Raw genomic sequence first — 72,089 nt, forward strand, 5'->3', positions numbered from 1 at the left:
CACGCCATTGGACTCGTCCGATCACGTTGTAGTAGTTAAGTGTACTGCCGTTTAACATGTACAATAAATGGCAGGAATGTTAAAATGAAGAGCAGCCAAATATATACTGTCTCTATGTTGAACTCGTTAAACAACAACATCTTACAATGAAAAGATTCTAAATTTGCTAAACGATTTTTTTTGTAGTACTTTAATATAAAATTAGATATGCAAATAGAAATTAATCATGCATACCGACAACATAGGCCGGTTTCTGGCAAAGTTAACGAATTAGGCAGTTACTAGTATGTATTTAAAGATTTTGAAATTCTTAGTTAATTGCAATATGCACTGCTACAGGTAATTTTAAAAACTGTTCACGTCCAAAACCTCATTGTTCCTTTTTGCTACCTTTTCGGTTGGGGGCGTGTTGAAGACACTATTTTTTATGAGGTGTAAATATCTTTCAATTTAGTTATATTAATTAATTTACTATATAATTTATAAAAAAAATATATTAGCCTATATAAAAAGAATTCACATGTTCGTTACTCTTTAAACTAAAATTAGTAACAACAAGTGTAAATGCAACTATTTTATTTTCATAAAATCGTCCAATCTATAGGAAAATTGTCTCCGAAGTCCATTCACATGATTTATAATAACAATTGAAACGCCATCATCGTGCTTCAATGAGAAAATTAGTCAAATGTATTGTGTGAATAATATACAGTTTAAGACTGTGTTGCAATTATTTGTTAAGTTTTTGTGTCATGTTTTGTGAGTGTAAACCAACGCACTGGCCTTCCATGCTCAACCCCCTAATTCAGTAGTTTCTACATAAAAAAGGCCACCACTCGAAAACCCTACTGTATACGAAACAGAACAAACCTCAGCACTGCACATCCCACCGTATTCAGAAACCCCCATGATTTTCCTGAAGGATTTATTCCGGAGGTAACCTCACGAAGTAACACGTTTAACCCTTGTCCAGTCGGTTACGTAAGGTAATTATCTCCTTATCTCCGGTGTCTTCACAGATTACCTCGGAGAATGCAAAGTCCACAATAACAGCAGCCATCAGATATTGTAATTGTCGTTAAGTGACCAGCTTTCCTCGTTACTGCTATCAGCTGATACATAGGCCACCGGCTTTCACTCACCCTTATTAAACAGCTGATACTGCCGGCCACGCGCGAACCGTCTCTAACGAGGGGTTCGATTTGATATCTTATGTTTATTTGCATCTATATTTTTGAATTGAACTTTATATGACACACATGCTTCGCAGCGCACGTTAGAAAGGCTGAGAGGGCTGCACAGGTCCAGTGCGCCTCAAGCAGTTACTAAACTTTTCGGTGTTTACATATTGTCTCCCTGCTTATGGAAACCGTATCTCTGGAGAAGACATGCACCAAATGCAAAAACTGCAAAATTCTGCAATTCGTTTCATTTTTTGGGCAACGATATTTGAACTTGTCTCTCTATTCAGAGCTGTAGCAGAGATGTCAACAGTAGACACTTTTTGCAGGACCATGACGTGCTGCATGGTGCACAAGGCTCTTGTCATACATGAACCACAGTACCTTCTTGAGAGGCTCTCTTTCCGGGAGGTCTCTCAGCGCAGTACCCGCCATGGAAGTCTCCAGCTTCACTTTCCAAGAGTGAGGCTTGGTTTTAGATGAAGAAGCCGAAGAAGCTTCTCGTACTTCGGCTTTAAGCTGTACAACGACCTCTCCTCCGGCCTAAAAATATGCTTTGCCAACTTTAAGAGACGAAATTAAAGAATTGTACACTGATGATTAGTTGTAATTTAGATTTACTCCTTACTGTTTTGTTATTGTTTCTATTAGTTGTTTGTTAGTTAAGTTATTGTTACTTATATAACGAGAGTTGTTCTGAAAAGTAGTTGTACTGAGAAACGCTTGATCAATAAAGGCATATCAATTTATTTACATTTCAAACTAATTGCAACCATTTTTAAGTCACTTATAACAATCTCATTATACTTATAACTGAGTTGAGTAAAACTATATTATACGAGAATGTTGAGAATCCATCCTCTATTCAGCAGACCTACTGACCTAGGCACGGACACGTCAGGGGATTTGAATCTAATGGAAGATACGAGTGCAGAAGGAGGATGATTCCTGTAAGGAGGTCCGCCATGCCACATACACTACATGGACGCCTGACTTGACTCTTAAGAGGACCAAGATGTTGACACTTTCTCTGCTAGTGGCAGTGTCACACTTTAACCCGTCGTAGGCGTATATATTAGGGAAATGAAACTTTGAGTAGCCACTGCACACAATGGGTTAGCCTACTTCGCACTCGTACGATTGCAGGATGTGTTTTGTGAAGGTAATTCGAAAGTACTGTATACCAGTATACTAAATTCCTAGAATTCAAAATTGGCCGATTTTTGTAATTGTTGGTTAATTGAATTTTGGGTTGATTATCTATAATGTATCGCAATATCGCATATTTATATTGGTGGGGGGGGGGGGATTTTATAGCGTCTTGGATCCAGTCTGTTTGAAAACTGATTTTGATATGTTTTGAAATATTTTTAATAGCTGTACATGAATCAAATGATCTGTAGTATATGATACAACACGTCATATAAGCATGAACCATCCATCAACACCGGTTTCAGAAATAGATATATCAGCTTAATTGTCAGAATAATGTTGGTTATTTTTCTGCCCGGTTTATGTAAAGTGTGTTTTATTGTTTACCACTTGTTTTATTTTTTATTTTGTTATCCATTAAACTGAACTAAACCCTCTAAAACAACTGATTTATCTTTGGGATTATCACTAAAATGTTACCACAAACCATATAATCGGTCCCAGAATAGTATGAGAACCATTAAGTGGTCAATAGTGCTCCCTGACGTTACTAAGATTAAACCCCCATCAAAATTTTACATTTTACAAAAGGATTAAAAGCGTACCACTGTATACATGAACTACTTAAGTCACTTACACTTACACACATTAATTTACAGGTAAGGTATCAATCACATCTAAAACCTGATCCGATCTCACGTGCAGTACGAAGAATGCATTGCATAACAAAACCTCCTCTGGCTATGAGATTATCATGCGTTCATGCAGCTCTAATAAATTCAAAATATCTCACTTGGCCCGGACCCGGTTACATAAGGCAATGATACTCCCCAGAGAGGCGTATCCACAATACGGACAATCGTATTTCAATTGAGACTTTCTCTGGGTGAATAGAACACTTGGTATTAGCATTTTCGTATTGTTAAAATAAAAAGTGTTTTATTTGCTCCGGGGAAAGTTATTGTTTGAGTGTTCACGCCTATTGAAATATAGGATCAAATGGAAGGTCGCATTGTGGAATTTATTAATTGAATGATATAAGGTAACACGACCATGCTTGGCTGTGAAATGTGTTATAGGTTTAATTGTTTTAAACATAGGAGATGTATTTATTTAACAATACACATTATTTGCAAATTTACTTGATTATTTTTGAAAGCAAATTACACAAAACTAATTCAGGGAAACGTGCGATAATATTATTACTTATAACAACCAACGAGGTCGTGTTTAGTTTCTTCTCTACTAAATACTTTCTTTACATCATTTAGTACGTTATTTATACGATACGAACAGTGGAAAAACGCTTGAAAATACTTTCACCTAATCCAAAGCCGTCCTTTTTTACCAACGGACACTTGCTATTAGTGCACAACGCGGCGAGTAGGTAAATTGCCTGCTGCATTGTTGAACATTTTAAGCTTAACTGACCATAAAATTAATTATTATGAGAAATGGCCTGATAAAATTATTACTTACTAAGTTCTAACACCAAAAGTGGATCCATGAATTACCTGAAAAACGATGCAATGTTATCAATGATAGTCAATTATTGTTTGAATATTAATAAAACAATATTTAGACCTAACTTATAAATAAACTATAATATAATAAGTCAATTATAATTTATAATCAACAAAAATAAATTATAATAAACAAAAATAGTCTCTACTAACAACAAATGTATAACAGATTTAATACACATCCAACCCATATATAAATCCCAAAGTACTCATGCACTTTTGAGAAGACTACAAGTCACAACCCCATAAACTATATACTTAAAATGTTCGTCATGACCTTGCGCAAACTATCCATTATTTCATAAATTGCCCATTGAGGTCGTAATTCCTTTCTAAAGGGAACTTTCCATATACCTAATGTTAAAAATACTTCAGGTGTACGTGTTTGTTTGTATTACTGTTCTTTTATCTGTTTCTTAACCAATCGAGAGTTTTAATAATACTTATGAAGTCAAACGGGGTGAAGCCCGTGGGAACCAAATAGTTAAAATAAATTTAAAAACTATTAAAACTTTCCAATTAGTAATTTTATATAAACAATGCACGTTAGTAATGGCCGGTGAAGTAAGCTTTATAGCATAACAAGTAACGGCAGAAAATTAACAAGAAATGTTCAGCCTTCTGACTATTCTATTCCAGCAGCAATAACAGTCGTATTCGTTCAGATAAACATGACATATCGGGCGAGTTTCGAGGCCCTCGGGGCCCAACGTAACATAATTGGGCTTTTATCCTCTTTTGCATCTCTGGGGAAATCTTGCATCTTTTCGGGGATTAATGTTTCATTTAATAAAACCTTAAGTTACCTAGATGGTTTTAACTGTCGGTTACTTTTTGGTCTGGTAAAATATATGTAACGGTATGTGTAACCGTACGTAACGCAACGGTTTTTATACAGTATAATTCTTTGATATTATTCACCATAGAAAACATTTATCTGTATCTACAAGTGGTGATTTCTATGAAATATAGATCGTCTAATAATCAATTATGTTGGACAAACTTGAACATCAAATTTGTTTCTAGTAATAAGAACTGTTATTAATAAACTAATAATGAGTACATGTATGTAATTTTTATGCAGGGAAAGGCCTATTGCCAAAAATTGTGAAACTACACAGTCAGAATCTTCAGGATCTTTTTAAATTCTAATTTCCAATACCAACGCACATTCTTTAATTTTGCTAAAAAGCCATAGATTAAACACACACATACTCCATCAATTCTTCCGTGTATTTATATGGATCACCTGAAAACTAAATAAATTGAGTCACTGCTCAATTTAGTGCTGTTGTTAAGATTATGATATGATTCTGTTGTTGTGTCTGTATGTGTCTGTTGTTGTTGTTGTGTCTGCTGTGATGTTGAAATTTATTTCTGGTGATTTCATTAGCCTAAAAGCCAATTTCCTCAAAAACAAACATTATTATTGTCCTGTGGTATGAACACGCGTAGTCAAGTTTAAGGATAACTAGAAGTCGAAAAAAATCTACCAAAAATATGTAATGCACAGACTCTATATTTTCACCCTACGCTGTAAATAAAACATATGATTGGAATTTCTTAAATTTTTTTTTATTTTCTGTTTATGTTATGTTGTGATTTCGTCACGAGCATTGCAACCCATAAGGCCCATGTTAATTTATTTTTAACTTTAAATTAATTTTGTGTTCTTATTTTTGTGATTTTTTAATTTATTAAGGTATTCTGCACATCTACATGAAAATATCCTTCTAACAGTATGTGTAGATTTTCCCTGCGAGGAACACGACCTGAGAAAAAAGGTTTTAAAGAAACATGCTTGCCTATTAATATATAGATACTACGAAATGCACCATATCAAAAAAGCCTTAGTCAACATCAGCGCACTCAAACCTAACAGAAAGTAAAACTAGGGCGAATAAAGGTCAATATTTTAAAATCAAAAAGTCTACTTGCAACATCCCAGGATGATGGCGTAACGTAGTCTATTTACATGATACGAAAGGAATCAAATCCTACAGAAAAGAATGAATTTTAAAGGATCGATTCGTATAGCAGTAGAAGCACATTATCCTGAGCGAGATTAACTGGCCTTGTACCAAACATCAGTCTTGACCGTAACCTTACTCTGGCAACCTTTGATGTGAAGTGGTGAAAGTAGTAACATTGACTGTGTACTGTGTAGCAACAATGTACTGTACATACTCACTGTCATACAGCCATATGGGACTTGCTTGTCATACTCTGTGGTGTGAAATCAATGTTCTCTAATAAATTGTATCATTGACTTTAAATTCTTAAGTAGATACAATTTATATGCTCCAGGTATAGTCATTAATTAAATAGAGCATTGTTCAAAAGGGTTCAATGAGCATTTCATATCTTTGATTTGGATGGGCACAAAAAGATCTTCATTTAACAGATTGTGCTTTGAGTTTTGCATTATTAAATATTTTTGGTTTGAATTGGAAAATGCTATTTTTCAGCACACATTTTGTCGGTAACACGATTAAACTGTTACCTGTTATTTAAAATTTGACTAAAACTACGGGAATAGGAATTTACCGCGTATACTAATTCTACGAATAATGCGAAACATTGCTTATTTTCATAGCAGATGTTCAGATATTCATTTTTTAACAGATGTTTAGTTGACCTGTGAAAATTATACATCACTATTTAAACAGAACTCCTGACATATTCATTTGTATTTTTGTATTGATTTGGAAAAACCGTGCGTGGCTTATTGCACTGTATCTTCTGCAGATGACTGTTGGAACACTAATATCGTAGAATGTACAATTAGACAATTTCGAGAATTTTTAACAAGATTTCAGCATACCTTTACTATTGTTAGTTTTTACAACATTGCTTTTACTTTTTGATGGTAAAAAAAATACCTAATCTTCCCGATTCGACTATAAATCGAAACATCTTGAACATTCTTCACATATTCTTTGAACATATTTCACAACATATCCCTCCCGAATGTAAACCGTACCAAATGCTAATCGAAGGTGTCAAAATGGTAATCCCTGGTAGTTATGGGTTCCGCGTGATCCTCAGCCGCAGTCGGAGCCCGAGGGGCGGAGGCGAGTAGAGGATCCCGGGGCCGACCCACATTCCCGCACTCCCCATATGGCGGGGACCTAGGTTAATCGGTGACCCGGGCGTCCACATCCTCCTACGCGGATGGTACGGTGAGAGGAGGGTGCTGCAGAACTGCTTCTAATGATTTATAACGATTTCAACTGTTAATACTGTGGAATCTCATAAGGGAATTGAAGATGAGTACTTTATGGTGTAGTCATTGTGTAAGATTTTGTTAAAAAGATGGTGTGGTTCGTGGTGACAAATACTTACGTAGTAAATATGTTTACGTTTCAATGAAAGAATCTGAAAACAGCGTTAGTTTTTTTGGAGAAGATGCTACATCAGATTTTAACTAGTAACCTTATAAACATGTATCACTAGTTTTTAGGATGATAGATTAGTCAATTCAGTAAACGATATCAGGTTGCTGAAGTATTTAATCCTTGATGGCAACCTGGAATTTAACCTCTTGTTTGGTAAAATTGACAGGTAATCCAGAAGGCAACGCCTATATAAAATACATCATGAAAAGATAGTTATTCATCGACTGATTCGGCAATGATTAATAATACCGTATCAAAAAAACCTACGCAAAAATTAAAAATTTTGAACTGTTCATATTTTTTGGAATTGAAAATAGGAAAAATATGTTAAAGAAAAGTTGAGCTGAAGGTAACAATCACAATATTGGCTATTAGCCAAGCGAGAGTACGCTAACTACTTGGCTACTGATACAGCTAGGCCTACTTGGCTATTTATACACGTTTTAATGTTAATTTATCCTATCCCTAACATAGTAATTTTTTTACCACTGTAGCTAAAAATTATAACCATTATAAAAATCTTGCATATAGCACTAATATCTATCTTATACGTAAATATTGTCGCGACACGAATGCATCCTACGAAAAAATATCCAACGTGTATTATTCAGGTAGCCACCAATTTTGTTGGATACGTAAATTTCACTGTAGTGTTAACATGATTTTTTTACTACTAGTAGATGACTTTATGATCTGTGATGTTGGAGACTAGCTAAATAAGACCAACTAACCATACAAAGTTTTTTCGAAAAATTTTCTTCTTGAACATTTCTACCTTTAGTAGTGCCACTACTCCCAGTATCCATCAATCACATCGTTTAGATCCGTCAACTTCCGACACAAAGTGACGACTCCAAGTACATCACTGATTAGTAACATTTTCACGGCGTCTGCGTCAAGCACTGTGACGAATACCAGCAATCTGTTCTTCTGTCACTTTCATCTTCATTGTGTAATCCTCACACTGTTCACTCCTAGTACGGTATGGTGATGAGGTGATATAATGTTTATGGTGAAGCAGTGATAATGCTCCTTAAGCCAAATATTCTTTGTTTTGTGAGTTTTAACGTCAATTTTCAGGAACCCTTCAAAGGTTGGGCCTTTGATATATGATTAATTAAGAAATAATATATGTAGATGAGTGATTAAGAACTTTTCGATACAAAATGTAAAAATTAAATTTCAGTTGAACGTTAACATTATTTACCGCGAAAAACGGCCACATAACAAACCAAGAACTTGCCCTGAGGCTAGAGCATTTAGAATTCAAAACTAGAAAATGTGGCTAGGGTAAGTTTTGAGATTGTAATTTTATTCCATGGGAACGCGTATCGTGACACAGACACAGGGAAAAGTCAATTTGACACGGACGGTTTGACGACACGCGGCGAACAGCTTCGGGGGACTTTGACTCTTTTGACATTCACTCTTGGATGTTACACGTCACTTCCTCAAATGGAAAGGGTGTGCTGACACAGTGGTGAAATTTGAAAGAACGTGATAAAGTAACTGGTACTCCGCCAAATTAGGTAGTTACGTGTTCCAAACAATTATTTTCTACTATTTTTCAGGATACAACCGGGAACCTCGGTTAGGTGATCTCGAGAATCCCTTAATCCAGATATTCATATTCTTAAAATATATATCGGAATAATGATACAATATAAGAAAACATTTAAGCAGCAAAGCTATCCAAGGTACTTCGTTCATACCAATCAATCCTTCGTCACATAAACATATACGTTCCATCATCTTATCTAATGAAATTTTTTGGCGTGGGCAATATGTCAGTCTTTTATGAACCTGAGCTTTAGGAAGGTTTCTCATGATGTCAACTATCTACGAACAGTAACAGAATGTACGACCAAAACTAACACGACCTTATGAAATCACCAAAAGGATTTGTATCATAAATCACCTCGAAACTGCAGCAAAACACCCTAATACAGTGTTGCCAACTTGATCTATGACAAGTCCCAGAAATGAAAACACACCGTTGCAGTCGTGACCCACCGTCCGATGCGAGGACAGCCGCAAAACACAGGGCCTAGGGCGAAAGCCTGACCCTCTTGTGGGTTTGTGGATGTTTTATTGAACCATCCGGGTGAGGAATTGAGTTCTCCGCCGCAATTAGTATTTTGACCCTGCGAGAATTAATTGCGATCTTCCGTAAAGATAAATCTTCCGAGGAATTCAGCGGGCACGTGGGGGTTTGCTAATTGGAGTTGGGAATTAAATCTAAATCGGATATTCTTGATGAAGGTATCAATTAAAAGTTACCCTTGGATTGGTGAAATTGAGTACTTCATTGGAATTGACCTGTTTAATCTGTCTATTCTGAAAGAGTAGAGCGTTCCCAATGCATAAAGACTTGGCATTGATTTAAGATGCGCCAAGTAAGCTCCTCATATACAAATCTCATATTCTTAAGGTATCAAGTCCTGCAGGAGTCTAGCCACGAAAAATGAGTTGTTCATTATAATTAGCATATTTGACCTGAATAATTTGTGATTATTGTAAAATATTGCATAAGTAACTGTCCAGTAAATATAAACTGTCCATTATTCATTGTTACATATTTAATTCGTATCGTCTTTAGGTACGTCAAGCAGGATGCTCATGCTATGGTACAATCTGACACCTATTCTGATGGGCGCTTCTTGTTGGTGACTTCATGAGCGCTGATGTTAACTGTAAATGTCTCTTTTATTAAAGGATAAATTTTGCAATTTGTGCTTAAGGCATTGGTCACAATATCGCATTGAAGTCTTACCTCCAGAGTGAGGCGTAGGTGGAGCCATTGACTTTGAACAATGCAAGTAAACTCGCCATCCTATGGTAAAGTATAAAGCATGTTTAATATTTGTTTAGTGGCCGGTTACTCGGGATTGTATTTTTGGTAATTTATTTTGGTACATTTTCCTTTTCGGATTCAATAGAGGAAACGGGAGCAGGATACAAATATATCCTTATATTTTATGGAAATATTTTTAAAGTAAAACTAAATTAATTATGGAAAAGTCGTAAACGCACTTAGCATTTTTACGTTAAAAATATCTTTTAACTGCTTTTATCTGATCCAAAACGACAACAAACATGTAAAGGGAGGAAGTTAAATCTAAGACAACGAGTATTTCAATCGAAAAAACATAAAATCCTTTTGTCTGTGACAACTTTGTTAGTTTTAAATTTACAGTGATCCCACAACTTGAGCCTATCAGATGAGCTGTCGCCGACTATGTTGCCTTTAATTGCCTCTGCTTAATTGACATGTTCCCGTGTAAGTGTCTCGGTTGCCGGATACGGAGTTGATATCGTAAATTTATCTTTTCCACGAATGATTTTAATTAATGACGTTATGACGACCAGCCAATGTTGTTATAACGATGATTATCGTAAAACGCCTAATCGGCTCTAAAGGCAATATTCTTATCCTTATGCCTGACTTATTATGACGCACGTTGTAAATACATTTGTTTGATAGAGCTTTGCAAATTAATCTTACACCACCTTTATGTAATTTGGTCATAATTAAAAGTTTAAATAATGGGGCCATATTTTAAGTATTTTTCATCACAATACGAGAAACCTCGACTTACTTTTAATAAAAAATAGTATTAAGTATTTTTCTCTAGTTGTAAATTACATGGCATGTACCAAATATCCTAATTTACTAATTACATGCTTCATCATCATTAATAATTTTTATCAAACAGTAACACCAAATTGTGCGTCCAACAGAGTAAAAGCAATAATATTATAAATTTATGCTAGTAATTCAATATTTGTTTTACAACGGTTAATTCAGTTGCGCCCATACTGATAAGTCAATTCTCAGACTACCTTCTCGGGAAATGCTTCATTGAAACAGTTGTAACCTGGGTTTACCCTTTTACATTTTTTTACCTTGGAGTTTTGAGACCCATTCCGTAGTACGACGGACAATGAAACCATTGCAGCGGTTTCGTGGGTTTGCATCAAGGAGCAGCTTCTAAAGTGTATCAAGTCTTTCTTGTGCTGCACCGGCTAACACAAAGCTTTGCATGATATATTCAACCATAGATTTAAAAATCTGTGGTTCAACGAAAAGGTTTGACGCCTATGTGGACCAGCAATTTAAAAGCGATTAATTGTGTTTTCAGTAATAAGAAAACTAAATAACTTAACAATGGAGAATAACAAAACACATAGATTATTAAAAGATAAACTACGCCGGTCCTGGACCTAGGTCATACCATGGTGACTAGTAATAGCTACTACCCTATTCGCTAAAACACGTGTCCACTGCCACACTGATATCCTCGCAATGTATCACAGTGCGTGCGTGTCGTCTGCACGCATGGCACGGCTTGGCACCCCTTTCTTCCCTCCAAATCTACCAAGCACCCAGCACAGTGCACAACGCTGTTGCTGATGTTATCTCAACTGTTAGTCACCAAACTAGTTGTATTTACTTTACATTCTATCAAATAAGTTGCAATATTTCTATAGGAAATCGGGCACAATGCTCGGAGTACTTTATATTTGCTGTACTATTAGTCAACATCTGGTAGGGTATATCCTGATTTCAAAACTAAATTCTTTTAATAGTCTATTCTTTTAAATTTTTGTGTCTAACGCCCTACAACCAAGGAAAGGACAATTGACGCAATATTTGACAAAGAAAGGGGTGAACTGCTCGCATTGGAAAATTAAAATTACTGACTCATTCGCCATTTGTTAATGATGAGGTTGATCAATTACTAATTAATTAATGTAATTATAGAACAGGTTGGTGTTATCTAAGAGTAATGTGATAAAAAAAATCTTACCTATAAGCATTGACTATTGAGTCAAAGCTATAAGTCAAAATAAGCTTGTTAATGACATGGGGAAAGCAATAATAGTTGTATTACCTTTATTGATTAAACTCTCGTAAAGTAGAAACATAAATATGGAATTACAATAATTAAATAAATATAAACACACGTTTACTACTGCATAGATGAACTTGTAATATGTAAGTTTGACTATTGTGTTATGAAACACTCATACCAACCAGGAAAAATTTAGGTTTTGACGAAATTTAAAACTAAACTTGTTTCCAAAATAATCAAATTGTGATCATTAAAATAAACGATTTACAGTTGTTTGGAACTTTCGTTACATTAATTCTGTACTGTATTCACTGGTTTATATCAAAACCGTTCTTTAAAGGTTTATACAACCACTTTCAACGACAGACCATTATTTTAGTGTTCGATTTAAATATTATTTCTACACGTCTTCAACAAAAAGAGCTGTGAGTCCAGAGCCGCGCCAAAGAATTTCTCAGAACTATAAAAGTAAACATGTCTCAGTGATATATCGAGTGGTTTTTGCCGGTCATCAAGGGTAAGTGGCGGCGACATGTGATCTCCGGAGGGTGATACCTGGGGATGGGGCGGGCCCTGCGCTAGGGAGAATATTGGGAACTTCATAGAAACACCAGTAACTTGGCGGTTAATAATTCTCATGAAAGAGATAAATCGAGCAAACCGCCAGAAAAACGATTTTTTTGTCCTAAGACGCTAGGCCCGGGGTTGTTACACGACCTACAGACCATACGTGTAACGGCAATGTTTTGTACCCGTAATAGGCCTATCCTATTAAAAGTATTATTTATTTATGTGTCGTGTGTTAAGTGTCAGTGTGTAAACCAACAACGAAGCTATACAAGCGGATTTTTAATGTACATTCCTGGACTGTATGCTTGCCAATGGCAGCTTGCCGAAACATGTAGCATCTACGAATCATTACCAGTTAGATAAAATCCATTGATGATTTGGCCCCTTTTCCCTTTTCAACCACTGGACCAGCTCAATTCCAAAACTACTAAATTGTGCCCTAATAAAGTGTCTAACTTCAGTTGGTGTTTTCCTTCATTTAAATCGTATGTATGGTCATGAATTGATTTGTTGAGCGAGTTATAGGAAACAATAGATAGTATACAACCATTGATTTTTGGACACCACAAACTACTGTACTAGAAAATGTATCGTTCCATGCAAGTAATAGGACAAATCGACAAGTTATGTCATCAAGATACGAAACTGGCGCGCGAAAGACATGTTATGCAGTGTGATGGAACATGTGGTATCGGTTCCAAAGTAGGACAGTGTTTCAGTTGATCGTTGGCTATGAATCAATGTGAATGATAACAAATTGTTGTGTGTAGGCGAGCTGGTGTCTCAAGCACGCGATGTCCGATTCCCACCGCACTGTGTAGCGGACCTGGTGTTGTATATGTGTAAAACCATCACGCCGCACATGGCAGTACACTGTACTGCAGTTACAGCTGTAATTGGCCTGTAGTGTACTCATGCTTCTACCAAAGGTCTTATTTAGAAAAGGGAGCAACGATCACCTGATTTTCCCTTGCTTTAAATTTACCTTACCTTAATAACAATCACTTCTCCATTTGCCCACTATGCACACTATTATTTGTTTACAATATATTTCTTCCATTGATATCAGATTTTTTACTGTTGTTCAGGAATAAGCAAAAGCGAATCTAGCTGTCTTTTAGCTTGTTGTGAGGGTTTACTGCACAACTTAAACCTTGAACTTCTAACTTTAACGTTTTTGTTTATATTTGATATAAAGATTTTTTGCTTTTTTTATTTAGGAAACATAATAATATTACTTCACAAAAGTCCGTTATTCTTTATCCATGTGATTATTTTTTGTCTTGAAAAAAATATCGTTTACATCTTGTACTGAAATTGATTCTTCATTTTCAGTAGTAGTACTTAATATGAAATATACTATTCCCCTTATTAAAAAAAAAAAAACAAAAAAACTAGTTTGTTTAAGAAGAAAATGCTGCGGATACGACATGATTTCGGATATGAGAAAAATAATTGTTAATGGAATCTTTTGAAGTTGGTAACCTTTAGGATATTGCGAGTAAATACACCACAAATAGTGTTGATAGAATTATGCTTATACATGAGTAATGTAATAACATTAAATCTTGGATGTAACTTGATGGTTTCTTATTGATGGTCTATAACCAATACAGATCAGTCAGTGGCTGACCTGGTTTCGCTCAGTCAAAATATTAGCCAGGTCAGTCAGTGTGCAATTTGAATTACCTTAGTGAAAGCAGAGTATCCTAAGAACCACACACCATTGGCACAGCATGCAAGAAAGAACTCAACAATACTTTAATGACAATGCTAAAAGCCTTTGTAATACACCGCCTGTTGGTACAAACACCAAGTTGCGTTGGTATCGGCAATGTGTGAATGATTCTAGCATACAATCCACTGCCTTCTGACTACCAATAAGCACATTAGCATACCCTCAACTCATCAGCTGACATCTGTAGCTGATGACGATTTCCGGTCGTCACTGCCTCTCATCTCTGCACTACTTTGGCGGGTAAATTAGGAATTGGCGGGATTAAAGGATACTCATACTGTGTGGTTTTCTGTTATACCAATCATGTTTTTCTACCAACAATGTCGTCTCATACGAGATCAGGTTGCAGATCCAGAACTGTTGTAAAAATATTTTTTTTATCTTCACTTTTTACAATACATTCACTTTTACTTACTTTTCACAATACATTCACTTTTACTTACTTTTCACAGGATATTTCCCGCATCTTGGGGCAACAAAAACACTTTCAATTCGATCCTGAAAGTCCGTATTGGGTTTATCCAAATCATGAGGCACACCAAACAACAGTCCCCTCCTCAAGAGAAGGTCATGTTTCCACAGTGCAATAACTACCTAATGAATGGGAAATGTTATTGCTGTAAAATAGTTTACGCCTACTGGAAACAACCCTTCAGACATGTAGTGAACAACCTAAGTTCTCCTATTTACTCCCAACCTTCCACTTATGACAATACATGCTAGCCAATAACAAATTTACAGCTCATCTCGCGTTGAAGGATCTTCACTCTCACACATTAATCACTGTTACTAGCGCTAAGTGTGTAATAAACATGTAAACACGTAACCTTACACGTAAAATTAGTTATAGCAAACTCATTACTTTAGCGCAGATGGCTTTACACTTCAAAATTGAGTGTGCAAATGTGTAGCAAGTAAGATCAGTGTAAAATATAACTGGTAAATTGAAATTACCAACAAACGTCTGGAATGTTATCAATGATTTGAAGTATTTCCGATAACTACTGCAATGACTATCAGTAGCCCAACGTGAACATCCATGAACATGACTGGTAAATACTATACAAATGGGCAACAAAAGAAGAAGCTGTATCCAAATTGCATGGATAAACTGTGTATGAAAAAACACGAAATAATATAACACAACACTAAAGTTAAAGTTATAAGGTTTTTGTTTGACAATTATCTGATAGGAGTTAAGCCCCAATGCCCTCTAAGTACTTAAAAGTCCTTTATCCCACCATATAGAGCACCGACCTAATGACTATTTATTGGAGTGTCTTACAATCGAAGCTATAAGGGCGCCTCCACACATAACTCTGAACTACAAGATAAACCAATTACCTCCATTTAGCGGCAACGAAGGAGGTCCAGGACCAATGATCATGTGAAACTTTTATCCTCCTCTTCTCCTTCCTGTGATCCTGATATGCTGTTCTGATGTATTCCTGTGGATATTTTTTTCTGCTACCTCGTTTTCCTGTAACCCTAGGAACCTGGATGCCCTTCTTCTTATATCCCATATTCCTGTGGATATTTTAATCTGCTCCTTCGTTGACCTGTAAACCCTAGGAACCTGGATGCCTTCCGATATCCCTTATACCTGTGGATCTTTAACCCTGCTTTCCTGTAACCCTTATAAACCTTTATGGGGTTCCTCTAATATTCTGTTTTGTAAAGCTGCTATTCTTATTGTTTAATTTCCTCTGGGCTTCCAACTCAATTGTATTCTATTCCTGTCATACAGAAAAACTGATATCCTGTAATTTTATTTTCTTTAAAAGCTGTTAATCTCTTTTCCTCTGTCCTTGTTTATCTTTTGCCATCTTTGCTTGTTTATGTTTTGAGATCAATTGTCAAACATTCTAAAATTTGTGCAGCATTGTACAATTGTTCTACGTGTGTTTTGAAGCACTGACTCTTTTAATCGAAAGTTCCATGGATTTCTACATCATTGATTATTGGATACTGAAGTCAAAGGCTACAGTACTCCGTATACATGTCCTTTTCGCATCCCTATGATCCTTCAGCGTTTAGCGAGCCAATGTCCTGTGATCTTGATTCACATGGACCTGTAGAACACACAACAATGGAGGTCATGAACCTTGTTTCTACATTACCAGAGGTACATGAGTCACAGACATTCCTCGTCCATGTCGCGTCGTGCAGCGCCGTCTACCGTACGTTGTCCGAGCAATGACTAGTGTAAAGCCCTCATTAGACTACAAGCCTCGTGTCTAATTGTGTTTTGGACTTTTTTTGCAACAAGTCAAACCTTGTTTAGTAAACGCAATCTTCGGTTTTATTGCTAAAGAAGCTAAACGCTGCGCGTGTTGAAGTTTTGCTCTTATCTTCCTCCTAACCGTTGCCAATTGCATTCGTTCTGGTCACAACAAAGTACGAAAATCGGTCGTTTGAATTGTTTACTGTAAAATATAACGTCACAAAATCTAACTACAAACTATGTGCATACCATTTGTTTTAGCCAACAGAAAATATAGTTTTTCCTCATTTGAGGTTTGGATTAAAAATAAAGGTATATTACTATTCAAGACAACGGGCAAGGGATTCAATTACTATATGTATTTACATATTGAAGCGGAACTAACCGTGACAGTGCTGCTAAATGATGTAATATTTGCTGTGAACAACGATAATAAGTCTCATATTTTCAAAAGAGGAGGCAACACAGATAATACCATATACATTTCTATTTACAGACACAGAAACCATGCGGCTGTATCGAAAATATTGTACGTTTTCCTGTCACTTACGCATCTATAAAATAATACGTCTTCCTGTACAGATGAGACATACGATATCTTGTTGAAGACTCAAACTATTTAATCGTAAAACATAACAAATATCCTTCAAAAACTCAAACCAAAATTTCTCACCATTCTGTAATGTACTTCAAACTGAACGTTAGCCAAGGTACGCTCTTTAACTAAACCTAAAACTAAACCGCTCTTACTAAATCACGATCGAGAGTCTCACTTTGACGAGACATCAATAAGCCGCATCAGGACATCTGTAACAAAACACTCGGATGTAGATCGGATCACTCAGACCCGTTACAAGATCTGTTATGTCACATGTGACTCGCGCCACCTTCCATCACCTACCCCGCAGGACAACCACCTCTGGAGGTTTTCATTAGTCATGATCCCCCAAGGTAGACCTAGCCTTGACGTGGTCCACATTCCTTGTCACAATAGCTGCTTGAACCTACCCGACACCCGACAGGTCGCACACGGTGTTGATTCATTGATGTTCTTTCATCGGATAAGTGTTGGTCATGAACATTTGTTTGGTTGGAACGGTTTCACAGTGGTTTTTGCTTATTTGTCAACTCAATTTCATTCTTATAGACGTTGTCAAAATGAATTTGAAGTAAGTTTACTTTTTGTTTGCTAGAACGTCATTTCGAGACCGAAAGTTTAGTATAGTACTGTATTCATAAACCTCGATTCATGAGGTCTATTATTTTTTTTTATCTTTATTGTTTTTTCCATACAACAAACAAACACAAAAATACAATTACTATTTCCTGAAGACTGCGTGTGTGGGCAATAACCTTGAATGCAACAAGATACACATTACAGGGATTCTACTTAAATTGATTTGGTCGAAGCACAGTTTTGTTTTGGCTAGTGTTGTACACTTTAAGTAAATTCAGCATAAGACTATGTTAGTCCGTACATTATGTACATTACACTACTTGCCCATACGGTCCATATACATCAACTGCGATCGATTAGTGTAAACCAAATAAACTGTGTGACTCGGATACAGTACAGGTCATTCAATACAATAATAATCAAAAAATATATTTGATTACAAACATTGTTACTGACTAATTACTTTACCACGAAATAATTTAGTAAATTCTTTCATCGACATCTCGGAAATAAATAATTCAAAACGTGCAATATATGAATATTAAAGTAGTACTACAACATTATTTAACAATATATGTTAAATACATTTGTTCGTTTCAAATGGATTAGTTAATGGTTCACCTTATAATTTAGTCTAACGAATTATTTAACACAATTTGTCATTTTAAAGATCTTACAGTCGGGGTTCAATATTTAATTTTAGGAAAAGGCCAGCGTAAGAACAAAAAGTTCTAGACGGACATACAGCTAGCCATCTACTCCACCTACGTCTAGGACCTCCTCCTTCAGGTTCAATCACCCTAATCAGTAGTTGCCTCACCACCAGCCACTTCAAACCCGCCTCCATAGTTTTATTACAACTAATACTTTCGTTTACCGAGACGGCCGGCCGATTTTGGGGCGTTTCCTCATAACGATCCTCCTTCTCCTTTCTCCAGAAGAAAGTGAATCTGCCTCAGAAGTCCATTCTGTCACAGAGGTTGCAGTCTGTTTAATTGAGTCGAAAGTCTTGAATGCATTATGTCAATCTGCATCTCAAACGCAATTTAATTTGCAGATCTCTGCAATCTGGATGTGAAAAGTGCTAGTGGAATGTGAAATGCACTATTTTCCAATGTTATTATTATGTAAGGTAGTGAGTTGGTTTAAGTGGTAGAGCACGAGACTTCGGTCCCCAAAGTTCCGGCTTCAAATCCAGTTAATCACCAAAGGATTTTATTTCAGATGATGCCACAACCTCTACGCCTAGTCTAACCTCGGGCTTGGGCCTAGTTAAACTTTATTCTTATGTGATCTAAGACTACATGTTTATAATCCAGGTACTATTAAGTATTTTAGTTGCGAAGAAAGTCGAAAGTAACAGTAGGATAGTTTAAAAGAATCTAAAAGAACCAGGGGTACCAAGCAAGGAAATTCGTTAGTTTGTTATGCGATAACAATACCTATGCATTTAGTGAAATTGCATGGAAGTCTCATTTAAGGTAGTTAGGGAAGCTGTGTTATACAACGGAAAACCACAGAGAAGATTTTCTCTAACTGTGTGAAAGGTTCTTGTAATTCCTGTACTATTGAAATGGGCTTATATTACTGTCATAATAAGCTTATAATTAGGTTAAAGCTTAAATTATTATTTCTTAAAGAAGATTCGGTTGTTTGAGTATTTGTTCGGGCTTAAAACCGTAGGTATTTGCGGCACTGCTGAAATGTTACACCTAAAGTAGGCCATCCGACATTCAAAAAGTAGAAATAAATGTCCATATAATCCCTTATATTATCCTGGCTACATCCCAAAGACATAGAATGTTTCCAGTTGGCGTTTTTAAAAGTTGGCATCAATTCGATTTAATGGCAACAACAAGAAAACCCACAATGTTACTAGTGCAAACGGAGTGTTTACATTTCAATAAAGTAGTTTTATCCTACAGCACAACTGATTGAATTAAACAAATGAAATTTTCATTTTTATATCGTTGCTAAAGAATATTTAAAGAACTACGTTATTGTCTAAGCGTCCTCACTCTGCTTCAAAACACGAATAAAACACAATTTAGCCAAAACAATTTCCGAAAATATACAGTATAATCAAACTGATAACTTTAGCATTCACAGTTTAGGCAATTTCTTAAAATGGAAGTAGCTATTACAGATCAAAGAGTACTAGAGATTAATAATGTTTCTGTACTTATTCGTGCTATTTTGTTAGTCTCTATGGGAAGATATAGGTCCGAAACCACTGTGGTTTTTGGTTAAAAGTTACTAAAAGATTCAAATTACCAATACATTTTATTAAGGCCAACTTGTGAAATTGAATGAACAATTAACAATGGAATAACGTAGTATTTAAGGTAGGAATTTGAATTTGATTTGAACCGTCTTATTACAATAAATTCCTGAATGCCACTGGTATTAAAAATCACCAACACCAAAATACTTCCAGCGGAAACCCGGAGAACTCAATTGAATCGCAAACAAGCCTAACTTTTGACATTGACAACATCCTCACGTAATTCTCATTCACTGCCTACTTAATAATCCGCAGTTTTCAGTTCCGCTGAGGTTCTAGCGTTTTTCAGTCCTAAATTAATTATACCGGTCGTAGGAAGCGCAGGACGTGGGGTGGTTTTTGAGAGGGTCAAGCACAGAAATTACAACACTGTTGTTTCAGTCAGGACCTCCGTTTGGCTGTAAGTCTCTAATGTTCACCACCCACTTACTACGATACAAACAAGAGACTCGAGAGGTCTGTCAATAACTAGAGGGACATAGCTTTTATATGGGATATTTTGATATAAGAGTTGGATGAATGTGATCTTGAAATCGTGAATTGGTATAATGGATACATTTTGTAGCGGATAGTAACTTGGTTTATACTTGAAAAACATTATTACATGTTTATTGAAAATGCAAAAGAAAACGCATATTTGATTTGGAAATCGATTCATATTTTTAAAGGGAAAAAGGGGCAAGCCATTTTACCACTTTGGATTATAATATATAGATGTTTTAATAAATTTGGATTTCTCTTCCCGGTATGTTTTTAATTTAAAATATATATTTGTTTGATCCTCGTAGCAGCAAAGCTTAATCTTCTTTGAGCTATACTAATGTAAAGTATTTAAATTAGGGCAAATTATGTGAGTCAAAAACAACTAGGATTCGCTTAAAATAATGCTTGCTGTTACGGCGGTGTATTATTTAGGTTCAAAACTAAGAACCAACTGGTTTTACAGAGATTGTCGTCCATATTTCACAAAAGATAACTGCGGATTCATTATTTTAGAAGAGAGTCAAAGTCAAACTTGTGTTGGTTTTATGATTAAACTCATGTTTTCAAATATAAGAAATTTCCCTATGAGATTCAGTAGAGTGTAGGGACTCGTATTAGATATCTTCTTTCCACCCTGAAACGATTCACGATACAAAGTGAAATGTTTGACGCAGTCAAGTCGTGGCGATGCGTGTTCGTGTAAACGGTCTCAAATGAAAACGTCGCATCGTCGTCAGTCTGCCACGCGACTGGACTGATTCACTGATTGTCGCACGAAACTGAGGGAATCACTGATCCAACAGATCGTGTCCGACTGAGTCAATAATGTATTTAACGCATGGTATAGGCTAAGGAACGTTTCTTCGTTTCGGACCGACAAAAGAGACTCGGAAAGAAATATTGTAGAGATAAGATAGAGATGATATTGGTAGAGATGACATTGATTAATACTTATTTATATTGGCATTTATATGTACTCATAGGACTAACAAATTTCCTTGAAAAAGCGTTAAAAATGCCAAAGGTAACACACACAAAATAAACAATGACTATAATGAATTATACATATTTTTCATGTTCGTTACAAACGAGTCGATCTTGCCTGAAAAGCTACAACGCACCATAATGAAGGTTTTCTCTGTAATATCCCCTTTTCTTCCGTCCTACATAACTGATCCATACGATTGATGTGTTATTTGTAAGCTTATGTTTCAGCGGTGTGATCAATGGAAACTAAAAAGACAATAATGTTTTGGGCATTCGCCGATTTTTTTTTTTTTTTTTTTTTTTTTGAGAGTGCTTTCAAAGGTCCAGTGTAGGAAACTTTATGAAAATGAATGTTAAATAAGCCACTTTTATTGATAATTAAAGCATGATTGGGATAGGTCAATAATGCTCTCTTAATACAATAGTTAATAAAGAGTATATAAGCAATTAAGTCGATAGTTTAGTGACACAAATAAAGTAAAAACAAGAGCACCCACTTACCAACTTCTGAGATACTGCTAAAAACCAATCTAACGTTCCAATTGAACCTGAATCTAATTCTATTCCAAACACACATTGCACAATGCAACTACTCCATGTTATACCACCCTAAAAGGAAAAGTAAATTAACATTTTCTACATTACCGATACACAATTCCACCTCATTTTACCAAATCGTGAGTCGGTGGTTTCCGTTACTCCGTGATAGGTGATAGCCAGTCCCGTATATTACCGCACGGGGGCCGGCCCCACCCAAACCCATTCGGCGATGACAGAATAATCAACGTTTCCTGAAATGATTGTGTTCCAACGCAACGTAATTATTTCCACAAATAAAAGAGTTGGAAACCAATAAGGAAATGAGATAATGGCGATCGGGTAGGATTAATGTGTGTGATCTAGCGAGCGTGAGGTCGTAGGTGATTGTTATTGGCTTGTTTTTTAGAGATAGACAATTCAAATTAAGAACTATGTAGCGTGTCACTAACCCTCTGACCAGATATTTGGTTTGGAAGTTTTACAATTTTTCAGTCCGTAACTGTAACCTATACTTTTAAGTGTTTTTAGCCAAATGTTTGTTATTGTAATGGTTTATGGTACATAACGCAATTTCAATGTTTGAAATAGAAAATTTACTTAAAACACGTCGGAAGGAAATGAGAAGGCATGCGGGAATCGACTTCCAGATTGTGAGATCCATTCCCCATGAAACTAGATAAAACCTGCTTGCTTTTCTCAGCTACCTATGTAGCATGTATATTTTATTCCTTTGAAGTAGGGATACCAACTTAACTTTTTTAATACCGGTAGGTATACTAAATTAGAACATACTTCTTTAACATAAGTAGCCTAAATAAAACTCTTCAACTACTATAATATCCTGATACACCTAAAGAGAAATAGATTTACAAGTATAACAAACTCTAATAAAGGTTAATTCAACTGTTTTCTTTTATAACAATCCCCTAGATACAACTATTATATAAAGAAAATGGTATACAATTATGCAATCAATAATGATGGACGACAATAATGTACGCACGCAACATGCATGTACGTTTTTTTGCAAACGTAATGTACAAGAAGAAAATTTATCTATGCGGGTCTTTAAACTTATTTTAGACGCAAACTGCCAACTCAACCGTATAGTGGCAGCACATCGTATGGAAATGTGGAAGATTTACCAGAGGAAAGCGCTGCAGTTTTGACAAGAGGATGCGTAAATCAGGAGTGGGAGCTGTTGTGCAGCGGCGAGGAGGAAGTTTCTTCATCCGTCGGAGAACTTATCTGCCATAATGTCCGAGGGACGGCCACGCCGGGGCGGGTTGGCCCTGGTCGGGGTTCGAGATGAATTAAACATAGAGTAATACGAGCTGTCCTGCGGCGATGACGAATTGTCTGTCAAACAATGTATAGACAAGTGGGGGAGCGGTTGGAGTGGTTGTGTTGAAACAGGACACCCATTCGTGTTAAAACGTATCACACTTTTTGAGGCTTATCTTTATCTTTGTCACTGAAAATGTGTGTTATCAGTTAATTCGTTGATAAATAAATAAAACCAAGAAGTCTCTAGGTTTTCATACGCAAACCAAAATCTGCCACAAGCAAAACAGACACGGACACGAGATTGGAAATAATAAAGATAAGTAATTTAATTTTGTGATAAATATGCAATCTTGAAAACCAATATTTACGTTAATGTAAACTAATTTATTATATCATTACTACTGGTATTAAAACGTAAGGGTGTAAAATAACAATTTGAATTAAAATCGCCATCTATTAAATTCAGTTTTGCTATATTTACCTCTATTTCAAATGTTATGTTATTTGGACACTTGAGGTGTGTCCAAATTACTTTTAGCATAGTAAAATCATTGTAATTGTGTACGATAAAAGTTTGTACTCTCCTAATCCAACGTCAAAAATAAACATAATATCGAAAAATAGTTAAATATTGGATTTTAAATACAGTATACTAATCATTCATGTAAAATTTTTATAAACGTAGTATTATTATTTTCGTCATTTTCAGCATATTTATCGATAATTAGACAAACAATCCTAAATGTAACATGTGTGTGTTATACAAATCGCCATTGGTTTTATCAACCATAAACTAACCAACACAAGGGAGTATGCTTATACAATGATCAACATAATGAGTTCGTCAAAAAAGAAATTGTACAATTAATTGCCACAATTAATACAAACTAGAACCACGTTTACACCGAAGGGGTACCGGAACTAAATATCATTTGGAATGAAATCGAAACTAGATTTTTAATTTGATTCCCAGTTCACACACAATGTTCATTTAATTTCTGTGCCGACTTTAATTAAATCCGATAATAGGTTTGGGCTACGAACCAAATTTTACTTTGTGATACAATAATCTAATTATTGTTGAGACTGTATTGGAGCGAGAAACAATCAACTAGAAAGTATTGTTAAGATATTCAATTTGTAAGAGTCCATATATCATCAATTATATATTGGTCGTACATGTTTCCGGTTATAAAATTGCATCCGAGAAGTGAAAGTGTAATAAGTAATATGATATAAATTACTCGCTTCATTACATAACTATAAGTGATAACTATAACTTGTGATACAAATATAAATACAGTACATGTTGCTTTCAGTGAATTTTACTGGTACTCCTGGCCAATGCCCGGAGAGCTGTATGTATGTTATTTTTATATGAACGTGTTTAAAATTTCAAAATTAAATTTTGAAATAAGTTATATCAAACAGTTATTTAGAAAAGAATATTGAAGGTGGTGAACTGTATTTAAAGCGTAAGTATAACTAAAAAAGCCTGAAAACACGTTACCAGAGTAATTGAACGGGTATATTAAGTACAGTATTATTTTACTAACTAGTGTACATGTTGCTCGAATTCGAGCAATTACAAAGTATTACAGGAGTTATTTCAGATTGAATAACAGTCATATTTACAATGAGTTTAAAAGAGTCAACTCAAATATTACCGTTGTGTAACTCAGAACCTGTTTATCTTCGTTATTGATAAACCTAAAGCATTCCGGACGGTTCTCTCCTTCTCAAAATGCCTCGCTGTACAGGCAACACGGGTCATTAATAGAGGGCCAATTGAGAACGAAAAGTCGTTTTGGGGTAGTGTTAGGGCGCATTTGTAACCAAATAGTTGAAGTTGTCCAGGTTCAGGTTCAGACTGTGATGAGTTAAGCCTATTACGCGCCACTGTTCTGTAGCTGCGGTCGTTATCACGATTGCGCCTCCTGTCTATGTTTCGTTGTCGTTGCGTCGGAGACATTTAAAAGAAATAAACAACAAATTATAGCTACACAAAACAACGATAAATGCACAAATTTAAGTTACAATCATGCTAACACAATCCATCATAGCGACACAAAACAACGATAAATACACAAATTTAAGATACAACCATACTAACACGATCCGTCTTGGGGGTTATGTTTACAAAAAACTCAAATAGTAAATAAATGTACTCAATGTGTTTCATTGAATTGAAAAGTAAATAACAGCAATAAAATTATACAGCTGATCAAAATGTAAACAATTATGTTCTTCATAAGGATAACATGGGAACTTTCAAAGCCACTGGGGCAGAGCCCAAGGGACTTTTTTAAAAATGTAAGGTCAGTTTGCAAATCTACGCGACACGCTCTTTCCAATGAGACGTCAATGGATAAAATCGGTTAAGAAATGGCGGAGGAGTTCAACCGACAAACTTTCGTGTAGCGTATTAATTATATAGATTATCAAACTTGACTTGAGTCTACACATAAATGCAATTAGTGGTTACGTTCATCTTACTAATATTATAAATGTAATACTACGCCATGTTAAAACGATGTATCAACATCTAGGTGTACATTGGCCCGAAATACAATCTTATCGTCCGGACCATATAACAATTGAGAAATTTATATTTATTACTGTGGATGAAAAGCAAAAGATTTTCTAAACAATAAATTCAACAAAAACCCATAACGGTGGACATTCCTACATTTCACCAAACAAACATTTCAAACTTCCGCGACGATTACTCCCATCCATGATCACACAGGTCTACAATGAATGGTTCACCTGGGTAGGAACACATGTTTCTGTATGGTTTACCATATTTACGGTCGTGTCGTCGCTACATAGCTTGTTTGGGCCACCCCCACCCCCACTCGGCGCTGTACCGGTTTGGTATTTAGTCTTTTGACTTGTTTATACCTCCCGTCCCATTTGTTTGTCGTATGTACGCCTGTCGGTCCAACAATCCTACCTATTGTCGGGTCTCCTTTGATACTGTGAAATGTCGTTCGTTCACCTCCCTATAAATTCGAGTTGGAGCTTCGGGTCGAGTGGACGTTGGTGTTCTGGAGATGGAAGATTTGTGACTCGAAAATCTAAATGTGGGTTTGGTAAAATGTTGATTAACAAACATTAGTTTGGTAAAATTTTATATTTTTTTTACTTTTGTTTAGAATTATTTTTGCAGCATTAATTAATCGGCTAAATCGCAAGTAACAGCCTTGAATGACCTCTCGTTTGAATGAAAATACAACGACCGTAGAGAACATCTAGGTACATGGTAACATCAAAGAAATCCCTAAAACTAGATCAGTTAGTTTAAAAGCCACCTACAAAACCTATGGTTGAAGAGTACATGGTTGTATTCCCTACAGTTTTAAGGGATGGTATTGTACTGCTATAAGATATCGAATTAGACTTTATTTCAATAACAGCCTACTGAAGAGCTCCTTGCCTACTAAAAGAACGGTTTACTTAGTATCCTGCTCCAATCAATTACTCAATAACCAGGAATAAGATCATTCACAATCAATAGTAAAAACGTATTCTGTCGTCGATCGGGTTAATCATTTTCAAGAGATAATGGCGGCAAAATGAAATGGCATCTTATATCTAGCATCTTATATCTAAGACGCTGAAGGGTTTGACTCTAATTATGCTGTAAAAAGCATTTTTCTGGATGATACAATAGTTGCAAAAACTTTTTTTTATGACAAATCTCAGAAAAATACATGCATCAGCAAAACCTCTAGAACCTGAGTGCCAAAGGAACTCCTGCATTTATCATCCAAAGAAGATTTAACTCTCGTTCCTATATAAATGAAAATGTTTATTAGCACAATATGTAGTCTCAATGAACAACTTATGCATGTCCTATAGAACCAACGATACTGCAGGAAGATAAAACAAATGAGTTTAAGACAACCTACTAAATTATATCACTTTACTGATACTTTGATACGTCATCGTTGAAAACTCCCGCATCAGACTGTCTAACAACCTCCTGCATGTGGAGAGGAGACACCTAAATATTCTAAATGTATAAAAGCACAATGTCTTACCTCAATGAACGACCTCTGGATGACCTCCTGCATCAACGCCGCTGCAGGTTGACAAAACTCCGCCTCAAACCTGGCGGTGTTGCCGTGGTAGCTGCACACCAGCAGATCCCTGGCCTGTCTGACCAGCACGGGGCGAGTGCGAGGGTAGTTGGAGTACAAGGGTCCGAAGTACTTGTCCGTCAGTCGCTCTATCTCTGTCTTGGCCTACAAGAAGAAAACATTTTTGAAATATGTGTAAAATCCAAAATCCAAATTAAAGAAGTTCAAAATTCAAATCTACTAATCAGAACTACCAGCAAAGAGGCCTGGGGTAACCAAAAAGTCTAATGCTAATAATTCACTACCACCTTCTCTCCCAAGAGCCAAAGGCGAGGTTAGCTGTACACATTCATTTAACAAAATCAATGTAAAACCTCGATCTAGCTATACACTCTATATGATTCTATATACACTCTTACTTTGTGAACCTTTGAAGATCGCGCAACTCATCCTACACTCATCTCCATACTTGGCTTAAAATACCTACTTTGTATGGTCGCCATTTCACTGAAAGGTATTAAATATTACTATTGGCTAAAAAATAGCTTTAGTAAGTAATGTGATGGACTATAATTTGCCTAAATCTGACGTCTTAACTGACTTCAACAAACGATTAAAAGTTTTAATAGTTGCTGTCCCATCATATAGCAGCTAGCCTGATTATGTCGAGGTACTGCTTCAATGCTACTGACACTACTCCAGCCTCTCACAGGAGATTCTCAAGATGAATTACCTCCCTCAGACTGGAGAGTCTCAACCGGAGCTCAGAGATGAAATCAAACCTCATTGTCTCCGACAGGGTACATCAGACCCTGTGTGCCGGGAGAGAACAAAGCATGTTCGAGGAGGAAGCGGTTATGGTGGTAAGTGTTATCTTTAGTGGAGGACCTCCCACATGGTGTCATGGATCCGACACTCGTACAGGGAGTTGTGGAGGTTAGTGAGTGGGTTAGGGTAGAGAGGGTGACGCTATTGGGCCAGGAAAGGTTACCGCTATTATTTCAGATGTGTGCACGCAGTTTTCACAAAATCTATGTTTAGGCAAACAAATTCTAAGGTCGTGTAGGAGAACTTTCTTTACAGTTATTTTGCAGTGACCAAAGTATAATTCGACCAGGTAAGTACCTGTATATTGGTTATTAGCAATACGTAACGTTTTCGGAACTATGGTAAAAACAACGTACTATATTCAAATTTAAGTACTAATTTTTATGAAAACCATTCTTCTCCTATATCAGGTGCGTCTTTTGTCTGTCTCAATCCAAACAAAATCTCGAAACGCATATATAAACAAATACATGTTAACTTGAAAGAGGCTGGTCTCCATAAAACTTTAAATAACTTGGTAACAATATTTTTAGAAGAGTGTTTAACTTTTTAACACGCAAATTAAAGTGCAATGGGTTTCCGGTAGCTTCAAATCATCAAATACAAAGTTTCACCTTTACTATGGATTCAAGAAAAATAAAAGGGATGTGTAAAAATGATCTAATTGATACGAAATTTATCGAGACTGGCCAAAAAGAAAGCAAACTACACTCATATCATTGACTGTATACCATGTACCAATATGGTATATCAATGCGTATACCAACATAAGAGGCTAGTCAGGTGGTTAGAACAGAAAATCTTTGTCCTAGAAGTCCTGGATACAAATCCTGCCAACCATCATTACCTTCTAACTATATCTCTGCTAATTCTATTACTATGTTTACGGCTCACTTTGAGCTTATTCACAAATTTAAGTAAACACTATGTTTATCTCCAGGCGAGGAGAACTGTCTCCTTATTGGAAATAAGCCATTACAAAAAGTCATACGACAATTTAATCACAACCATGACAGTACTGTAAAGCTACGAAAGTCATCAAACCCTAATCAACTAATGGTAATTATTATTTTTAACTTCCTGCAGCCATATCTAGAGTTACCGAGCCATGCCCCATACACACGCACGTCAATCAACCATAGGATTAGAGGTCACCTTGATCACGTGAGGAGTTCATAATCGCAACTTAATAATCACTCCGTAGCTTATGGATATTTAATAGGGGGGCGTCGCTGCCCGTGAGAAACCGAGAGTTGGGAAACTCAGATTTAGATTGGTCTGGGAACATTCTCGAAACGTGGATTCAACATTTAAATTAATTCTGCTACCACAAACATTGTACACAAGAGTACAAACGAATCATCAGCATTTATAATTTCCTAGAACGCTAGGCACATGCCCGGGATCGTTTGTCACATTACTTCAGGCTAGACCTAGGGGTTGCGGGATTATCAATTAGAATCCATTAGTGATTTCACTGGATTTGAACCTGAGACCTCAGGGACCCTAGTCCCGCGCTCTAACCACTAGACCAGCTCGCTCCCCCAGGTACGTAGTAAAATACAAGTTTTCTAAAACTAAACAAGACGAGTCTGGTATTGCCAGAAAACTTTAAATGCTGAACCATAACACAGCAATTCAACTACTTGCTACCATTATCTACCAATCGCGATGTAGAGGATGAGGGGGTAAATATTACACAGATAAGATAAACGTTAACCTTAATTGTTGTGAACATTAGCCATTACACTACACCATACAAGTGGATTACTGGGTTATCTCTGAGAGATAACCTGAATTACTCATACCAGTCTCACCTATTGATTCTAGATTGGTTTTATGTTGAAACATGGCTGTATGTTGGAAAGGTTCAAAATAATACGGTTCGTTTTCAATTCACACAGTTACGAGGAAGACTATATACAGTATATACAGTATCATGGATTACAGATGTTATGAATTTACAATCACAAATCTTTCCAAACTGATTCTAATTGGTTTTCGCCTCTTTCATAAGGAAAAGACCTAATCCTTAAATAATTAGCATATCTTAAAATACTCTGGAAATCTTTGATGCTGTATATCAGTCCGTAACTGCACAAAGCCGTAATCATTACATAATTAATCTATATATATAAAAGGCAAAGCCCTCACTGACTGACTGACTCACTCATCACTAATTCTCCCACTTCCCACTTACCTAGGAGGCTGAAATTTGGTACACTGATTCTTTAGGCATTAAATAGGAAAACTGAGTGGTTTTTATTCTGATCGGACTCTCGGGCTCCGCCCCAGTGGCTCTGGAGTTTCCCATGTTAACATAATGAGTACTCATATTTAAATGGAATTAATGAATCATAACAGCTGTTTCAATTAAACAAGTTGGTCCTGTTCTGTGATGTTCAATAGCATTAAAGTTACTAGGATTACCAACAGAGTGCAACACTATTATTTTTTTAAATTTATGACAACAGCTAATTTGCAACCAAAAGGTGAGTGAGCGCAGCGAACAAACTTCAACCCGGAGGCGAGTTAGCGTAGCGAACGAGCTAACCTGAAGGCAAGTGAGCGCAGCGAACGAGCTCCAACCGTAAAGGTGAGTGAGCGTAGCGAACGAACTTCAACCAGGACGTGATTGAGCCATGCGAACGAGCTCACATATGAAGTTAAACGGGGCAAAGCCCGCGGGTACAGCTAGTCTATATATAAAGCCAGAAGTACCCATGAACTTTTGAGAAAACTACAAGTCACACCCCCATTAACCATATACTTAAAATGTTCGTCATGACGAGAAACCTTGCGCATAATTATCCATTATTTCATAAATTGCCCTCTAAGGTCGTAATTGCTTTCCAAAGGGAACTTTCCATTTACCTAATGTTAAAAATACCTCAGCTGTTATTATTTGTTTGTATTCTGTTTTGTTTATTTCATCTTAACATAACCAATCAATAGTTTTATTAATACTAATGTAGTAAAACGGGGTGGGGCCCGTGGGTAACAGCTAGTATACAGTAAAACCTGGAATATTTACAGAAATTTAAAATGATTGCTAAAACTAACTGTCAGCTGATGTTTTAATCTTGTCTTAAACGAAAAGAAATATTCTAACCCGTTGAATTCCTCATGGAGCCAACGCCAATTAAGGATATCAACGATTTTTAGAAAGGGAAGCTTTATTGAGGAACATCAATATACAGACTGTCCGAAAAGTCCCGGACCGGTTTAATATTTTCTAAACGACAACAGATAAATCGATAAGATTTGGTACACCAACAACACACACAAAAAACTACTTTTTTAAAGAAATATCAATTTTCTGTCATATCATGGGGACGTCCCGAAAGAAGTCAGGAGGAAATCTTAAATAGAAGCATAGGTTGACATGTACATCAAACTAAAGGTCTTTACTAGCAGAATATAATGCCGCAAATTTGAACTCAAACGGACAACTGAGCCAAGAATGACAGTGGTTCAAAGATTCATTTAATTTGCATTGCTTGTTGCATGTTTACTTTTAACGTAAACATAGGTCGATATGCACATCAAATTAAAGGTCTTCACTAGTAGATTACAATGCCGTAAATTCAAGCTCAAAATAACGCCTGAGTAAAAAATGGCAGTCGTTCAAAGATTCAAAATGGCTGATTTAAGAAATCTTTAAACGGCTGCCATTTTTTACTCAGTTATCCGTTTGAGTTCAAATTTGCGGTATTATATTTTGCTAGTAAAGGTCTTTAATTTGATGTACATGTCATCCTATGCTTCTATTTAAGATTTCCTTCTGACTCCTTGCGGGACGTCCCCATGATATGACAGAAAATTGAAATTTCTTTAAAAAAGTAGATTTTTAGGTGTGGTGTTGGTGTACCAAATCTTATAGATCTATCTGTTGTCGTTTAGAAAATATTAAACCGGTCCGGGACTTTTGGGACAGTCTGTATATTCCTTGATAAAGGAATACAACCATTATCAATTTGTAAGTACCTAAACCATTTGCCATGAAATGGCTAATCAACTATTACCATATGTGCACATTGTCCTGTAGGTCATATACAGTCATATTGTAGCTATTGTCTAAGATATACTAGTTCGAAAGAGTTTTTACAATGCAACTTACTTACCTTGGCAATATGTGCTCCTGAACATTGTGTATTTTACCTAGTGTTCAGGGGCACTCCGATATTATTGCCAAGAGTACAAGAGTATAGTTGATGCATTTATGCATGTAAGTAAAAAAAAAACCAAGACGATTCAGGTAGATTTCAGTCGAAATTTAGAGACCATTAGTCAAGTGTTAGTAATATTTGTGTACTAACAAACGCTATTACACTTTGTATGACTCCCACATAAGTTTGTCAGATATTTTTGCTCCCGGATGCTTGGGTAACATCTGTGTGACCCTGACAAAGTTCAAGGTCCAGATTTATATATCTGCCCTCATTTATTCCTCGACAGTCGCAGATCTGATAGGTAATTTCTCATAGTTTACTTACTCCTACTGCCTGTGGACAAGGAGGCATGGCAGGGGTATACCACACCCACCCCACACCAACGCACTTTGTAAATTATACATTGAATTAAATACAACGTCATTTAACTCATTGCTATAATGACGAAATAAAATAACTCCTTACGAAGTGGTAGACAAATTTATTACACTGCTGAGAAGTAGACGATTCAATATTATACGTTTGTTGACATTCCTATTACGTGCTAAGGTTGTAGCTTATTTAATAATAAACAACTATCTGTTCAATAGAATTGCCAACATACTGCCCTGCTGCGAAATGCCTATTTCTTTCGTATACCAACTTGTCCTGTCTAAGTAAAATGCTAAATTAATGTATGTAATCGTTGAATTGAAATCAGTAATATTAGGCGCAGATAAGTGGGTTTAACTTCGCATACAACTCGAAGCTCATTAATGAAGCTTCATCTTTGTGTGTTCTAGAAGTATTGTGCTAAACACCATAATTTCCAACAATATAAGATACACATAGTACTACAATTACCTCATAGCTTCATGTACATCAACAAATCAAACACAGACTGGTTTGCTGATTAACACGTCTGCAAGACATTCACACTTTCAAGTTAACCCAATTACCGCTGCCAAGTCTTGTATGATTTATCCACTCCTCCATATTCCCGACGTAGTTCCTATGGAAGCCGGCCAGATGGCGTCGTCTCAGAACGTCTAAAGGTCATCCATTCTTCCTTCCGAAACGCAAAGGTTAATCTGTGCAAGGCCTTTAGGTCAGGGCAGGTAAATGCAATGGTGGTATTTCAGTTGAATGTTGAATGGAGTCTGATGAAACTGTGAGTGATACAATTGTCGCGTCAGTCAGGCAACTCTGGATCGATTGAAATGAATTGATTTCGTCGTGTGAGGCGGTTTTGATTCCTTGGGTTTCTTAAATTGATGACACATTAATGCTCACTCGTTCCATTGCAGCATTGCAACAACATAAACAAAACATCAACACAAACATGAGTACGCGCAACTTGATCAAACTCTGCAACACGGCGAAAAATGAAACAAATAATTACAAACCACATAACTTTCATGGTGTATACAAATGTTGATGAATCTAAGAATCTAAGAAAAAAAAACGATTTTAAGAATATTTGTCAGAATAGTAATCTGGTGTATTATTTTAGGTTATTTTCATCTTAAACTGATTACATTTTACCATCCTAGTAAAAGGCCTTCTTCATATTAGTGTATCTAAGGTTGTTTCAATCAACGGTTGTATAATCCAATTTGTAACAATAGCCATAAGGTGTGTAAAGCAAAGAAGACAAGACACGATGGTGAAGTGTATAAGAGTGGCATGAGCTGCGAGCACCCTCTAAGAGAAATTCCATCTCCCCTGCAAACAAATAGACGTCAACCCGTACTTTATTACAGAGGGTCGGTTTTGTTCGATAATCTTCACTGCAGAAAGAACAAGGTTACAATTACACTGGAAGAATGATGACAAAATCTATCAATCATATCATGAACGTATTTCCTAAAATTATTATAAAAACTACTTGAAATATCTTGATTTAAACAGCCTATACAACACTTGGGAATTAAATTTAACCGAATTCAATTGAAGGGTTATAGTGCTATAAACACACATTATACACACACTGTTTGAATAAACCCTGAATAAATGGTCTACAGATGACTTAATGCTGGAATAAAAAAAAAAACATGTAAATACAGTACACTGAATGGGTTATTGGCTATAAAACGAAAGACAAGAGTTAGTTAGAACCCCTGTAGAGAAGGAGGGGTTTTATAGAGACGATCACCGATAGTTAGTCTGTTTGGGCAAACGATTTATTTCGTTCTTTCACAGAATAAAAAGGTATCTTAATTCTATATCAATTATCAATTATTATCAATTATTTAATATGTGCGTATTTAAACCCAAATATGAGTGAAGGATGAGTGTAGAATGAGTGGCACGATCTTGTAGTCTTGTTAGTGACTAAGGCCGACATTCCTTAGACACAGCTGTTAATTAATAGCCCATACAGCTAATGGCAACTAAGGGACCTACAGTTTATAGTGGAATCCGAACCACATTTTTCCTTGGTATTAACGAATTGGTCTAATTATCAGGATAGTACTGCGGATAGTCGTAGTACTCACTAGTGCGGACGTTAATCCACACCAGGGAGAATCGCATCTACAGTGCATCCCTATAATGCCGCGTTTACACCGGAGTTTCAAACAAAAAGTTGCAAACTTTTATTGCAAACAGCAGTTGCAAACAGTAGTTTCAAATAAATGTTTGCAATTTTTATTTCATGATTTGTTTCCATGTTTCATGAAATTGTTTGAAATAACTTCGACCTTGATTATGACTCGCCTCGTTCTGGTTCTTCGGATCAGTCCTTCCGAGGATGTCAAGTGTCGAGGATGTCATTTTAGCCGCGGCGGCGTGTGTCGTGTTGTCAAAGAAACGTAGGCCGAGACGATGCTGGGTGAACATCGGTCATTGTATAAATCATCAAATTAAAATTATTATACTTTTTTAAAGATTGCAAGGAGTTAATTATAACCCTTTTAATTCACATGAGACGTTATTGTTATTTTTAAATTAGATGACCTTGTCATTTGAGGTTAGTGTTAATTTATTGACAGTCAAACAGCATTTTCCCGATTAATTTAACACTGAATAAGGACACAGGGTGGTGCGAGTGATCACGTGAGTGAGAGTGGAGGTGGTAGCGTAGGGGATGGCGGAGAAATGTTTCTGTTTCGTGTTTCAACGGCTCATAGTGACCGAAACTAGTGTTGCAAACAGAGAGTTTGCAACTCCCTTTGATCTTTACCGACTTCAAGTGGAAACAAAAATTTCTGTTGCAAACACTGAAAAACTGTTTGCAACAGCGAAATGTTTCGTCTAAAAATGTGCGGTTTTGGAGATGTTTGCAATATCTGTTTGCAACTCGTGTTTCAAACTCCGGTGTAAACGCGGCTTAAATATCCACAATTCGTGACCTCCTAATAGCTGGATTACAGGACGACGCCACCCGTTATAGTTATGTGGTAGCACCTTCTCCCAGTCTCAAATCAAGAAATTAATTATTGATGCTAAGTACATTAGGACTTGTGAATATCACCTTTTATTCAATTTTCAACAAGTGTTTGATTATAATAGGTCATAAGTTGATCAAAGTACTATTTGACAATATACAGGGACATTTTTCTAAATTTCTAATTTCATAGACGTCGGTTAGTGTGTTATTTTCTCCACAAAAACCTGACTAGATGTCTAGTTGCTTTGTTTTAGGCTGTTAGTATTAAGTAAATTTTAACATGCCACATAGGAATATACGAATGGTTTAGTCAATTGTTCAATAAAGCAGCACAGACACAATAAAGACAGAGTAAACTTCTTCAAAATAAATTGCTTGTGGCCTAACAAATGAGAACACTCTGCCCTATTACAGAGAAGGAACCTCTCATTATTTCTTTATTCGTGACTTCTTTCAGGTGGTTTTATATTTACCACCTTTTATATTTTATAAAAGTTGAATTCAAAATGTCATAAAGGCATAATGTTTCGGTATAATGCAAAACATTTCGCATCAAAACCATTAAGTTGGGTATACAATTTACTAGGTATTCCATTACTGATTCCATCCATGTAAATTAGCTACGATGAACAATGTCCTTAGATATATTTGCCAACATTTTTGTATTTTCAGACATGAAAACAGAATTAAAACATTTCGTCCATAAGATCTTATATTTTCCATCCGTTTTTTTTTAGTTATGAATAATTCCCTATCGTGTTACGAGTATTTTTATCAGTTACCCGTTAAACTTCCTATTATGTAGTAGCTGTTTAAATATTTAATGATATCGTTTTCAACTCAGTGAATATTTGTTTTAGATCTCCTCAAAACCTTACGTCACTTTTGACCTGTATTTGACACAAATATTTACTTTACTGTGACTGATGGTGTTACGTAAATAAATGATATGCTCACGCAACAACAAGGGATTAGTAAACGACTTATGACTAGGTTTCACGTCATGTTTGTTTTTACTGCAATTATTATGTGTAATTTGTAATAAATAATTAATTAATTCGGTGATATTTTCAAGCTAGAAGAGACCTGCAAGATTAAAACTCCGATAAAGGGTAAATAAAATACCAACGAAATCGATTTACGTCATTAGGTTTTTGAGTTGATTGCGTTATTTAGATTTAACTGCTATCTGTGTAATATTCTATAAAAAAATAAATTACTCTACAACATATCCTCATAACAGTGCTCACAATTACCAGTCGGCGTACGATTAAAATTCACCGTTTGACTGCTAACCTTATAAACATGAGCAAAATGTGGGAAGAAGAATGTTTAACTATTAAAGTCATTGACAGAATTTACTAAAGGACATTCCGTAAAACTATTCTACAGACAATTTAAAGGTTTTTCCTCTTTCTTTTTTTTCCAAACGTTATATCCAAGTTTAATTATGTACGGCAACTGTACAACTATAGAAGGAGAGCTCCAGTGAAACGAATTTCTTTTGTATTGGGAGCAGGAACTTCAAGAGAAGTGGCGCAAGTCGCCACAGCCAACAAGACTTGGACTTGGACTTGGAGTAAAATTTGAGCAAACGCATTCATTTTATAAATATCCAACGACATATCCCACTGGACAGCTTCAACAGAGGGGCTACTACGGGCAACGAGCATGGCGAATAGCAAATGGATTGCACTTCAAAGCGTGAACCATATGCCAGGAAGCGCCAGGGGCTATTTACAGAGCTCTTACAATAAATGCCCGTGGCCAATGGAGTTACCCGCAATTAAGATCCCCGGTGCACGGGTAGGTTCCTTCCTGCAGGGGTGTTATCCCGTTGGGACCACCCACGCCACCCGCGTCACGCCGGTCACGGTGGGGACTCACAAGTGCGCCGACATGGAAACCATTTTTGTGACAAGATCAAGAGGTGATCGATTTCGTCTGAGGGTGCTGATTCTTTTTTTGTCCTCTGGGGGTGGAATTCCCAGGATTGGGTTAGACGCGGTCGACCGACTCCGTTGTCCCGTAGATTGGACGATGAGACGCAATTATTACTGGACGATAGTATAATTTGGCTTTTGTTCGTCTTTTATGAGAGAGAGAGAGTAAGATTTATAGGACGATAAAACACAAAATGTGTAGCTTCTTAGTCATTTTATTTCTATACTCACCTACGTCATTATTAAAATATTGAATTGCATAAGTACAAAGTGTAATTTTCATGGTTTAGGACGAATCCTAAAAAGTGTTAGAGTTTCTTCCAAAAAAACATATCGGCTAGCTGCTAAAATTCTAGCCTGTCCAGAACTGTATCCATTGATGTAAAACGCTATCTTTTTCTAATTTATGTAGATATAGTCAGGGGAGAAGTATATTTTTAATCTTTTAAATATGCATGGAATAATACCATTTACAGTTCACCAATCACAATGGGACCTAATTTATTTTCTGTAGCTGGGATAAATGAATCGTTTAATGCTTTCCCAACTAAATCAAATATCGACAGTCAAATATCCACAGTTATTTATGTATAACAATGCGTCTATATATAAAACCCTAAGTTTCAACACACCTATATTCTTTTCCTTAAAACATACCAGTCTCACGAAGTTTAAAAACCCAACATATAACCAAACAAAAATAAAAAATACTATTCACTTTCTTTGCAAGTACACTTTATCTACCAACCCTCCTCAACCAGTTTTGATGAAGACTTTCTATCAAACAACATGAATGAGTGGCTGTCCACGTCAAAACAGCTGATTTACGTAGTAATCCCATCACTGCGTCTCCCTCTGTCATCAGTCCATTACTCCAGTTCCCTCCAATTTTCCGGCGAGCGCTTCCCGCTTCCCGCCTCTTTTACGGACGATTGGTCCTCGGACCCACGACATGCGTAGGCTAATAACACGTCCTGTATAAATCTGCAGCTGTAAATCTACCCAATGGGCGGCTATTAATGATGCGAATTTGTGCTCAACCATGTGAACGAGATGTGATGTCAGCTAGAATATACAAACTAGGGGGAGAAGACGACGATATTTCGCTGTAACAAGAAGATACTGAGAAAAATATGCGTATAGCTGTCCTTGATTATTAGTCTTCCAATAAATGGCCCAGACAATAACACAACGAATCTTAGGCTACTAATAAATCTGTCATATTCCGTCAAAACTCATCGTGGCTTTCAAATGTACACCTTTATGGTTCGAAGTCTTACGAATCGTATCTAATCCAATCCAATTCAAATACCAAACTAATGTACATACATGTACTATTAAAAGTTACTGATAACTGCCATAGTAAACTCAAAAAACACTTCGTGTTCTGCATTTAAAAAGTAATTGTAACTGTAAAAAATACCACTGCAAAAAATAAATTAAAAAAACTGAAGTTCCAAACCGATTTGACTGAAGATATTTTTTAATCTAGAACAACAAACGCTCACAGAAACATGGCTAGTTAAAATATTCACCTATTTAGAGCCAATAAACTTCATCTTAGCTACGGTAAAAGTGGGTGATGTTTTTGCCATCACAGGAGATGGTCTAAGAATCCAGCGCTTGACAATTATTGCGTTTACCGTTAGTGAACATAAACCTCTCGCAGTCATCTCGCCATGTAGGGGAGGTCATGATTCGAGCCGAATCTATAAACTAGCTGGAATATCCTAGTCATACATTCCGAGCAGATTGAAGGCGAGTGCCGCGGTCGAGAGGCGGTTATGACTTCTTGCAAGACTTCTTAGGTGTTTCAACAAGGCTATAGTTGCAAGAAAGTGCTGTTTAAACCAGAAAAATACTAAAGCAAATAACCTAGTTGTAATACTTGAGAATCATTTGAGTTGGAGAAATGTAACCAAGTTATAAAACCGAATTAACAAAAGACCAATGTTAGGTTATTAAACATGTTACATTGACTGTCTCGATAGGTTTCAATACTCAAACTAATTTCAAAGTGGTACTATGCACACATTTTTGTTATTCCTTGATATTTGGAGGAACTAATTTAAATCATTTAACGTTCTAAGAGTCACGTTCGTATGGCTAATTTAAACGAAGTTGCATTAAAGAAAGTTTGAAATGATCCAATTTCTAGGAGTTCCAAAAACAAATTACAAAAAAATAAGCAAGATAAAGGAGTTGAGTTGTTTAGTTAGTACAGTATTTGTATGACGACGGACTAGAGTGCGCGTTTAAAATCGAAGATGACTCATGGATGTTAGATGGTTGAGATTATGGTTTTCTTACTGGTTAGAATCAGCGGTTTTTTCAATACTTTTTATAAAAATCCTAACGATCAAGGAAAGCAGTGTCCGGTTCCGAACCACCAAAAAGCTCCTAACTTTTCTCAGGAACGAATCGGTAACCTTGGTAAATGAGCATTATGACCGTTTAGGTGACCAGCTGTTATTCCAAATACGAAGTACTTACACGTACTTGTTCAAATAACTATGTCTGGAGTGAGCAAGTCAGGTTTGTCAACTGACGTAGATATATTCTCATGGAAAGGAAGCAGAAAGCAAGGTGCAACCCTTAGCACTCGCAAGGGATCGTTACGACTTATGTATGGTAAGGGCTAAGGTTTGCCAGATGACGTTGCAATATTCCAAAGAGGACACTGATAGTTGAGATCAGATGGTGGCCGAGATACGTAGAGCCGCGGGGTCTGGGTCAGAGGTCGGCGTGGCTCACGCTGCGACATGCGACAGATCTCCTTGTACGGCGGCCGCGACATTTGTCGTCCGTGTTCCCACGCCGGAACTAACCGACATCTATAAACGCTCAAACCGATAGTAATTGTAACGGGTTGAACGATATATTGGTGCTTAGAGCATGAAAATAGCCCGGTACAGAACGATTCGTTTTCAAACACATTAAAACTGTATGATGTTGAAGTGCACACGGAAAACACCAACTAACCAAGACCTACCTAACATCACACATTGCCGAAGACACATTAGGCCTTCTCTCTTTACACCTAATTACTAAGACATTTTACTTTGTGTACGTGTAGCACATTTTAATACCATCGCTAAAGAAATTATCATAAGGATGTTAATGAATGAGTTTTTTTTTTCATGCGGGCGAAACTTTCCTCCCCTGCTACAAATATCTATCTTTGTATTCCAGATTGTCATTTAACAATCGTATATAGGTTTTTTGTATCTACGAGTTTTTTTTAACGAGATGTACACCACATGATTGGACGATGGTATTTCCATATCTACAGCCGTTGGTGATTAGGACAATCTGAACCAGATCAAAACCCCACCATGGAGCTCTGATTCTCAAGCTCTTCTTCCTTCAAAATTCCAGCTCCTTCCTAATAAACCAGCCGAGTCTACTAAACAGAACTGACGATTAAGTACACAAAACTCGCTGTTGTAATCACCTTTCACGTAAAATCAATATTTTGTGCTTAACCTTACGAAGAACTGACCACCTCAATGTTAAAGTATGAATCACATCTTTTTTTTACTGAAATCTGCAATTCTTGGTGAAGTGGCGGTACAGTACAAGTGCAGCATTTGCCGGCCTACCTCAAAGCGAAGGTTAAGTGGAGCGAGTCGTAGTCCAGACCTACTCATTAGACTTACAAAACTGCGAAATATAACTCTAACAAAGCAGAGGCCGGCGGTCAAGGGCGGAGATCACGGCCGTGGGAGATGCAAACAAAAATGTAGGGATTAGTATTCGTCCTATAGTTCAAAGAAGAGTCAGCAGTATGGACAAATGTTTATGAAATACAGGATTGCGATAAAAAAGTACGTCTAGTCAGAATTACAGCTAGATACCCTGTGTCGTAATGTAACAGTTTAGCTGTTAAAAAAGAATGTTTAGTGACTTCCAAGCAGAAGTCGGAATATCAAATAGGTTAAAGCTAAAGCACTGCAGCTGGTGATCAAGTCAATGAAATACTACTCGGTCAACTAGAACTCTAATCTCCATGCACTCTCCACCCCCTAGATCACTTCACCTTTGCCTCAGTTAACTAGAACTTGAATCTCCATGCATTCTCCAACCCACTCAACCACTTCAAATTTACCTTGGCCAGCTCTATTTAATCTCCATGCAATCTTCAACCCCTAAACCACTTCACCTTTGCCTCGGTCACTATTAACTCTAATATTCATGCACTCTCCAACCCTCTAAACCACTTCATGTTTGCCTCAGTCAACCATAAATTTAATCTCAATGCACTCTCCACCCCCTATACCACTTCATATTTGCTTCGGTCAGCTAGAACTCTTATCGCCATGCAATCTCCACCCCCTAAACCACTTCATCATTGCTTCGGTCAACCACAACTTTAATCTCAATGCACTCTCCACCCCCTAAACCATTCATTATTGCTTCGGTCAGCCATAACTTTAATCTCAATGCACTCTCCACCCCCTATACCACTTCATATTTGCTTCGGTCAGCTAGAACTCTTATCGCCATGCAATCTCCACCCCCTAAACCACTTCATCATTGCTTCGGTCAACTATAAAACCTATCTCTATGCACTCTCCACCCCCTAAACCACTTCATCATTGCTTCGGTCAACCATAACTTTAATCTCAATGCACTCTCCACCCCCTAAACCACTTCATCATTGCTTCGGTCAACCATAACTTTAATCTCAATACACTCTCCACCCCCTATACCACTTCATATTTGCTTCGGTCAGCTAGAACTCTTATCGCCATGCAATCTCCACCCCCTAAACCACTTCATCATTGCTTCGGTCAACCACAACTTTAATCTCAATGCACTCTCCACCCCCTAAACCACTTCATCATTGCTTCGGTCAACCATAACTTTAATCTCAATGCACTCTCCACCCCCTACACCACTTCATATTTGCTTCGGTCAGCTAGAACTCTTATCGCCATGCACTCTCCACCCCCTAAACCACTTCATCATTGCTTCGGTCAACTATAAAACCTATCTCTATGCACTCTCCACCCCCCTAGACCACTTCGTCTTTGGCTTGGTCAACTATAACTCTAATACTCTAATCACTGTCTGATGTTTGTCTGGACGTCTAGCCGCCTATGTCTGCGTGACGCTGCAACACTGACCATTGTCTGGACAATCATGCACGGTCTGATGAAGTTGTTAATTACCATACTGAGCTGCAGGGTCAACAACCAACACCTTGGCCCAGACCATGAAACGGTCGAGGCTAGTTGTGTGTTGAATGAAACATGATTAATGAGACTTTAAAGTTATTACGACGAATTCTCCTAATTTAACTTCAGTAAATTCAGTGGGAATTGAAAATTAAATAGACAGATAGTTTATGCTTATGTGCGATATAAGGAGGTTGTTTCACATTTCTCGACTTGGCCATAACATTGTCAATGGGTTAAATACTAATATTTATCATCACAAATATTAATTCAGGTTGTCAAAAGAATATATCGCGGCAGAAAAATGAGCGTGATTATCGTAAGCACAATAGAAACAAAAAAAAACTAAGTTTTGTATTTTATGCATACGTAATTATAGACACTTTTTATGCTTCAAAGAATATGCTTATACTTAAAGAACATATAGACTACAAATTAAAACGTCTTTTGTCGGTTAAATCGTGATTATTTTCTTTTCGTTTGATTGCAATCGATTAGATAAAAGCTTTGACTAGTATCCAAAAGTCAATGAAAAATATCACTTGCAACTTTTAGAAAGGATGAAGTTTTAAACTACCATGCAATTTCAGAACAATAATCTGTACCTGTGGTTTACCAAGTTTAACTGGTAATGCGCTTTTTAAATTATGTATATTATAGCTTTAAAACAAATTAACCATAATTTGTTTGGATTTATTGATTTTATATGATATGTTTGTAAGATAAGTAAAAGACTATGATGGTTTAAAAGTTTTAGACGATTAACTATTTTAAAGTCCATGTTTCTAAAAAAAAAAAAATTATTTAATGCCAATCAAATTGAGTTTCTGTACCTTTGACCGTTTTACAGAACAACATGCACTACCACATTTGGTATCCTGATTTAGAAATAAAAAACTGAAAATCAATATTATTATTTTTCACTGTACATTAACGGTCTGCAAAACCAATTCAACTGCGATCTCAATAATGTATCTTCAGTTCCTAAACTCGTACTCAGGTTATGAAATTGGACACGCATATGGAGGGTCCATTAAACTTTAGAAGACGATCAGACAACAATGAACACAATCACGTGACTGGTCCAGGTAAAAAACAGCTGACGACCAGCTGAAACTGTCTAGACTTTACCCTGGAGACCCATCGCCGCAACCGCTTTTATGTCACCCGCATATGGTCACCCACTAATGGCCCATTCCTGCTTTTTTGAATGAATGGCAATAAAGATCATTATCCTGACCTAACGCATCTCAGGGGCTGCAGGATGAGAGTCTAATTCTGGGGGCGGAAACAATAATTTTAAGAGGGGAAGCCTTGATGGGGGTCTCAATGAAAATTGTAATGTATTCGTAAACTTGTATGACTTAAGTAATAACAGTAATGTGCCATTTAGAGCGATTGATAATGTTTCTTAAAGGAAGGACATTTCTATTTGTATAAGGGGGTGGTTTAAATATGTGATGTAAGGTGCAGGAAATTTTACAGGAAATTCTTTCGGGCAATAATTATACAGTTGGTCTCAATGATAAATAGCTGGCAGGGTAGCCTCAACAATTCGCCGGTTCGATACTGAGAAAAGTCAGAGGCTTTTTGATGGTTCGAAACTGGACCCAGCTGTCCCTGATCATTGAGCTTAAAATGAATTATCATGACCGATGAAACAAACTGATATTAGACATAAACAAAGCTACACAGATTATCTCACACCATTCTACACTCATCGTTTACCACTCATATTTGGTTAAAAATACGCATCTAGGTGGCGTCCCCATCTCAATAATTGATAATTGATCATATATTTTAGAAAACGCTACAATAACTTATATTTTTTACAGAGTACATTATTCATCACCATCAACCTACTCTAATATGGAGAAAGGAAGACGCTTTCCATTTTCATCCATAGTTAAATACAACCATACAACCCAGTATAATTTAAATGCAATTGATTTAATTTGTGTATGCAAACACTAAAGGATTTTATTAAGTGTTTTGTATAAAACTCGTTCAACTAATGGGCATGCTATACCCAGCACAAATCGACTACTAAACCCCCACAAATTAAACCCTAGAAAACACAACCGTTTGCGAACCAAATGCGACTCGTGCGACCTGCATATGGATCAGGGAAAGTGAAATTCGCTTATGCACTTTAGAAAACACTTAAGCTGTTCTCACTGTATGTGTAGCACGAAATCAATTTGCCGATCGGTCACAGGCAGGTAGCCAATTATTGGATGTAGATTTCCTGTATGTAATCTCCGTGCTCTCTCCTAGTGACCTTGTGTGCATCGGTATCGTTCCCGTGCCACAACTATGTACACTCATTGTTCACAGTTCACACTTTCCCCGCCGACCGATTAAAAGTTTCATTACACTTTCCCGTAATGGGTTCGCCACAGTTTGAGATTTGTTGTTATTGTTTGTTGCTGTAATAGTTTCGCTGATATCATTGGATTCGTTTCGTAAACATATTGTAGAGTAATTTAATAGTTCTAAGTCTTTAGGGGATGAAATTGGATAGTGTACATTTCAGCAACTATTACGTAGAACCTTTAAAACCTTCATAGAACTAGACAATCAGTCCTCATGTTAAAGTTGTCACCCGATTTTGATTCAAAATGGACGTAGTTCAATTCATCCACCGTCAGAGAGTGCTAATGTGAATCACTTATTTCCGTCGGATACCCCAACTGTTTAACGAAGTTAAATTTATAAGACGGCTTATTTTTCAACGACCACAGTAATAAACAGAACATAAATAACTTAATAAATAACATAAATAAACAGTAATATAAGCATAGGCAGAACACAGACCTCTAAATAATAGACCTACTGGTGGAAACTAGGGTTGCCCATATTTACATGGCAATATTGTCCACCCCTGTAACTTGTACAAGATATTTCGAATAATAATAGCGCAACGTTCAATAAAATCGATATTATTTTTATAGTTTTTATTTCAAACAATACATTTTAAAAATACAATATTTACATCCACATTACCTCGTTAACCGAGTTATACACTAGAACCTAGACTAGTTTGTCGCTCACATACAACTGGTTATGCTGATGACGATGTCTATCCACTTGCTCTCAACCCACATCCCTCCAAGGCTAATGAGCTTCCACATAATCTACCTTAGATTATATCCATTTTATATGCAAGTATTGACTTAGATTCACGCTTTCGCTAAGCGACTGTCATATTGAGAGAAGTAATATGGTATATATAGCGGTATTTAATCCATCAAATTATTTACAAAGTTGGTCGGAAGTAAATAGATAATTCAATAAACAATGTATTTTTAGTTTTTCTTGAATTTTGTTCATAAAATTGTATATACATTGTATACGGACTAGATACTCACACGCGAACACAAATACAAACTCGTGTATCATAACTATCCTTTGGTAGTAGACACATGTGAAAAACTATGACGAAAAAATATTCTATCACACGGACACTGTCTTTTCGAACCCTTCGATATATAACTTCAAAATTCGATAATTTTCTTAATTATTGGGCTTCACTAAGGTCGTTGAACTCTTGAGCTGGTTGCACAAAAAGACTATTCAGGCCTTGGTGTATTTCCACTATCTTTCGTAACTTCAGTTTACTTACCTTGTGCGTATTTTTAAGAAGGAGATAGGGGAAGGATGGGTATTGAATGAATTAGACTATGTCTTTGTTACCAGCTAAGATCAGCTGTTTCTAAGCTAGGACCATTTGAAAGCCCAATGAGCATGGACATCTTTTTCCGGATTGGAACCACCAATAAACTTTGTTTTTTTCAGTATCAAACCGACGCCCTTCTCATTACTAGAAGCTGAATCATAAAGTCTTTTCTGGTCATTTTATAAGGTATTTTACTTCTGTTAACTTTAGTAGTTTTAGTTTAGGTTTAGTTTATATCGTGACGACACTCCAGTCTTTGTGCATTGTAAGATGTGATGAGTAAATACATAATTTGACTAGGCAAGCAATTGCCATTGGCCATTTCGCTGCCCAGCTATCCCTACTTTTGCACCCATCTGTATTTGCAGGCGTAGACCGGTAATCTCGGCTAGTACTCGCGATTATGACTACAGCCCCGAGGTCTGAGCTGAGTGTGAGTTGTTAACAAGGCGTCACTCAGGGATCACGACAGGCTGTTGCATCACAATCATCTGTTGTCTGTTGCACCTAGCAGCGGTCTCGTGCTCTCGTCGTTTGCTGCACCATTGTCCACCGCACACTACCCCGGGTGGTAGATACACTTGATAGTGTGCCAAGGAACTTGTAAACAAAGAAATATATCGTAGGAGGTTGGCGAACTCTTAAAATCTTGCATTAAAAAGGTTCACGTAAACTTTGGGTTTGAGAGTGTGACGTATAAATTAGGGCTGAGCTGATATAAAGTTAGAACGGGCGTACAGGAATTTTAGGGTGATAGGGTTTTTGAGCTCTTTTTGGCACTCCAAAATAAACCATAGTAGGTATATAATAAATGCGGGCCGGTATGCAAACGAACATAACCTACGATAAATTCGTAGTCCGAAAAACTACCAACTGCATTTTATGTGGAATTGAATATGTATAACACTAAAATTGGACTAACTTCCATTTTTTTTTTTGTAAATCCCCAGGCCTTTCAGGATGGGAAAATCTGGCTTTAATCATAGCCGCTTAGGACAACAGTGTCGACAATGAATCGTTGAAGATCTGGCGGCTTATGATTCTTATAAGCCGCTTCTCCCTAAAAATGTATTTTGGGCGAGTGATTTTGTGGGTTCACTCTCAAAAATGTACCGTCACTTAAAATGCATGAGTACATTTCATGCGTGTGCTGTACCGGGCCTGTGCGTAGAACATTTGAATGGCATGGAGGGTTATACCATTCAAACGTTCCACGCACAAACCCTAGGACCATATTAAATGTCAACTTCAAGGTTAAAATTTCAAAACTTTTCCAAAAAAAAATCGTAAGTTCAAACTATAACAAGTACAGTGATAACTTTTTTTAACTTTACTAACAACTTCTTTGTACGTTAAAACTAACTCCCCTTCATAGCCTTAGTTATTGCAAACAATCACAAAGGAAACTGAACCAACCTTTTGCATAATTTCCACCTAAACTTAATTTTCCCGCCAAAGTTAGCTCGCCACGTGATTACCCGCCAAATGTCAAGGCCGTGTGCGTGGGCAGCATTATCTCACGTGGCCTATTGTATGATCTATCGCGCCCTTGTGCCAGCTCGCTCCACTCCGCTCTAATATCAACCGTAAACCACATTAGGCGAGATATTCGGTTGATTCGCGTTGCGCCACCCAACGTGAATAACGAGTTGGAACTTGAAAAGTGTGTTGCGGTAAATTGATTTTCATTGCGAGGGAGATAAAAAGTTTAGATCGATTAAAAGTAAAAAAATATTTCATTTAGAAAACCTAGTGATGAACCAATAAAGTCATAATACATTTTAATCGAAATAATATTCAATATACACCAATGCATTTTCAATATTTTGGAAAAAGTGTATCCAGAGTTTGAATTTAAAGGGTGATATCAAAGTCAATAGTCGTTTTCATAAGATATGACGAAGACTACTTGCTGTTATAAATTAAAATGACTCATTGTCGTAAATTAAACTTGCGGCTAGATGTTTTTGAATCTCCTTTCATTTTTACGGAAAACATTTTAAAACCAATATCGATAAAACGTGGTTATGCGAAAAGACATTCTGTGTTGTACACTTACATTGCAAATGTTTGCAGTAAAGTAAACACAATTACGATCAATTTCAAACACTCATTCATGTTATCATCAGGCGCAATATTAGGCAATGATTGATGCGGCTGGACTTCATTGATCGCTATTATAACATGTGTGTTTATATAACACTTTGTAATTGTTTCCATTATCATATAAATCAAATTGAGATGGGTCATGTGTGCCCCTGTACAATTGCACCAAAACGTCCATAATCATAGATAGGACAATATATTGAGATAAATTTTGAAATCAACTAGTGACCAACTCATATTCCCAACACTATTAAGTGATACTCAGTCTTTTGAACAAGTTAAATAATTTGACCTGAGGTAAAAATGTAGGTCATTTGGACAAAAGCAACACTAAAAGTAGCAACAACGGGTTGCAGTGTCCAGTTATCATTGAAACGAGAGGCTCTTCTACACACTCTACACTCATCAATGGATTCCTCTCCTATTGTGTCTCAAACACAACAATGACTGCCAACATGGAATGTAGACAGAGGAATGTAGCATGATGCACAGGGTGTTTCTTACACACTTATATTTTGTGAGCTAATTACTCTAAGAAAAAAATTAAATAACGTGTAGAATTGTAAAAGATAGTGAGTAAAATCGTATATGATGAACTGAGATATAGTAATACTATGACTACTAGTATGTTAGTTCATCCATGATAACATGTCATGATCGCTAAAAACAATAAATTTAGCCAAGTTATAGAAAAAAACCATACTTTAAAACGCAATACTGTACAAAGACACGTAATAATCACATTTGAAAATAAAGGGTACCTGAAATCAGACACATACTTTCTCCCATTTGCTTGTCAACAAGGTTGATAAAAGTTTATCATGGGTAAGCGTTGCAAGTAATTATGCTATTTTATGAGTAAGATCACAAAAGTAGCAACAAGTTTGTAATAATGTGTTAAAAGAATCTCTATCATATTACTTTTTTGAAATATTTATCCGTCCCGAAACTTTTTTTCCACCCTGTATTGCTCTGTGGTGTATACTGATTGAACCTAGAAACAACTCAAGTTGTTAAAAAACTCAGTAGGAGCTTTTCCCTTAATACAGTAAATAGATGGAGACAAAAGAGTCATATTATTTGTCACTCAATCGGCGATTTATGAACAAAAACTACCATATTCTGAAAGTAATTAAATTGAGGGAAATTGAAGAACACCAATATTCTTCGTCATCCATTGACTATTTGACAACAAAACGACTTTGATCTAAACCAATAAAAAAAAAATCGATTAGCTTAAAACCGTGGAAGGAGGTCCCGTTGATGAAAAATATACACCTTAACCAGATGTTCTGCAGTTTCAAACATAAATATTACATGGAACACAAAGGAAATACATTTATTGACGATACGTCTATCAATAATGGACGATTGAAAAAATCCCAAAATGTAAAAAAAGGAATTCAAACTGAGCTCCCAATGTAAGCAACAACGTTTCCAAAGCCAAACTTGCTTCACCAAAGCTAGTAGCTATCTCTGTATATTGTATATAGCTGCGACCGCGGAGTCGGCAGATGTTACGATTTATACTTCTCTCTCTGATACATTGGCTGCAGATAAGATCAAAATATTACAAACATCCTTGCTCAGTGACAAATGAAGCTTTCTCCCTGTACACATGTCGGCACCACTACCTGCTTTATAGCAGCCGTGCATGACAAACGATGTGAAAATGCCGATAAGTTGTAGACATATTCATAATCATTCGTGCAAACTGTTACACTGTTAAGCTACATAGTGTTTAATTCTCTGTGTCACAAGTTTTTATCGATACATCGTTGTTGCAGTATATACTAATCTAATACTCACAGTGACACAAACTACTACAACAACTGAAAACATACAAAACCACAACCGTTGCAGACGACGAATTAACCTACCTAAAGGAAACTGCGATCAATTGAGCCATTACAATTTCCCCAACAAGGTCGTAAAGTGGAAGAGGCATAAAATTGGCGTTATCAATGTGTGACCGGAGGAGTCGCTTACGGCGCCATTTGACGCGGTGCCGCCGACGCTATTGACCATTTTACACGCATTATCAGTCGATTGCGCATTGCGCATTAGCACTGACAGCAAACACTATTTTACGCTGCGTACGATATGCATCGTTGCAACGTTTCGCTAAGAGGTAAGTTGATTTGTTCTCAGTTTTTTAGTTGACATTTTCCGTTAGAGTTTTATAGGAAGTGTTACTTTGTTCAACTATGGACTATCTATATGGATGTCACTTAAATTTAATAAAGACTCGGAAATTGCTTATCAAAACCTTGTTTGATTGGAAATAACGATGGAATATATATATATTCCATAATAATATATAGAAAAATTTTAATTTTTGTTGGGGAAAATGCTTTTGGAATGTCTTTTAAAGTTTATTTATGACGAGTTTACTTCTTACCGTACTAAAATATTGCTTAAGTCCACAAAATGATGATAGACACATAACAAAACTAAATCTTGACAGTTTAATGAATCTGAAAAAACTACCACTGTAGAAATTTTATAACAAGAGTACCATTAGAGATTTATTCTACTCACGTAGTATAAGAAAGTTAATAAAATTGTCAAAATAAAACTTGAATGAAACAAACTCATTCATAAAAACTTCCAGGTGGTAATGCCATTCCCTAATCTTTTTTTCAATAAGCGTATCATAGTAGTCAAGAAAATATTTCAACATCAGTTTATATTTATGACTTAGCATAGCATAAACGTTTATAAGAAACTCTGTTTTCTTAAAAGCGTGACCATCTAGGAAAGACTATCTTAATCACAATCTTTGAATAAACTCCTTACAAATCTGAGCTTGGCCATTAAAATATAACACGCGTGAAATAGCAGAGGCGATTGGACTGACCGGATCAACGATAGACCTATCTCCATTCTGTGCGTTCGTCTAGGCTAGATAGTCCATATACACTAGATGGTACTGATTAGAATGTGTTGCTTCACTGGATGGTAAAACAGTATTGTTCCCAAGAGTAAGAGTCGTTCACCTTTTACGTTTTGCCCTTTTATTGTGCTTACAGGTGAAATATATTCAACGTTATTCGAATCGCGGCTCAGTCGGTAACGTGAAAAACTACAAATCCATCCGATGTCGTGGGTTTTCACCCAGATGTCGCCATTTAAATGTTAATTTTTTCCATCTTATGCATAGTTTACCTTAAAAAGATAACACCATAGTCTTTCAGCTGTGTTAGTAAAGAGAAATCACGTTTTTCTAACAACATCAAAAACAGGTGGTCTTTTGACAAATTCAGCCCCGAGAGCTTCTGTCATGGGTGTCATCAATCTCTAATGCACAACCACTTCGAATTTCGTAGTCGAGGGAAGGGAGGTTTTGAGTAATCAATCACAGGGGCTTAGATGGGAGCTCCCCTAAACAACTATGAGCGACTAAAACGATCATATTTATACAACGGGCAGATGCAGCTCTGTGGACAAATATGAGGAATTAATCATCAGGTCTTGAGTGCAGTCGAGAACAGACAATAATAACACTCGAGAGGGGATAAAAAACGATCTGTTGTAATCTTAATCCTTGGTTTTAGTGTACCGTTTTAGTTTGGTGGGTTTCAAAATTTTACTTGAATTTAAATTTTAATAATTTATTTCGACCGACTTTGTGTTTTATACATTTTGGATACATATAGGCAAAGATTATTCAGTCCCAAGTTGTTTGTACATATGGTAACCCTATGGTTAATTACATAATGTAATGTGATGTATATCTATGAAGAGCACCCAGAGTAGTAGCATTAATTCTTAACATGTTTTGAGGTTCGAATCGGAACTTTCAACAACTATTAGTAATCATCCAGCCTAAAAATGAAAGTTTTATAGTCATTACTAAAGCCTAACACGCACTAAACTCACGCTGATATTAGCTACGCGTTTCTCACTACATTGGTGCTTTATTATTTTTCCCTTATACAATATATTTTACTAGATATTGAAATATTTTAATACAACAGTATAAAACAATTTATCAATCAAACAAACGTAATGAACAAACATGATACATCAAACCCCCTCTGAATTAACCAATCAGAACTAAGCTTAACCTTGTCTTCTGCTGATTCAGATGGACGGTAAGTCTATAAGGGGGTATGTTATGTTTACCTACATTGAACAATGACCTTAAAAATTTCAACATAGCCAATTCCTCATCCGTTCTCATACACCACCACACCGAAGAAAGTCCAAAGTACACAATGTGAACCGCTTTTGCTAACAAGGCGAACAATTAAAGCGAAACAAAGAATCCCTTCATTATCTTCCACAGTCGGCGTCTACAGAGATCTAACATAATCTAATTAACCAGCGGAAACCTCCACCTGCGACTGTCAGCCTTCTCTAGGTCGTGGACAGCGAAAGCGCTCCAGACGCATGGCTTCCCTCAGCGGTCATAACTTCCGTCATGGGGTTGCGCAAGACGGGAAACGACAGTGGAAGTACCGAGGAGGCCGCAGGCTCCGCCAGGTGGCACGACCGAGATTATGTGTAGTTGTTAAATGATAAGTTATTGTGACAACATTGTGCGACAGTCCAGTCAAGGAGGCTGACAAGGAAGGGAATAGCATCTGACTACATCTGAATTGGGGGTTGGAGTTTGTGTAGAAAGATTAAAGGTTAGAAAGGTCTATGATTGCAAACAAGTAAGTTGGAGTCAGTAGGCAGAGGTGTTTCTACGAAGTTAGGGCCTGATGTTGAAGAAGAAGAGGGAAGGAGGAGAGGAACTATCCAAGTTTTGGGTTTGAATTGTAAAGTAAAGAAAGAAAGACATGGTAGCTATATCATGGTAACTGGGAGTCAGAAAGTAATTGAGAAGACAGAGGTGTCATCAAAGACGTTAGAGTCTGCAGTTGAAGTAACCTTGGAGTTTACAAATAATTCGGGTAACAACAAAATATTCTTAGGCGCAGACAGTAGATGATAGTAGTGAGGCAAAGAATAGAGGAAACGGTGCCATCTGAGTTAGGGATTGGAGTTGAAAAGACAAGGCTACCTAGAAAAAGCTATAATAAGCCGTTGTTCCCCCGAGAAGAAAGATGTATTTCTACACCCTATGGTGTGCAGTTAAAGAACCAAAGGTAAGAGAGTAGCAACAAATCGGATTTGTGGTAACATGTTCTCTATGACGTTGGATGACCCATATAAACAAACAAAAAAAAGGCATCCTACAAAAACATAATGGTTTAACACATAAAAGGTATCGTCAAATGAAAATTTTAATCAACTGGATAAGAGGGTTTTCTCGACAACCACCAATACTCTTTTCGCAAATTAGAGGGGTACCATAGCACGATTAGAACAAGTCAAATAATAGTTTACTGCCAAAGTGAAACGTGCAGTGAGTAACATTTGAGCAACGCATTACATCTTTGCCTTTTTTTTGGAGGAAAAGAGAATGTTCACACAAACATGTAGGTAAACATAAATTTCCTAATTTACCAATTGTGTTTCGCTATTTTGTAATAACCAAATGGTTTACATCTAACCTTAAACTATTTGTCAATCCAAAAAGTAAACACTAACTTTTGTTTGGAAAAAGTTGTCTCAGTGAATCCCACCCTGTGCCTCCGTGATAAGTCATTCAGTTATGAAATCTCAGAGTGGTCAACAACATCACTAATTGTTTCACATAAACGTCATCACACGAAAACTCGACCACTCAACGACTCGCCCAAATAAACATCTGGCAAAATCAATTACTTCGGCCCCCAATTACGCCTCGTAATCGTGTTTACGTAACGCGTATTCTGTATTATTTGGTCAACGGTATAATTACTACGTCAGAGACTTACGAGTCTCGGGTCAGGCTTTATCAGTCGCCGTAAACATCGTCTCACGGTGATACGAGCTGTGTGAAAGCCGTGGAAGTAGATTTATCAGTACACAGTAACGTACGGCGCTCCGCCCCCGCTAAGTGAAAGAAATTGCGGCAAAAGTACCGCCGACCGCCCGGAGCGCGGGAAGTCGCGCTTCTTACTTGCGATTATTGCGGATTGTTGCCTATTGCCAAATTGGGTTTCACTTTTGCTTTCTTTGAATGGCCAGTCGTTAAGTTGAGTGAGCGTTGGATGATGCTGAAGAGAACCAAAGCCTTACAGTTACAGCACCACAACAACCATCAGTGGCCAACCTGAAACTTCACGAGCACGTCACGGTAGATCCGAAGATGAGGTTGAAATTGAAACAAAAGTAAACCTGAGATATTGGTTTTGGACCTGTAGAATGCCAATTGTATGACCGGTGTTTATGATTTGTTACCATACAAATTTATTTTTCTAACAAAGTGGCCTTCCTTGCACTGATTATAGTACGATAATTAGCTAATTGTTAGCTAATTTTGTTGCAAACGTCTATCTATAGTTATATCTTTTTATTTAAATAAATGTAAGATTTTTTATTACATTTGTGTTTTTACTAGCTACTCCTGTCTTAATACTTACTGGAATTCCAACGCAAAGGGTTTCCCATAGATGGGAACAATAGAGCACTTTTTGAGAAACGTATAGATAATTAAATCGTGAAATAGCCTCTGGATCAATGAAGTAAAGCGTACTGTAATGGTTTTATTTTGCTCTGCGATCATGAGTTAGTACTGTAGACTGGGTCAATTTCTACTGGGTGTATTTTTTACACGTTACTGAAGCTCAACGAGTCTGAAACTATACAAGTGTAGGATCCAACCTTGCCATCTTGAATAAGTTGAAATGTTTGATTACGTTTATGAATTGAGTGTTTGCCATTGTTCACAGGTTCAAATGATGAATCTTGTAAATGTTATGAACGTTTGACCTTTTTATGTTTTGAATGGTCGATTTTGTGTAGGCTACACGTTTAAATCTTTTATAATTTTCATAGATCGAATACTGCTTACAAATTTGAAATGTTTAACCTTATCAACAGTTTTGGATGATATTTGCAAGTCTTGATGTTAGAGCATGTTAACACGTGATATTTGTACTTCTGACCTAGTTACGGACGTAATACTTGTCTAGTAGCCACGTATCCGCAGTCAAGTAACCATGTTGTCACGCTATTCTCTGATGAGTCTACAGCACAGTACAATGTACACTGTAACTCTTTACCAACTACACGGTGCATTGATATTTTTATTGTCCTAGAACACAGAAACTGAAACACGAAATACGTTTTTACATGCCTAAACTAATGCCTACACGTTCTTGTTACACTAATGTTAGTAATGTTTGGAATGATAATTCAGAGTAACGGTCCATCTTGCCACCAAGGGTTACAGTATATGAATCTTTTATGCAACGAAGTACAGTGGACATGCCTTTCCATGTGTCAGTTTTAGAATCAATATAAACGCAGTTGAGTTGATTCACTATCATACCTTTGTGTATATTATAACTCATCGGGAATATCATAACCAATCCTCACGCATCTCCATTATATTTTCCAAAACAGGATACAAACTACTGATTTCCGTCAAAAAATCTCTTTTTACCTCTACATATTTAACCATGAACAAATCTTGACAAGCGTTGCAGCTACGTAGTGACACAAAGTTATACAATATCTATAAATCAAATAACACACGATCGTAATTTAAGCTAAATAAAATCAAGAGACGAAGACAAACTACATAGTATCGGGTTACAAAGCCAATCTACATGTAACGATCATTGAAAGAATCCTATAAAGCGGCTGTCAGGTGAAATGAGACTACACCCTCGTCCTTCGGCAAGATTTACTGATTGGCTTCGACAGTGAAAGTGGAAGTGTACAGTTCGACGTCTTCATCAAACCTCGCGGCAGTGTGTAGGAGACAAGGTCAAAGTACAAGTACAAGTGCAATAAACTCGTCATTAATTCAGACCTCAATAATCCGGACAACCAGTTGACTGCATTTTATAACAATGTAAATACAGCTAAATCAGGACTGTAAAAGTACGCAGTTTTGTTCACAGATTACAATGCTTCTGGAGTTTACTGTTCATTCAATTCTGGATATTCAAGATTTTAACTGTGACAGATGGTTAATTTTACACAAAGGGAAGTAGTACTCGACAATAACGACATCTGTCAGATAGTTCATGTGACATCAATGTGATGGCACAAAGGCGAAGGTTAAGTGAAAATACGAAGTGTTTTTTACTAGTCACTCCATAACTGGATGACACAAATCATACAACGGTAAAATACGTCTATTACTTAATAAATAAAAGATACTGTGTTAGCCAACACTTTTTTAAAAGTTGTTACAAGAAAGGATGGGATATACTAACCATCTTGAAGGTAGCTTTATCTTGTTCGTTTCGTTATTTAGGAACAATTAATAACTATTTATTTGGTTTAATTATTTAATTAATTATGATGGAGTAATTTATCTGAAATAAAAAATCGTTTTCTTTTCAGAGATTTCTGAACGTTGTGTTTTTTTTTTTTTGTTCCTGACGTTGATTTAATTGTAGCTCTGATTTGCAGGTGATAGTGTAATATCTGACGCTGGTCCCACAAGATAGATGTCGCCGGTGTAGGAGGGCTACGGACGTTACTAGGTGAACGTCCTGCGCGGTGCGGCGCGGCGTCTCCAGAGTGTTTTGTTATGTCAGCTAAGTGGCCGAGTCTAGTCGACCAGATCTGGTCAATAAATTCGCGACTAGACGTCTCTAGGCCTAGACCACTAGACCGCGAGGCGACAAAGTTGTCTTCATCCGTTACCAGTAATTATCAGACCCATTCAACACCGAGCGCGATCTTTCCCTTTTCCCGATTCCATTAACCTTTGCCGACCGATTCTATTGTACTTTTACTCTTTGAACGCTTCTCTCTGGGTCGCCACAGGTATAAATCTTCACCTCGGCTTTCAAACACCTTCCTTATACGAACGCCAATTATCGGCCGGTGCCACTTAGGCCGGTGCGATTTAACGCATTCTGATTATTCATTAGTTTACTGGTTTTCTCTATTCCAGTTTCCTACTTGTTCCCTTGTTGGCAACCCTATTCGGCAACAGTGTGGGACAGAAAGGGAATGCGGTGGTGAAGAGAGTGTGTAATCATGAAAAATTGCTTTGTGATCGAAAAAAAGTAACCAAAGTTTGAGTAGAACATCGTGGGGGCCACCAACTACTAGTAGCGCCAAACTCCTTCCAATTTAGCCACCGCCAAAAGTTCCATTTCGAAATAGTTTTCACGTTTGACCCCAACGAGCCAATTTATTTGACAAACTATTCAATCATAGACCGAGGTCGAGAAATCAATCGCAAATAGAAAAGTATTTGGAATCGCACTAAATTAGCCGGATATCTAGGTTACGTTCGCTAGAGACCAGAGACTGATGGTGATCAGGCGCACCTTACTTTCACCCACGCCGTTGCACCTCAAGTGGCGTAAGAGCAAGGCCAAGTTTAACTAAAACAGCCACGCTTCTGTCTCATGAGCGATTGTCTCATTCCTCCATTATGTAAACAAACGTTGCGAAAGTGAAAGTCCCGCAAATAATATCTCTATTGTACTAATCAATACGTGATCGCTGTCTGCTATGATTCCATTGTTTCCGGGGAGATTTCCGGCATTGCTAATTATAGACCGTCTTCTTTGGCTGACCCTTGATGTTCCCAAGCATATCAAACATCAGAAATTCATTTCCCTGTGTTTTTTTTTTCGAAATGTACATCTTGAGGTGGAAGGTGTCATATACAATTAACTTAAGTGCCTGCATAAGATGGTATCTTAAATAAAAAGATTTGAATTTGCAGATTGCAAAAAGGCTCCATAAAATTTAGAATGCATATTTATAGGACACAGAATCATAACAAGTACAACCCCGATGCTATTGAATACCTTAAAAGAAGTTACTTACCTCAAAAACCAGCGGCGCAGGGGATTCTACTTCTTCCAACTGAGGCTTCTCGTCTACCAGGGTTTCCTCTGAACAGCCTTTGTCCAATTTGCTGATTTCCTCCTCATCAGGACAATCTTGAGCAAGAATAAACGTTTCATTATCACTATCTTGTAAAGACTCTTCGCCTTTTATCTCCTCCGAGTCGTGATGATCTGTCCCGCCTTCGTTTCGTGAATCAACATTTTCAGTGGTCTGAACCGAGTCTTCAGCCACATTGACCACTTGAGGTTCATCGCAGACCGCCACAGAAGACACATTCTGTGTTTCTCTCACATCAACTCCGACTTTAACCACGGTCACATGGTTCAACACCTCTTCATCCGAGTGGTAATCATTAGCTACGTACCAAGATGTGGTGGACACATCGGAGTTGGCTCTCGAAGTACTTTTGCTTCTGGGAGCCACCGCGACGTGAGTTTCCCCGGCTTCTCCATTTCCGAAACTATTAGAAATACCCTTATACTTCTTCTGAATAAAACTCTTTACCCTTTTACTTCTGCTCAACGACTTGTTGGATCCGATTCGGTTGAAGTCGTCGATCTTGTTCAGCCCTTCGTCCGGGGTTTGTGCAAACTCTGGTCCTGCAGTCCACGCTCCTTCGGGGGAGAAACTGGCTTCTAGATCCTTGGTCCGGGCCTCTTGGCTGCGCTCGCTCGGCGTGACCTGCAACAAAAGTTGCACATGAGATCCCCTAGTCTGTAGTCTGTCATTAGGATAATATCAGTTCTGACTGCACCGGAGCACCGCAGCACGCACACACCGCGTGTTCGCTGCAGGCCGGGCTACGAGCTATGATAATGCTGTAATAGGTGCTGGTAAAATAAATAAAACTGACGTATTATCCTTATTTATACGGCCGACCTTTAATTTCTGTAATTGAGAACGGTACTTCTTGGGTGGTTTCCAGTAAGTGTGGACTCAAAAGTGGATTTTTAAGCTTAGATTAGAGGTTTACCATGTTAGATTTTTCAGTTGTTTTTTTTTTACTAAGAAGACCTTATATTTTTCAATTAATGAGGTTTAAATAGACTTAAAATATAACAAGGCATTTGGCAGTTGAAGTGCATTTTTACAAGTAATAGAATATTTTATATTTAATTCTAATTCCATAAACAAAATTAGCAAACCAAGCCACACACAAGACGCTCTCTAAAACGTGTCATCTCAATCTTAAAATGTTGTAAAAACCTTTGTGCTTAGAGAAAAAAACCCATAGAACAGCCTTGAAAACCCTGTGGAACCAAGTTCAACTTCTACAGGTTTACGGTTACTTCTACGCTACTTCTCTAAACAAACATCAATCAAACTACCTTTAAACGGCCAAAAACCATACACCAACAGCCTACTAACCAACACCTGCAAATTTTCACTGGGAAAACCACTAATCAACATGTTCACTAACGAAAAGTATCGAAGCAAATAAAACTGAAGATCAGAAGGAGGAGACCTTCAATTACGTACGATTAGGCTAAACCTCCGATTAAACCGAAAGTGAAAAGACCTTCGACTGCCTACGATGAGGCCTCTATTATCATGTTCAACTCATTTATTAATATCGAAACATCGAACGTGTAAATGGTAGTGAAAGTGGACGTGCACTGCATAATAAAAATAGAAAAAACTTTACCCGACCCTTCCTATTTCGGAGAAAGTAAGATGGCTGTATCATCTTCGGACAATCTGTTATATCACATGATCGACAAAGGTTCCAGTTCGACCACGTTTAACTAAAAGCTTTAACTAATTACTCAAGTAGTTACACAATCTCGATCGTGAGAATCGAACTATTTATGTGACTTCTTCAAAACACTTTACCGAACCCAGCGCTTTCTTTTCCTGGTCGAAACATGAACTACACGAATTCACTTTCAATCTCTACACGGTAGAGTAGTTACGAATTAAATTCGGCGTTTTTATCGCAAAGAAATGTTTAAGTCTTTGCCGATTTTGCGAGGTGAAATAATTAAATTTACACGACACACGGTTTAGTTGCATGCAATCGTACAAAAAATATCAAAATATGCTCAACTGTAATCTGTAATTTGATTTGAATTTCTTTTACAATTTGTAGCTAGTCAACATAAGATAAAGTAGTTATAAGACAATTATTGAAGCTCTTCCCTTACAATAAGCTTTCCAACCTCTCGGTACACCCTAGTGATGACCGTAACTGAACGTAATGAAAATGTTTTTCCATGGACATTAAATGTTCTGCAATTTTACTAACATCCGAGCGACCAAGTCTATTATTCCTTCTAAGTTATCTGTGCATGTGAAAATCTTATAGTTGGATCTAAACAAACTAGTTACAATTACAAAAATTTATCTAGGGTACTTCAGCAATAGAATTGATGTACACAAATATGTAGGTTAAGTGAAGAATACAGGAATTACTCTATACCAAGCCATATATTGTTATTTTTGGTAATAATGCATCTATTCTTGTTTGTATATTTATCCGTAATTGTGACAACATTGTTATTCTTACTCTTTTCGCAAGGAGTTGGTTCAAAACGTGGTCTTGTTATTATCGTATGGAATCAAACCAGCAACTGTCCAATTTGAAGGCAAGCACTCTTAACCATTCGGCTACTAGTAGCCTATTGTTGAAGAATATATTTAACAGTAGACACCACAGTCGATTAACAGTAGATTTAACAGTAGAGTCGCTTACACAATTATGACAGAGTAAATAGATTTCCTGATCAAATAAATCATGGTTTCACTATTACAATAAATTGCTGTTATTGCATAATCAAATAACCTAAATCACATTTACACTAACAGTTATCCATTTGTATATGACCATACATCATTTCCTAACACGTCCATGTTTCCCTGACTGTTTACTTAACCAAGGTAACCCATAAAGCTCACGTGACTGACAGGACATTACAAGCGGATGAAGGAGCAATAATTTAATACACATGTGTAATACAGTAATACAAGAGCATTGCGTCACTACGATTGTGCAAGTAAGTGAGGAAACGGTCTAATATTAACCCGGTAGCAGACACATCGAGTAGACATTTCAAGGCTACAGACGTCCATTCTATACAGCGTGAGCCATGTGTTACTACTTCTATGGAGTGTTAGCCTGATATTCGACTAAAATAACCTGTTACGTGTAGTCTGGCTTAATCGTCAATTTCAAACCTTAGTTAAGTCGTGCTGGTCACATAATGTGAAACCATGATGACTCAAAACATCAAACAAACAGTGCACTCCAGCACATATTATTACACATTATATAGCCTATGGCAAACTCTATCTACCAACCGGTAAACAACGTTGACTAGGTGAATATAAAAGATAATATGATGGTATAAAGGTTTAATTTTCTGTAATGAGTTCTTTAAGTACTATAACAATGAAGCCGATAAAAACCATAAGAATTCTTTACCTAATAAATAAAAAATTTTCATTTCTTTATTCGTGAATTCAACAAGTACAAAGATTCTTTCCAAAAATTAAGGAGCTTATTGATTTTCTTTTTTGACAGCTGTGTCAAGTTAGGAATCATCCAAACGCTGACTTTTCCAAGACGAACTGCCAGAATAATTCCCAATATCGTCGGATTTCTCCGGTAGATAACAATCAGCTGATCGGTCTACAATGGCAGAGAGTGAGAGAGAGAAAGAGCACAGACGTGCCGTACCGGTCTCTGTCCGGTCGACCGTATCAGAGGCCACTTTCATTAGTGAAAATACCTCGGGTTACGTATTGTCCGTCATGGCGTAGGTCATGGTTACCGGGAAAATGACTGGTAGGTCTGCTGACAGATGTTTGCCTTTGAGATTATTTGACTTGTGTGACGATATGTTTTTATTTTTACTACTGGGTACCTGAGCGAATATCGCACTATAGCCTAGTAATCATAAGACTTCTGGTGTGATACTGAGCAAATTTAGTAGTTTTTTTAGGGTTCAAAACTGTACCCCGTTTTCATTGCATTGTTTTGCTTGCGGGCGTTGGTAATTTAATAAATGGTACTGGCTATTTTTAGAACTATTTTATTCTAGTCATTAACAACATTATAATCTAATTCATACAACACTCATCCTTTAGTAATCTTCGCAATTAGATAAAGAGAATAGACGAGTGACTGAATGGGTTGTCCATAAGCATTGCTACATGATACGAGTGTTTAAAAGTACAAGTTTTAATAAACATAATATACACAACCCGGGGAATAGGCTCAAAACGATGAAAATTAAATATAATTTAACCGTTGTCTTGTTTCTATCTTATAGTAAAATTTACAATTTTCTTATTTTTTTTTACTTTCCCGTCTAAGCATGACAATATGATTGGCTCTAAAAGGGAGTGAAAATACACAACTAATTTTTCCTACAGCCACCTGACAAATTGTTGCATTTAGCCTACTTACTTTTGCCGCATGATTTTTTGCCGCACTCTTTTTTTGCGACACACCAGTATTCCAACCAAACAGCACAAAACAGCGTACTTTTATTATGCACGTAAACCGTGCAAAAAATAGGTTGGCAAAATACTAGCCTTCAGCTCGTGCGTAAACATTTCTCTCGTTTGCAGCAAAGTGCCACACTAGTTACACAAATAACTATTCTTAATGTTACACAAAATGGAGGATCATAACTGAGTTTAACAAAGGAATCCCAAAAATACTTTATTTCCTAATTGATTTGATTTCAAGCCGGTGTGACTAAATCAACCACTGAGCACAATGATAACTTTCATTCGAAGCCACTTTATTAAGTACCTAATAACCCGAGCCATGTACGGTGCGAGCAATAGATGATACAACTCGGAATCAGCTGGCGGTGACTTCACAAACAGCTGATTGGTGATGACTTCGCATGCGCGCTGCGGCAGCTGTTGTACGCATGCGCCGGTATCAACGCCGCCATTAATATCACAATTAACCCCGCGATTAAGTGGCTTTCGGCGCGCGAATCGAGTGACTTGCACGCCGCGACCGACTACAATGCAACGGTAACACTTTCCATCACGATCATTGGATTAGTGGAAAGCAAAAGTCGAAGGCGTGTACATGTGCATAGGAATAGGAGAGCGAAGTCGTGTTGGTGCATAAGTGTGAATGCCACCCTGGTTCCATAATTTAATTGTGTTGGATAAATCTCTAATCCTTCTGGATTGTAAAAGGGTTTTATAAAAGCTGAATACATTGGTCTAAGAATTAGAAAGATAATAATCATTGTATGTAGACACATTCCGTGGCTTAATACAATTCAACTAAAATAGGCTTAACTCAAATACAAAATTTAATTGTATTTTTATAGGGAGATTGGTTGCTTTTGAAATGTCGACTATTGTCGACCAATCCAAACTGTAGCCAATTCAACATTTTACGTTGGGTTTCGTCAAGTTTATTTACAGGACGTGTTATTGTTTACTACTTGATTCTTGTTACTTTGGTCAGTTTCGAAACTACTTTTAGCAAATAAAACTATATATTCTCTATAACTATTGATTGTTTAGAAAGATTAAAATATATCCGAAGAGTATAGTACAAATCGTAAAATAATTAAGAGTCTTATCTCAATATTTACAGTCAATCTAATCTTCGTAAATCAAATCAATTTTGTAATATATATTGTACCATTATTACCATTGTATGACCAATTGACACGGGAATTATACTTAACGGGCGTATTCCAACCCAAACGAATGTAATGTGTAATTAGTGTAGAATGAATCGTACATGTTGTGTAACTTGTTGACTAAGATCAGCTGTTTAGCCACGACCATTTATGAAAAGCCCATTGATCAAACACCACTAAATCTCAGTTTCGCACCAAATTTCTGACTTTTCCTACTATCTGACACTCAAAACGTACCATACCGTCTCTCCCACACACCAGCATGGAAACTTATTTAGTCAGGTGGGGCCTCACTGGAGCGTGTCGGGGCTCAGGGGCCCGTTTTATTAAATTATTCCGCGAGGGCCCCGGGCCCCGATAAACACAACTGCCATCATTGTTTACTCAGCACCCGCTATCCCACTATATCTCCACCACAGATAGGTTATTCGCCCCGGGCCTGTGTATCAGAACGACACAACGGCCGATGGAATTTTCACGCTTTGTGATTCTATACGAGGTGTGGTGTGATGTGGGGAGGATACAAGCCAATAGATTCAACGTTCTTCCTCATACATTTGTCCTCCTCATGGATCTAACGAGGGGAAGGTAAGGTCATTCAGCAGTATATTTAGGTGTTCACCAACAAATTCGGCAACAAATTCTCCTCTGTAGCTGATGATGACCGGTGGAACTGGTCGAAATCAATCGCAATTGTAACTTCTTCATACATTTTTACCGTATCGTAAACCTTAACATGACGGGAACATATTGTGCACTGTTGGATAAGGTAATTCATTATTATTTTATTTAATTAATATTAAATCTCTTTAGCCTACTAATTATTGTTACCGGTACTATACAAATCAAATAAATAAACAGCATTACTAAAACATGGTATGTACGTCTACCCTGTGTTAGATCTACCCTCAAATGATTTGAGAACAACATTTATTGACAACGTATCTCTCTTATTCTGCGATTTAACCAAAATCATCACAACGGACAATGAACATCATAATGAAACACCTATAGGGATATGTTTCGTGACATATTATAGGATGAGATATGTACTCTTATATAACAAATCCAACGAGCACATAAAATAAATATTAATAAATAAATTTATATTATGTGCTCGTTGAACAAATCAGACCATTGCGTCCAATGTATCTTGAAACAGATTTCTTTAAAACGAAAGATCGAGTGTGAGTGTCTACGTCTATTTAGTATAGTCGCTACTAATGGCGGAAATACTTTACTCGTTATTAAGTCAGAGGCATAGGTTATGAGGATTTAAATCTCACCGATTACTTATAATAAAATCCACATTTTAAACACAATAACTATGTTATACGAAAACAAAGCGCTATTAGCACTTGTTTTCCCTGTTTTATTTCTTAGATTTAATTGATTCATTTATGTTGACAGTAAAAGACAGACGAATGTTGAGGGGATCGGATTCCCACGGTTTTAAGAATTTCAGGCAAAACCCATCAAGCCCGCGTTATCATTTAGGAAATCAAACCCGACTCCCAGTCCATTGAACTCAAACCCCAAAACACATATCGAAATTTAAAAATCTGGTTCTCCAATAAGTGAAGTTTTACATTTTTATGTACATTTTTATCTACAAAATTATGTTCTACAAACAAACGAACGTACAAATCAGACTGTTAATCGTATCAACGAAAATCTCACCAAGCAGTTCTATTTTGTCCAACTAATTCCTGTCATATTCAATTTTTTTTTTCTAAATAATGGTTTGATTTTAAAAATATTCTTATGCAGTGTGGCAGTTGCTGTAATCTGTTATTTGAGGAAGGTTATGTGCAAACTACAAATTATACAGAATCCGAAAATAAGAATTTAAAAGTGATCCCTTACTTCCATGTTAGATTACGAGTGTAACAATCTTACTATCATTTTGGGATACCCGAAAACAATACGCAAGATTGTTAATCATATTCAACGATTACTACTGGTGTACGTTTAACTGCTTGCCTTAAACGTAAAATTAAATTGTCTACTTTTAATCTTACCTACGCATAAAACAAAATTACAAAACGACTCCGCCCTGTTAGTTTCGCCTATGTTGTACCTAACACACCGTAAACTATTCAACTACTCAAGGGCAGTGTTTAAGCTATACTTCCTATTGGAAATTATTAAAACATAGTATAGGGATTGGTAGCTTTAGGCGCTACATGCATGACCTATCAAGGTACAGTATCGGCCTCTCTAGTATTATTCCATATTTGTTGTAATTTGTTTGCAAAGTGGCCTTGGATCGGCGGTTATAATGATAACAATTGATGGAATAGTACGGACAGATTATAAATTGCGTAATAAATCAAATGAGGCGATTTTTAAAGATTGTATTGTTATTTTGTTGTCTTAACGTATTAGTATGTTTTAGTTTATTTGGTCTTGTTATTATCTAATGCAGTCATTCCTTCTGCCAGCAACTCACCCCTACCTACCTATGGCTTGGCGCAACTAAGGAACATTTTTTGGGGACTCTTTGAGGGCTTAGTGCAATTAAGAAACTCTTTGGCGCAATTAATGCACGTCCACCTACATAAGTATCTAGTTTCAGACTGTGAAACGGAAGGAAGATATATAATCTTACACATTGCATATTATAGCTTATGGACTATAAAATGAATTACTCACTAAAAATCCTCCTAATTGTTAGAATGCTAAGAGGTCAGTCATCTCGTACACCTAAAAATCAGAGGGTTTGACTCTAAAAAGTTGTTTAATGGTTCGAAACTGGACCCAGAAGACCTTAAAAAAATTGAACTTTTGGTTTTCCACAAACAAATTTTGGACTGGTTGCTCAAATTTGTTAAGAGCTTTTGGTTGTAAACTTTTGATTGTCAACATTTAGTTGTCAACTCTGGTGTAAACGCGCCTTTTCCCTTTTACTCCGCATTCTTAAAAATACCGGTAGTTGATTGCTTGTAATAGTTTATATACTTATACAAAGTATGGCATTGTCTTTCATGATTAAGGAGTGGTAAAATTTCTACTTTTCACAATAGCAGTCACAGGGAGAAAGCGACAGTGAAAAACCGCCCAGACTTTGGGAACGAGATTATGAAGAGGTGATTAACCGATAGAATAGTTCACGGTCGGCTTGTCCAGCCTAGAAACTGACAAACGACGTTTTTAAAATAATAGTTAGATACGCTTTGCCAGGCGATGAATCGTAGGTCAGAGCTTGATTTATCTTGTGGGAAGATAATCAGTTGTGGTAATGGGGTGTAATTTGAATGAAACATGATCGCGAGGACTTTAGGAAAACAAGTGTGATTCTCACATACCTTCTACGATATGGTTCATGTACAATCTTTCAAACCAGTACGTATAGTTGAACATTTTATAAAACAGTTTACGATGCTGGGAGGTCATAAATTGAGATAGTTGAGCTGCTAAGTCATCAGTAAGTAACATTCAGGGAACAAGCTCAGCTTAAAACACAACTTAAGTTAGCCTAAATGTGCAATTTAAATGCTAACAGAATTTGAATTAACACGTAATAGGTATTTAGGAAGAATAGAATAAAAAATATACTTCGATAGTTAGGAAAAGTCAAATGCTTCGTTAAAAATCTAAGCAAAAACTTTTTGTGTGTAGATACAGTCAATATTTTTACTTTTGCATTAATCACAATGTCTAAATTCGTTACTGTACAGTTCCAGCGCGAGCAAGTGGTTTTATTCATAAAGTAAATAATTTAGTGGATATTGATAAAAATGTTTAAATTTTTATTCATGCAGTTTAGAGACGTTTTAGTATGTCATGTTTCTACACACTTACAGAAATAGTAAAAAATTGAATAACTTACAACATTAATGATCAAATGTAAACCGAATGTATATAATATTTTGCAATTCAGTGTCTCGTGGTATTTTGTGGTATTAAAACTTCTAGCTGAACACATTTAACAAATTCAAACTACAGTAAATCATAGACAGCAACATTAATCTTCTAATTAACAAACTTAATTAAAAACTACATTCTATTATCAGGTCCCACAACCTGTAACAGTTTCGTAACTCAGTCACCAAATTTTAATAACGCAGTGAATGATTTACCATCTTTAAACACAGGATATTACAGATGAAGCATATCTGGGAACATAAAGTAGTGGTAATGAACGCATGTCAGAGCATAACGCATGAACAGGGAAGGTTCATTAATAACCTGAGCCGTTTAAAAGCATCGCACAGAGACAGGTAGTAAATGGGTTCTGGTCAGCTGACGTGCTTAATAGGCTCTGGTTATATCATTGTTACAAGTGACAAGTGGCCTCAGCTGATTATAGAAGTGGAACTGGTGAGGCAAATGGTATCATGTATGAAGGTAGGTTGTAAGACAAAAATATCATGTTAAAACAGTTGTAATTATAACTTTTCTAAGATAAATTTTAACGGATACCTGAAAATACTAGGGCCACTACTGTCAAGTAATATTGTTTTCATCGATAAACTACCACTCTTTCGGTCCTGTATAATATTTATGTTAATGCAACTACAATGTTGAAAAATACATTTTGTACTTTTTTTTACAATTAACAGGTAGAAACACCAGGAATACTATTACTATTATCCGACTTTTCCCGTAAAATGGTCTCTGATTTAATGCCTAAATAGTTATTTGTGCAACTAGTGCGAAAAGTAAGCAATTGACTCACTCGAGAGAAATCCTTACTCACGAGCCGTAGGCGAGTGAGGAATGGTTTCTCGAGTGAGCAATTGTACTTTGAACTCGAGTTGCACATTATACTTTTCCTACAGTTACCATAAAACAAATAAATTGGTGAAGAAACATAACCTATTTTTACACAGAAGTGAACTTTTAATATAACATTTAATGTGAAGTGATAAATACAACAGTACAACAGCTGACCAGCTGATTTACAGCCAGTGCTGCGAACGTATTTCGCGCGCATACGACGTTGCCTGCATGTTACGCGCTCACTATTTCGTGCCTTCACGTTGCAAATCTGGAGTGAGACAAAGTAATTAGAGTGAGACAATGTTAACATTGTCTCACTGATGAGCGAATTGGCCACTTTGCTTTCTCAAATCAGTGAGAGAACTTGTACATTGTTGGGTAACTGTAGGAAAAGGTTTGTTCTCAAGTCGGACACTGGATGATTTACCCCTTTCTGCCCCTTTCTTACTTTCGCCGCCTTCTGAAATGTCATAAACAGATAAAAACACATTTCCAAATATTAGCTTACAAATAATACTATTGGGAACGTGTGGTGTTCCCGGTAGATTATTTGTTAATACGGTTTGAAAAATAACGCTTAGGTACGATGCTAATGGTCGTCCAACGAAAGAAACAGGATTAAAACTCATAGCCGTTATATAGTAGTTTTGGCAGTTTTTAATTATTTTTGGGCTCCTATTAACAGCTGTTGTGTGATGCGTGAGTAAATTCAGGGCCACTGGAAGGCGAGCAAGAGTCAAAAAGCTTCTGGGCAAAACTTGCGTGTTTAAGTAAAACCTGCCGGGTTTGCAGTAAAAATAGCACACGAGAAATCGCGAGAGTCTACATAACGAAACACAAAAACCAGCTTTCTACAGTTAACGCCTCATTTTACGCATAAATCTTAGTATTTTTGTTCATTGTGTAACTTTATATCTTTCTCGAAAAGTTGTCTATGAAAACTAAAATAATTAACAGTTAGAGCTTAATAATATAAATTACTCCATTATTCGGTCGATCAACTCAGTAATGTTCCATTCAAACTTTTTTTATTTGCCCTAATAAAACAAATGTTTTGTTAAAGGAAATTAAGAGCCAAGAATAAACTATTTCACATTGAAGTAGACTGGATTAAGCCATGAAAATATTAATAAGATACTTAAAGGTTACCGACTTCGGTACGAGGGACAGAGATTCTGTTCCCTGCATATCAACAAACAATTTTAAAGGATTGGACTATTTTCCCTCGAAAGCGTGTCCAATTCTTTCATTTGAAAGGCCAGAATGACGTACCGGTAGTCAATGATTAACCACACAGTATTTAGATTCAAAATTGGCCCTATAATGGGGGTTACGTACTAAAAAAAAAATACTCTGGAAACACAAAGGTTCAGCATATTAAACAAGCATATATCCAAACACAATTCCATTCCTTAATCAAACAATCGATTAATCCGGTGTCCATGCGGGTGAAAGGGCGGCCAGGGTTCAAGGACGGGACTTATTCTGATAGTGGTTATTGAATCAGCTGTTATCAGGTATCGCGGTGGGTGGCGCCACATTGAAGGACATAATGGTAAGTGATCGTGTGGGGGAGGCCTTGATATGATCTGATAAGTAGTTGAAAACCTACGTAACAACGTGCATACCTGATAGATAGTATCTGGGCTGATCGTGTGATCTGTGAACTGGCGACAATATGATGTATGGGGCGTCACCAGCTGGTAGTGTGAGGCGGGATCAGTGACTTGTTAAGGAATGATTTTAATTAATAGTGTACTATGGCATCTATTACACTAAATATTATTCTTAATACAATATAGAATGTTTATATCCAGTACTCGACGAGTGATATATCAAAAATAAGTGTAATATTATACGAGTGTGGAACGATAAGTTATATCTTATTATAAGTGTTTTATTACGTCATTTTCTATCCGTTTAAAATCTGAAAAGTCAATATTTATTTAAAGCTATATGGTATTTCATGATTTCATCCATTAATATAGCATGCAGCCAAAAAATAAAAATAATTATTTCTTTAAATAGTAGCGCACTTTAGGTTCAACTATGGTATTTTTTCGTAAGCAACTGGCTAAAACTGGTCCATATAGCCTACAATAAATAAATAGTTAAGTTAAAATAACGAGAAAAAACATAAAAAAATGTTAACTGTATTTTAGTGATAATCATATGATTTGTTTTATTACTAACTCGTGTAGTTTTAAATTCTACATCTAGTGAATAACAAGTTTAGGTTTAGGTCAAAACATGAAAATCTTTTCTCAACACAACGAGCTCAAAATTAAAATGTTTCTACGACAACCAAATTACATAAAAGCCACCATTACATTGTTCCCACAGTCTAATTCAGTTTAAAAAGTCAAGGGTGAGGCCTACTCTCTTTAACCTGTGCGTATCCAATAACTTTAATTTTTGGTGATAAACAAAGTGAACTGTGCATAATTTGTTTCATCATCAACACGGCTTCCATCTATTGAGCAATGTTGGGAAACCAACGACCGGAAGATTAAATTATTCCCATAACAACCGCAACACATAAAAGCCATAAAAGTACGAGAGTACTGATCCCACACACATTACTGATCCTACTCAACTGGTAACCCCTCGAACACTTAGCATTCAAAGGGGTTTAGGCAGGGTCGGGGACAATGCAAACACCAATGCGGGGAAGTACAATCGGAAAAATAATCGTAAATATCAATAATGTGACACTAGTCAACACATTGGTAAACCTCGGTGTCAAAACGTATAATTTACAGCAGAGGCACCGCGCTCGCATCAAAAACTGAATTATCAGCTCTATTGTCCCCGCACTAGCGGCGCAGAGGGGCGCATATAACTCTCGGTCTATTATGGGGCCTCCTCTCCTTTTAAATTTAATTTTACGCCCCACCACACAAGATAAATAAGGTGGGACTGATCAGAAAACATCCCGAGCCACAGTTTCGTCGAGATATTTGGAGGAATATCAATCAGTACCACTACTAAAGAATTAAATTTAGGTTTGGCACTGATAAAAGTATTTAATGGGGAAATACCAGAGAATGGTTTGTGAATACGTAAAACGGGAAGACTTAAATACGCACTTACCTAACAACGTAAATGAA

General features: G+C 36.7%; 1 protein-coding gene across 1 annotated transcript; it reads right to left on the reverse strand.

The window, feature by feature from the left end:
* Nucleotides 1-1,487: 1,487 nt before the first annotated feature.
* On the reverse strand, nt 1,488-60,043 carry LOC128994254 (uncharacterized). Its single transcript, XM_054418664.1, has 4 exons — nt 60,002-60,043; nt 58,610-59,314; nt 27,447-27,650; nt 1,488-1,724 (listed from the first exon to the last, which is right to left on the reverse strand). The coding sequence occupies exons 1-4, from the start codon at nt 60,041-60,043 to the stop codon at nt 1,488-1,490; spliced, it is 1,188 nt and encodes a 395-aa protein (XP_054274639.1).
* Between the last annotated feature and the right edge of the window lie 12,046 nt (nt 60,044-72,089).

The sequence above is a fragment of the Macrosteles quadrilineatus genome, unplaced genomic scaffold, assembly GCF_028750875.1.
Source record: "Macrosteles quadrilineatus isolate MER2022 unplaced genomic scaffold, UCM_ALF_1.0 Scaffold_5__1_contigs__length_97177068, whole genome shotgun sequence".
Lineage (NCBI taxonomy): Eukaryota > Metazoa > Arthropoda > Insecta > Hemiptera > Cicadellidae > Macrosteles > Macrosteles quadrilineatus.

Excerpts from the sequence above, each read along its gene's own strand:
- LOC128994254 (XM_054418664.1), bottom strand. The coding sequence starts at position 60,043 with ATGTTGATTAGTGGTTTTCCCAGTGAAAATTTGCAGGTGTTG. Across the intron at positions 59,315-60,001 it reads GTGAAAATTTGCAGGTGTTG|GTCACGCCGAGCGAGCGCAG; the intron begins GTTAGTAGGCTG and ends CTTTTGTTGCAG. Across the intron at positions 1,725-27,446 it reads TCCAGAGGTCGTTCATTGAG|GCCGGAGGAGAGGTCGTTGT; the intron begins GTAAGACATTGT and ends GCATATTTTTAG.